At 45.1% G+C, this 70,899-nt stretch overlaps 2 protein-coding genes across 3 annotated transcripts; one reads left to right on the plus strand and one right to left on the minus strand.

Moving 5' to 3' along the window:
- Nucleotides 1–14,352: 14,352 nt before the first annotated feature.
- On the minus strand, nt 14,353–24,399 carry SIGMAR1 (sigma non-opioid intracellular receptor 1). The gene is made up of 5 exons (XM_039355389.1): nt 24,081–24,399; nt 23,437–23,637; nt 21,701–21,793; nt 21,397–21,619; nt 14,353–14,477 (listed from the first exon to the last, which is right to left on the minus strand). The coding sequence occupies exons 1-5, from the start codon at nt 24,247–24,249 to the stop codon at nt 14,408–14,410; spliced, it is 756 nt and encodes a 251-aa protein (XP_039211323.1). The 5' UTR covers nt 24,250–24,399; the 3' UTR covers nt 14,353–14,407.
- Nucleotides 24,400–24,578: 179 nt separating this feature from the next.
- GALT (galactose-1-phosphate uridylyltransferase) lies at nt 24,579–46,727 on the plus strand. 2 transcript variants are annotated; one of them, XM_039355391.1, is made up of 10 exons: nt 24,579–24,597; nt 26,977–27,052; nt 28,534–28,582; nt 30,570–30,699; nt 32,446–32,502; nt 38,465–38,587; nt 38,676–38,808; nt 40,560–40,643; nt 45,054–45,208; nt 45,796–46,727. In XM_039355391.1, exons 4-10 carry the CDS (start codon nt 30,577–30,579, stop codon nt 45,859–45,861), a joined length of 741 nt encoding a protein of 246 aa, XP_039211325.1. In that variant the 5' UTR covers nt 24,579–24,597; nt 26,977–27,052; nt 28,534–28,582; nt 30,570–30,576; the 3' UTR covers nt 45,862–46,727. The 2 variants fall into 2 exon arrangements, with proteins under 2 accessions (XP_039211325.1, XP_039211324.1); XM_039355390.1 differs by lacking the exon at nt 24,579–24,597 and adding an exon at nt 24,957–25,565.
- The last annotated feature ends 24,172 nt before the right edge of the window (nt 46,728–70,899 follow it).

Genomic DNA, 70,899 nt, shown 5'->3' on the forward strand with positions numbered 1-70,899 from the left:
CTTAGCTATAGTTTCTAGGATATAAGTCTACTTTACAGTCTTCCTTCCTTCCTTCCTTCCTTCCTTCCTTCCTTCCTTCCTTCCTTCCTTCCTTCCTTCCTTCCTTCCTTCCTTCCTTCCTTCCTTCCTTCCTTCCTTCCTTCCTTCTTCTCCCTCCCTCCCTCCCTCCCTCCCACTCCTTCCTTTCTTCCTTCTTTCCTTCCTTCTTTCCTTCCTTCCCTCCTTCCTTCCCTCTCTCCTTGCACTTTCCTTTTCTTCTTATCCTTCTTCTTTGCTTCCTTCCCCATGGGAAAACTCCCTTCCCTGAAATGGGAGCCAACACTAAAAAGGCCCTGCTACTTTGCTCATGTTTCGCAAGGCAAGCCCCAAGTGAGGGCTGTCCCCTCTGGTTTTCAGAAGTCATGTGATCAATTTGGGCACAAGAAGACCACATGCATCTCTTTGAGCTGGACCCTGACATTAACTCTGCATGTACAAATCCTGGCTTAGTTGCCACAAAACTGAACACTGGCTGATCAGACACAGATTAAGAGCCATTGATTCCCTGAGCTCATTAAATCTGCAGACTTGGGTGGGGGTGGGGGGGGTTGCCCGCTGGCTGCTAATCCCCCACGGTCTGGCTCTTTTCCTCTGCCCTGGCCATCCTGGGCTGAGAATATCGGCTCCCCTTTTGCCATTTCCCACAGCCTCATTTCCAAAAGGCAAATTCAGGTGGGCGTGAGTGGCCAGAGACAAATTTGCTTCTAATCTAAAGAGCTTTTGAGAAAGAATTCAGGCAGGACCATACAGGGAGTCCTCGACTTATGACCCAAAATTTCCATTGCTAAGCTATGTTGTTAGTTGCGAAGTTGTGTCCGACCCATTGTGACCCCATGGACAACGTTCCTCCAGGCCTTCCTGTCCTCTGCCATCTTCTGGAGTCCATTGAAGCTCACGCCTCCTGCTTCAGTGACTCCCTCCAGCCACCTCATTCTCTGTCGTCCCCTTCTTCTCTTGCTCTCCATCTTTCCCAGCATTAGGCGCTTCTCCAGTGAGTCCTTCCTTCTCATTAGGTGGCCAAAGGACTTGAGTTTCAGTTTCAAGATCTGGCCTTCTAAAGAGCAGTTGGGGTTGATCTCCTCTAGGACTGACCGGTTTGATCGCTTTGCAGTCCAGGGGACTGGTAGAGCTTCTTGACTGCAAAGCAGCCCCGTCTGGCATCGACCTCTTGTGTGGGCTGCCAATTGGGATTTTGCAGAGCAGGGCCGGGGCGGGGCGGAGCGGGGGGGGGCTGCGATGGCTGTTTTCCCCAAGGTGATTCCCTCCTTATATCAGAGGGTACTTTTTTTTTTTTTTTGCTAGCCTTGCCATTTTTAATTGTTGCTCTTTGTTGAACAAAGCCTTTATTTATCCTTTCTTTTCTTTTTTTGCGATGGCGTCTCTTTCAATAAAAGTATTGACTGGGCAGAACAAAAGAGACGGGGCCTTTATCCGTCTTCCTTTCTGATTCTTCCTCGGCTCCCTTGTCGAAGGAAACTTTGCTAATTACAGACAAGTTTTGGCTCAGAGCATCAAATTTTAGGTACCGGTAGCTTCAGAGGCCCTTTAGGTTTCTGCTTAGCCCAGTGGTAGGCAACCTCGTCTTTTTTATGACTCGTGGACTTCAACTCCCAGAATTCCTGAGCCAGCATGGCTCAGCTTGGAAACCTCTCCCTTTCCCCTCAGCATGGCAGGCTCAGGAATTCTGGGAGTTGAAGTCCACGAGTCATAAAAGAGCCAAGGTTGCCTACCTCTGGCCTGGGTCTAAGCTGCTTTATGACTCGTGGACTTCAACTCCCAGAATTCCTGAGCCAGCATGGTTCAGCTTGGAAACTCTCCCTTTCCCCTCAGCATGGCTGGCTCAGGAATTCTGGGAGTTGAAGTCCAGGAGCCATAAAAGAGCCAAGTTTGCCTACCCCTGGCTTAGCCGCTTTTGGCGAGGCCTGTTTTGTTACCCAGCAACCAAAATGGAACAACTTTGAAAGATGTTGGAAAAGGGTTAAATCGTGGCAACTGGACCAAAGTTTACTAAAACTGAGACGTTTCGTTACTCATCTAAGTTAACTTCTTCAGTCAAAAATGAAAACTTTGGGTAAGTAGAGTCAGAGAGTTGTTGGAATGAACCAACTCCTTCCTTACAGATTGCAGTCTCTCCCTCTCTCTCTCTCTCTCTCTCTCTCTCTGTGTGTGTGTGTGTGTGTGTGTGTGTGCATGTGTGTGTTTCTCCCCCAAATGAAAAACAATATGTAAATGAAGGTTCAATCATTCAGGCCAAAAGTATCTGAAAAGGTTAAGTCATGGCAATTGGACAAAAATTTATTACATTTTTTTATATTACATATTCAAGAATAAGTCGCTAACAAACAGTGCTGGACAGAAGGATCCATTAATAGTTATCACAGAATGCAGCTGTCATGGTTCCGACAGATGAAATTCTTCAAAAGAACTTTGAGGCATTGTTTACCTTAAAGAACCTTTTATTTGAGTGGCATAACATTGGCACTGCATATTCGAAGCCAAAAACTGAATTCCCCTCCCCTGGGCACATAGTATCAAAGCACAATTCCCTCCTCCAATTAACAGTCATAAATCATGTCAAATCATTCCCCAATTAGCTTGAAGCCCGGGGCTTCCTTTCCAGTTCTCCAGCCCACCAATTCTTTATCAGCTCTGGGCTCAATAACCTTGATTCTCACTCTAAGTTTAGTGTTGTTATGTCTAGCTAGACTCTCATTTACATCCTCCCCCTCCCAGCATCACCTAACTCTAAAAGCAAAAGGGAAAAAGATGGCTATATTTCCCTCTGTTGTCAAAACATCCGATGTTAGCAGCGTTGACAGCTGCCCCTTTTTATTGTCAAATCCCCTCACCTCACTTACCACCGAACTAAGTTCCTTTTGCATCCAACTATTCAGTCTCTTGTCAACTTGGAGCAGATAACCATCATCCTTTCATAAACCTCCCTCCCCTTCCCTCCCCCAAATAACTCCAAACGCAATCCCACCAAACAGGCTGTTAAATAACTCACAACAGAACTCAGCACTGATGTTGTTGTCTAGCTGGGTAATAAAACATCTGCAAGGGAACAGATGTCTCATTTCAACCTTAGCTACAAATATTCTCCTCTATCTTCTCTTCTATCAAGCCCAAGCTGAAATGCTTTGACATAATGTGGGGTTTTGACTCATATTGTGGGGTCCTTGGTGCTCTCTGAGCTTGCTTAGTTTCTTGCAGACGTTTCATCATCCAACTAGCTAACACCATCAGTGCTAGAAGGGAGTGGGAATTATGGAGAGGAAGAGGAGGAGGAGGAGAAGGAAGAGGAAGAAGGAAAAGAAGGAGGAGAAGGAGAAGAAGAAAGAAAAGAAGAAGAAGAAGAAGAAGAAGAAGAAAAAGAAGAAGAAGAAGAAGAAGAAGAAGAAGAAAAAGAAGAAGAAGAAGAAGAAGAAGAAGAAGAAGAAGAAGAAGAAGACAATGACAGGAGGAGCAGGAGGAGGATTGTGGTGTGCATGGTGCTCTCTGAGCTTGGTTGTTTTCTTGCAGACAATTCTTTACCCAACTAGGTAACATCAACAGTGCTAGAAGGGAGTGGGGTTTATGGAGAGGAGGAGGAGGAGGAGGAGGAGAAGGAAGAGGAAGAAGGAAAAGAAGGAGGAGAAGGAGAAGGAGGAGGAGGAGGAGGAGGAGGAGGAGGAGGAGGAGGAGGAGGAGGAGGAGGAGGAAATGGAGGTGTCTGTGGTGCTCTCTGCGCTTGGTTGTTTTCTTGCAGACATTTCTTTACCCAACTAGGTACCATCATCAGTGCTAGAAAGGAATGGGGTTTGAGTAGAGGCAGAAGCAGAGGAGGAATGTGGACTCCTCAGTGCTCCTTGAGCTTGGTTGTTTTCTTGCAGACATTTCATCATCCAGCTAGGTAACAACATCAGTGCTAGAAAGAAGGGGTTTGCAGAGAGGAGGAGGAGGAGGACTGTGGGTGCTCCCTGAGCTTGGTTGTTTTCTTGCAGACATTTCACGACCCACTTAGGTAACATCATCAGTGCTAGTAAGGAGTGGAGTTTGCTCTCAGCTTATATTCTAATGCCTTGCCCTTTAGTGGTGGTGGGGATGATCTTAGACTAGAGCTTCTTCAGCTGGGCTATTTACTGTTGCTTTGTTTGGCTGTTCCTTGGAATGGCTGTTTGTTTGGCTGTTCCTTCGTTTACTTGATTGTTGGTCTGATGTTATTCTTGGCAATCTCTGCTCATCCGGGTGCTGATTGCTGGTAGGGAGGAGTTTTGGCCTTTGGGTTCCCTTTTTGGCTTGTTGATGGTCTCTTTATGTCTATGTGTTAATTGATGGCTAATTTGTTAGAGTGCCAGGCTTCTAGAAACTCCTTAGAGTTTTTGCACTTTGTTTGGTTTAGGATGCTCACAGTATCCCGATTGAAACTATGCTCAAGTCTGTCCATATGTTGTGAAATTAAGGAGTTTTCATCCTGTGTTCTATCTGTTAGTTGATGTTTGTGGATGTGCTCTGCTAGTCTTCACCTTCTTTGTCCCACATTGTGGCTGTTGCAGTCCTTACATTGTATTGTTGAACGAAAAGTGTTCATCATAGTTCAGTCCAAGCCGGGAATAAACAACATGGCGACTGCTTTAGAAAGAAGGTTGCAGTTTATTGAAGAGGAGAGCCAGACAGAAAAGAAAGAGTGAGCACATGTAGGGAGTGGGTTTTTATACCCTCTGGAGTCTTTTGTTTGGAGTTGTTCCTGTGGCATGAACTTTAAGCTGAGTCTGAGTGTGTCTTTCTGGTATCTATGAGCTATTATGTCCTGTCTAAGAGTTTGGGTGAGGTATGTAGATTTTAGGTGTCTTTGTCTTCCTAAGCTTCTAGCTTCCTGGATTATTTACATCTGCATTAGTACAGAGCTGGTTTCTGCTTGGTAGAGGCAGACTTGGGGCTATTAAGAAAAACTGGGCATGCTTTTTTGCCTCTTGAAGATCCTTTGAGGAAATATATTTTTCTGCCCTTTTTAATATTTCCTTCTCTGGGGGGCTGACTTCCCACAGTATATCGTAGGGTCCCTGTCTTTTTTTCTGAGGCTGCTGGGTCTTTTGGTTTGCTTAGGCAGGGGTGTCAAACTGCCAGCCTGTGGGCCAGATGCATCATAGCAAAATTGCATCCACCCCATTGCTAGCAATGGAAAAAAAGTCACGATACGTCACGACATGTCATGTGACGTTGCAAGTTTGACACCCCTGGCTTTGGGTGATCAAGAACATCTCAGAAACCATCAACATCTTACAACCACATGGAATCAGCGTAACACACCAGTCAACTAAAGCCCTTCAAAACATCCTAAGCCAGTGGTGGCGAACCTATGGCACGTGTTCCAGAGGCGGCACTCAGAGCCCTCTCTGTGGGCACAAGCGCCATGCCCTGGAGATGGCAACCGTCCTCTTCAACCAGCCGCCTGCTAACTCGCTGAGGTCCCACGTGGCCGGATGCATCCCAGCACCCATGCGCTGGCTGGCCTGTGTGCAGGGGCCGATGGTGTCAGGCAGCAGCTGCCCCGGCCCCTGCCTTGCCTTGCCCTTCGACAACGGTACCCCCACCCTGCCTTGCCTCACCCTACAGGATGAGCCTCCTGCCCAGTGCCCCACCCGCCAAAGTCACCCTGGATCTCCCCCAATCCTGCCCAGCCCCCACAGGCGTTCCTCCCTAGGAGCAACATTGAGCTGGCCACGCCCACCCTGGCCACGCCCACCCATCTTCCATGACCACCGCAGCCACACCCAGCGGGCCACGGCCACCCAGCGGGCCACGCCCACCCGGCACCCGGCGATACATAAGTGGGTTTTGGGTTGCAGTTTGGGCACTCGGTCTCTAAAAGGTTCGCCATCATTGTCCTAAGCCAACCAAAAATAAACTAGGCGTTACCTAGCTTGGGCATTGAAGTATCTGCAGGAAAACAACCAAGTTCAGAGAGCACTAAGGACTTTTCACTTCAACCCTGTGCTCAAAATATTCTCTTCTATCCAGACCACTGCTATAGAAACAGAAAGCAAACTCCACCTCCTGCCAGCACTGATGATGCTACCGAGGTAGGGTAATGAAACGTCTGCAAGAAAACAACCACACTCCTAGAGCACCAGAGACGACAACCCTCCCCTTTTCATCTGTGTGCTACAAATATTCTCCTTTATTGGCACTATACAAGCATTGTGCGAAGGCACACTTGTGCCCTGTTGAAAGATAGGCCAAACCAGTCTTTTGTGGAGTCTGTTTTTTTGCGATGCCTCAGGTTTAGGATCCCCACGTCAATCGGGAGTGTTTTTAATTAATCCAATCCGATCCTTTCCCTTAAGTCAACTTTGTAATTAGGAGCAACCGGTTGGAAGCCCCAGTGAATGCTGTTGCATTCATTAGCTTCCCTGTTTATTAATTAGTGTCACCTATGACAATCGATGGGATAGATTGGGACCGGTGGGGGGGGCGTGGGGGGAAAAGCTCAGCAGCAGGATCAGTGATAAGAGTTCAAAAGCCGCTGCTGCGTCCAGTTACTTGCAATCGCTATATCTATCTTTGTTTTAAACTATGTTTGAGCAACTCCCGGCTGGAGAAATGAAAGGCCCATTGATCTATTGGGCCCAGCGAAGGCCTCTGCTCAGGAATGCAAATCAACATCGATCGGCTGTAACTTTTTAGCATTGGGCTTTGAGAGGGGAGGGGGGGGTCCCCATCTCAGCTTCCAAGAGCCAAGGTGCCAGGGGGCAGGGAGGGGGGGGGGCAGACCGTCCCCTGTTGCCTGTTTCCCTTCCGCAACAGAGGCATCTTCATTAAGCTGTTTTAAAAAGGTTTGTTGGGAAACCCAATCAGGGGATGCTTTCCATCCTTCCGACTGTTGGGGTCAAAATGCCCCAGCAGCAGAAGCCACAAGAGGAAGGTGATTTGTTACCTCCTGGAAGAGCTTGCAGGCCAGAGGTTGAACATAAAACTGAGCAACTCACCTGAAGTGTTAATATCACTTTACAAGGCCTTGGCAAGGCCACACTTGGAATACTGCAACCAGTTTTGGTCACCACGATGTAAAAAAGATGTTGAGACTCTAGAAAGAGTACAGAGAAGAACAACAAAGATGGTCAGGGGACTGGAGGCTAAAACATATAAGGAATGGTTGCTGGAATTGGGTATGACTAGTTTAATGAAAAGAAGGACAAGGGGGGACATGATAGCCGTGTTCCAATATCTCAGGGGCTGCCCCAAAGAAGAGGGAGTCAAGCTGTTCTCCAAAGTGCCTGAAGGCAGGACGAGAAGCAACGGATGGAAACTGATCAAGGAGAGAAGCAACCTAGAACTAAGGAGAAACTTCCTGACAGTTAGAACAATTAACCAGTGGAACAACCTGCCTCCAGAAGCTGTGAGTGCTCCAACACTGGAAGTTTTTAAGAAGAGACTGGACGGCCATTTGTCTGAAATGGTGTAGGATTTCCTGCCTGAGCAGGGGGTTGGACTAGATGACCTCCAAGGTCCCTTCCAACATTATTATTATTATTATTATTATTATTATTATATTATTATTATTATTATTATTATTATCATCATCATCATCATTATCATTATTACTCGTGGACTTCAACTCCCAGAATTCCTGAGCCAGCCATGCTGAGGGGAAAGGGAAACAGAAAATATAGTAAAGAAATACGGTACTTAATTTTACATATAACAACGGCAGCAAGAAGAGCATATGCACAGTGCTGGAAAAATGAGAATATACCATCAGAGGAAGAAGTGATAAGAAAAATCCTGGACTGTGCTGAGATGGACAAATTAACAAAAGAGATAAAAGAAAAGAAGACACAGAGTACTATCTAATAAGGAACAAGTGGTATGACTGGTTGGAGACTAGAAATAATAGAGGAGAATAAATGTGGAAAGATCAAAAGTGGAAAATGTGTGTATAATAATGTATAGTAATAATAATATGTATTATTCTTTGTATGAAGTATAGTATGAAGGAAGAAAAATGCAAATAAGAAACAACGGGGCAACAAGGACAAATATTCTAAAGAAGAATAAGGGGGGGGGAAATGTAAACAATAGAAGATTACCGTTACGGAATCGCTGTTAAAAAAAAGGGGAGGAGTATATACTGTGTGTGTATGTGTGTTATGTTTTGTTTTGTTCTGTTGGTTTAAAAAATAAAAAAAAATTAAAAAAGAAAGGAAAAAAAATGCAAGAGTTGGCAACTGGAAAGCCCACCAATCTTAATGATGGGCTAAATTGAAGGAATTAAATTCAATGAATAAAATAAACAGCCCCACCCCCACTCTAAGCCACTACTCAGATCCATAGGTCTTCAAACTCCTTTTTAAAAGTTAGAGAACTTTTAGACATGAAGGGAAGGAAGGTGTGGGTTCCGCTGTCATAAAAAGGTCTCCGAGAGGAAGATCCTCGGAGTTTTGCACATGGAGTTGAGACAGCAGCTATGAACATGTAGCCAAAGCCCCTGCCCCTTTTATCTAGACCCCCTGCATGGCATCCATCAAAGAGAGGGTGGCCATCTTGAGTTTGTTGACCCTCCTTGAATAAGCCCCTGGAAGGTCCTGTATAGCATAAATCAGGGGTCCTCAAACTTGGCCACTTTAAGACTTGTGGACTTCAACTCCCAGAATTCCCCAGCCAGCATGGCTGGCTGGGGAATTCTGGGAGTTGAAGTCCACAAGTCTTAAAGTGGCCAAGTTTGAGGACCCCTGGCATAAACGGTGCTGCACTGGGTGAGGATCAACAGGTGGAAGAGGAATCAAGAAGATGATGATGATACATTATCCATTCAGTCATGTCCCACTCTTGGTGATTCTCTGGGCCGGGTCTCTCCCCATCCTTCCGATCTTGCTCTGCTTCTCTGAGTTGTTCTTTGCTCTGGCTGGGGTCAGCTTTGAGGGTGTCCAGCCGCCGTGTTATTTGGCGGCCTGTTTTTCTTTTACCCCTATCTCTTCCAAGCAGTGAATTTCCCTACATGATATGGCCAAAATAAGTTTCGTGATTTTGCCTTCCAGGGACATGTCTGGTGTTTTGCCCTCCAGTATTTATTTGTTGGTCTCCTTTGCTGTCTAAGGAAGACGCAGGAGCCTTCTCCAGCACCACAGTTCAAAGGAGTCAATTTTCTTCCTGTTCTGCTTTTGAAAATGTTCAACTTTCGCAACCAGAGGTAGCTACGGAGAACACAGTAGAGCCGAGGGTTTATTGCAATAAAAATGTGAAACCACCCCAGTCTTTGCAAGCTTCTCTACCAACTCCCACCAGGTATGATCCCATGAAAGCTTAAGAGCCTTCTTGCAAGGACAATCAAGTCATCCTGAGTTGGTCAGCCTTGACAAGGAGATTGCTTTAAAACAGCTGCCAAATGGACCTTTTCTGAAATTCTCGGTTTTGTCTTTTCCATCTTTGGCAAAGAGTTGGTGCTTCTGTTGAAAAGATGTCAGCATGAGAGCTCCTGTGATAATAAATGAGCTTGTTTAGCTGGTATCCTAACTCCACTCAAATAGCATAACTGGGACCTTGGAGGTCCTTTAGTCCAGCCCCCTGCTCAGCAGGAGACGCTATTCCATTATGGGCAAATAGTTGTCCAATCTCTTCTTGGAAGCCTCCAATGATAAAGCATCCACAACTTCTAGAGGTAATCTCTTCCCTGCTTAATTGTTCTGTTAGGAAATTTCTCCTTAGTTCTAGGTTGCTTCTCTCCTTGATTAGTTTTCATCCATTGCTTCTTGTCTTGCACTGTGATGTTTTTGAGAATAGGCTAACCTGCTCTTTGTGGCAGCCCTTCAAATATTGAGACACTACTATCATGTCACCCCTGGTCTTGAAGATGTGGTCTTTACCTCCCAGGTCCGTGGTGGTGAACCTGTGGCACGCATGCCACAGGTGGCACTCAGAGCCCTCTCTGTGGGCACGTGCGCCATCGCCCCAGTCCTAGGCTGGGTTTTATAAAACTTTTCCGCTTTAGGCCTCCACCTCCATGTGCAAAAAAAAAAAAAAAAAAGGGTTCAATCAATCAATCAATTTCAACTTCTCGCAGGGAAAAAAAAGATCTCGCAAAGTTGGAATTGATTGATTGAACTTTTTAGTCCCACCCAGTCTGCCGTTACTACTGCAGCCACGCCCACCCAATGGGCCACGCCCACCCGGCACCCGACGATACATAACTGGATTTTGGGTTGCAGTTTGGGCACTCGGTCTCTAAAAGGTTCACCATCACTGCATTAGGTTTTACGATGGCTACCCAGGAAGTAGAGTGGGCATGCTTGCTACTCGCAACTTAAGCTCTATTAATATTTACATATTAGTATTTAATATTAACAGTGATTAATACTTATATATAAGGGTGTAGGTATATACATAAGTTGTATATAGCATGTTTATATGTGTATTATGTATGTGTACTTTTGAAAGCAAGCAATTTCATTTTTAATGTGTGCCAGTGTACCCACAGTAAAAAATGACAATAAAGATCTATCTATCTATCTATCTATCTATCTATCTATCTATCTATCTATCTATCTATCTATCTATCTATCTATCTATGAATGCTCCATTTGTGCAAAAGTGGGTGGCTGCTGCCCCCTGGTGGGCTTTGGAAAGAACAGGCAGTAGATCAGCATGAGAAAATTTACAGTGATTACAGTACTGCAGAAAGGCAGAATAAGCTACAGGTAGTCCTCAACTTATGACTGGTTGCTTAGTGACCATTCAGAGGTACAACAGACCCCCCAAATGGGACTTATGATGCAGTTTTGAAGTTCCAATGTCCACACACACACACACACAAACACACAAACACACCAGGGGACATGACCGCATCTTGAGACTCGGCAAGTAGCCTGTATTTATGGCCATTTGTGGCACCTCACGGTCATGTGAATGGGCCTTATGATGTTTTTACTGCAAACTTCTGTTTCTGGTAAAAAAAACATGTTCATTCATGGTGAACAATGGATTTGTTTGACTGTGGCACGAAAGGTCATAAAATAGGTGGGATATGAATAAATAAATTAAATAAATAAAAAGTGGGTCTGGTCACATGATGTTGGAAGAAAAATCCGGTCTGGTTCTGTTGAAGGAAAAGTCTTCACCATGGTTCAGTCCAAGCTGGGAATAAACAACATGGCGACTACTTTAGAAAGAAGGTTGCAGTCTTTTGGAGAGCCAGACAGAAAGATGGCTCTGGAAGAAAAAGAGAGAGCACATGTAGGGAGTGGTTTTTTATACCCTCTGAAGCCTTCTGTTTGGAGTTGTTTCCTGTTCCTGTTTGAGACTTTATGTTTCCCGTATCATGTATTCTAACCTGAGTCTGGGTGTGCCCATTGGCATTTGTGAGTTAATCCTATTATGACTTTAGACTTTGGGTGGGGCATGTAGATTTTAGATCTTTTTGTCTTCTTAATCTCCTAGCTGGGGGCCTGCAACCTTCTTGGATTATTTACATCTGCATTTGTACAGAGCTGGTTTCTGCTTGGGGAGGGAGACGTAGGGCTATTCCTTAGTTCTAGGTTGCTTCTCTCCTTGATTAGTTACCACCTGTTCCTTCTAGTCCTGCCTTCTGGTGCTCTGGAGAACAGGTGGACCCCCTCTTCTTTGCGGCAGACCCTCAGATATTGGAACACTGCTATCATGTTACCGCTAGTCCTTCTTTTCATTAAACTAGATATACCCAATTCCGTATTTTAATGGCTGTTGCCAGATTCCTATGGGGTCATGGTGGTTCTTCAGGTGAGTGGGGAAATGCAAATCCTAGATGTTAATCCTGTTAGCTTGTCTATTGTGTCGCTTATCTGGAGTTTCTGGCTGCTCTTTTTTTGGTATGAATAGAGTGGCCCAGTTTTCTGAATGGACACAACATCTCCATTCCAAAAGACTAGCTAAGTCCTTCTGTTCTAAGCCTCCTAGGCCAGGGGTAAGCAACCTTGGCTCTTTTATGACTCGTGGACTTCAACTCCCAGAATTCCCGAGCCAGCATGGCTCAGCTTGGAAACCTCTCCCTTTCCCCTCAGCGTGGCTGGCTCAGGAATTCTGGGAGTTGAAGTCCAGGAGTCCTAAAAGAGCCAAGGTTCGCCACCACTGGACTAGCCTCTTTAGGTTTCTGCTTGAAGATGTTTTCCTATAGCAGGAAGACTGGGGCTGTGTTCTGCCTTTAAAATGTCTCTCCTCTTCTCCTCTAGGGAAAATATTCTATTCTGCCTCTTTTTAATATTAAAAATAAAGAGTATTTTATTCTGGGAAGGGGGGGGGCTTTCTACAATGCTGACTGACTTTAGGACCATTGTTTTATTTATTTATAGAACTTCTAGGCTGCCCATCTTACCTCAAGGCAATTTATGACCGAAATGATGTGCTTAATTACAGACTTATGTCAAGCACTACTTAGTACATTCTGCTTTGTGCAGGAGAACATGAGGTTATTTTCACAGGTAAAGGCAATGAAACTTTGGACTTTGGTGCCAGGGCAATTTTCACTTGTCAGAAGCGGTTGCCTTTAAATTTTGGAAGATCAACACCTTCTCCCCCACCACTGGTCTGGGCAGATAAGTGATGCAATGATCCTATAACATTTTCCATTGTGGGAAGTCAGCCACCCAGAGAAGGAAATATTAAAAGGGCAGAAAAATTTATTTCCTCAAAGGATCTTAAAGAGGCAGAAAAGCATGCCCAGTTTTCTTAATAGCCCCAGGTCTCCCTCCCCCAAGCAGAAACCTGCTCTGTACAAATGCAGATGTAAATAATCCAGGAAGGTTGGAGGCCCCCAGTTAGGAGATTAAGAAGACAAAGATACCTAAAATCTACATACCCCACCCAAAGTCAAAGACAGGACATAATAGGATTAACTCATAGATGTCAAAGGGCACACCCAGACTCAGGTCAGAATACATGACACAGGAAATACAAAGCCTCAAACAGGAACAGGAAACAACTCCAAACAAAAGACTCCAGAGGGTATAAAAACCCACTCCCTACATGTGCTTTCTTTTTTACTTCCAGAGCCATCTTTCTGTCTGGCTCTCCTCTTCAATAAACTGCAACCTTCTTTCTAAAGCAGTCGCCATGTTGTTTATTTCCAGCATGGACTGAACCATGATGAAGACTTTTCCTTCAACACCATTCAAAGAGGAAGATTTTTATATCCCCAGAAGAGAATGAAAATTGAGAAATTTCCTATCAGTTGGAACAATTAATCACTGGAATAGCTTGCCTCCAAGGTCCCTTCTAACTATGTTATTCTTTAATTCTGTTCTGTAAGTCTCTCCCCATTCTTTTTTTTAAAATATATTTTATTTTTATTTTTTACAATAACAATCTTTAGTGCTTATAACAATGTGTTGTATGAGTTTATATATTTAAAACAATCAATAATAATTAATTTCTATAACTGATCAATACGTTAGTTGATAATATATTCCCTTGATCCTCTCTTCTTCCAGTAATTATTCTCCTTTTGTCTACATTAAACAAACAATCCTTAATACTTTCAATACATACAGAGTTGGGTATAAACATTTTTCTAGTATTTGTACATATAACAATAACATCAAAATATAACATCTTTTCTAATCAGCTTATGTTTCAATTGTATTTATAGAAGTCATCTTATTAAGTCACTAGCTGTACCCAGCCACACGTTGCTGTGGCTCAGTGTGGTTAAATGGAAAAGAAAGGAGAAAGCGCACGTTTGTAATATGTTTAATTTCACAATGCTTGTGGGTATACAATATTTTTTGTTGTTCCATTGTGTGTGCAGATATAGAGATTATGTCCAACAGATGGTGCTATTTTTCAAAAATGCCTGTTTTTACCTGTCACACGTGTGACATCTATATAACATAGGTATATAAAAACACGCGCGTATTCAAATGCAATGTTGTGTCAAAATTTCAAAGCAATCGGTGAAGAACTTTCGGAGATTTAAGATTTTGAACAAACGAACATTTACATTTTTATTTATATATAAGAAAGATTATATGTTCTGTTTTCAAGATTCTCATTTAAGCTTAATTTCTCCTCAGTATTGAAACCACTCTTTATCAGTCATAATTTTCTCAAAATTCACTACCTTTGAATATCCAAACATTTCATTCAAATACACCGTCTCAGTATTTTTACATTTCATATATTATAAAAGTATTATACTACTTATGTATCTTATCCCTTTTACTATAGGGCCCCTTATGTCCAAGTTTTGTCTGTTCTTTTAACCATGTTCAAACAAGCATTTAATTATAGAGTACACCATCTAGCAATCTTACTATATGGCTTCTTTATATCCAAACTTTATATTTTTTAACCATATTCAAACAGGTGTTTAGTCATATAGTATTCCATCTGGTAAGTTGAATCACATCTCTTACATCTAATTCTAATCTTCGCTTGCCAGGTCGCTTTCCAAATCAGTAGGTGAAGCTTGCCAGGTTGTATTTTTGTAGATACTGTTGGGGATAAAAAAGATAAATTAAGTAGAATATTCGTTTTTTGTCTCCCATGCTTTAATGATTCTCCTGACAGCTCTTTCATCCATTTTATTAAATCTTTTTTTTGTGTGTCCTCAAGTTTGTTTTGAAGTCCTGGAAAGTAAAACATGTTTTTTATTTACTTTGTTGTAGAAAAATTTTGCGGATTTTGTTTTGTTTGTATTAAGTTGTTCTTCTCTTCATTTGTAGCTTCCATATGTCATGGTTCCAATAGATAAGACCAGTAACAACTCCAAGGCAAGAGATTTCCTTAAAGAACATATTTATTGGCTACAAAGTATCTGCACAGTCAAAAGTGAAACCAAGATTGGAATTCCCTCCAAACATTACAATGTTACAAAATTGAACTTCCCACCCTAGCACGATGTCAGTAATCACATTCCCCAATAAACTACTTTGGCGGGTTTTTTAATGGAAGGCTCAGCCCACCAAAACCCAAGCAGCAATGATCTTGGTTCCCACGGGACAATTTATTGTTTAGTCTAACCTTAAAACCACTCATCCACCCTCCCAGTACTGTGGCAACCGAAAACGAACCAGAAATGGCTTCAGCCAGAATTGTTGCAGCATTGACACCATATTTAAGTCATTTTCCTCTGATTTGTATTCTATTGTCCGATTTATTTGTTCATTCTTTATCGTCATTTTTTGTTTAATTGTGAATTTAGGTTAGAGATATGTTCATTTATGTTATCAAAGTTGCTTTTAATCTCATCATGATTTAAGACAATTGCCATTTGAATCTGTCACAGCATTGCATATATTTTGTCCTGGAATATATTTGCTTTGTCTTGAGTCAGTGTTCCTGCAGATCTTTTATGTTCCATGCTGGGGTCTTCAGCAGGTGCTAGGTGTGGTTTCTGTCATTTTTAGATAAATATACAACATCCATTTTGTCTCCCTTCTCTAAGTAGTTTTTCACCGGTACCATAGTCTCTTCAATTAGCTTTATCAAACCAGCCCATCTTAAAATCCAAACAACCAAATCTTGTGTAGTTCTCATCTCTATATATGGTTTTTATAATCCAATACATTTCCAATTATCAGTACCACTGAAAACAGCATTTTGTAACAGTTCTTCTTTTCAGGGGTCTTATAATTATCAGCCAGCCAAGATTTCAGTCAAAAGTGTTTAACCACCTGAAAGCTTTCCAGTAATTTCCCCTTTAGAAGATTAACCAAAGATCAATGTTTTTCTTTCTCTGCAAACTGTTCTTAAACTTAAGATCAGAAGATCAGCAGTTTCTAAACATATATAATTTCACTCTCTGGTAGATAGCCCAATACTGTGTTCCCAGCTGTTTTTTGCTGTTTCTGGGCATCTTGCCAAATTCTGAGTCAATGCAGCTATAGTTATCTCTAATCCTCCACTAGGTGTCAATAGCTGTTCATTTTCCAGCTTTTAAAGCAAAGCGTTATTACTATTTATAATTTCATCAATACTTTTCCGGGTATGGAATTTTAAGTTTTCTTAGTTTTCAAATTTATCCAGACTGTAGTATTTTTAAACCTCATTTTAATATATTTTTGTTCCCTGTAAGAATTTAATTCACCACTTCCGTCTATGGGAGGGTGGGAGTATAGTCCCCTCCCTTCTAACTTTGGGAGGGTTTTTTGCTTCTTGGGAATCTTTTCCAGGAAATCAGATACAAAATAGGAGAAGATTGAAATCCTCGCCCAGTTTCAAGTACGCTGTTCACTGTTGTTCTCGTTAGTGCCTTTGGACTTCAGTTACAAGTAGCTTGGGCTGGTCACTGAGGTGTGGCCAGCCTTTCTTGTCGGGTTTTCCCTCAGATTGAACTGGACCGCTGTCGTTCTGCGATCATTGGGGCGCCTCTTTCTTTGTTGCCTCTCCAGGGCGACTTTAGACCCATTTAAGGACCCTTGGCAGGGCAAAACTAGCCTTGGGGTGCGAAGCTCTGCAATCCCTCGGCCATGCGCTATGGCGCAAAACTGAAAGTCCAAGTGTCTCCCCGTTCTTGTTCTGTTTTCAGTTTATTTATATCCTGCCTTTATTATGTAAGTAAATAACTCAAGGAAGTGAACACATTTAACAGTTCTTCCTCCTCCTATTTTTCCCATAAACACCACCCTGTGAGGTGGAGTGGGCTGAGAAGGACGAATTGGCCCAAAGTCACCCAGTTTGCGATATAATGTATAGTAGAGTAACTATTATTCTGTTAAGCAGTGGAAATGGCTTACTTTCAGAAGTTGTGGGTGCTCCATCACTTGAGATTTCTAAGAAGAAATTTGTCCGGAATGATACAGGGTCTCCTGCTTGAGCAGGGAGCTGGACTAGAAGACCTGCAGGATCCCTTCCAACTTTATTATTCCATTACTCTGATAGGCAAACATCTCAAAATGAGCTGCCTGTTTTCTGAAAAGCTGGAAAAGGGCCTACACAGGTTACTTTGAGATATGTCGTGGGGATAGAATAGTTGATTCTTTTATGAACGCTGAGAGTTTAATGGACTTCCCTCAGTTCTCTAGTCAGTACAAGAGAACTATCACCCAAAGGGGAACAGAGTCTGTACGGCATAAAGTGGAAATGGCATTCCAAGGAATCAACAAGGGCTTTAATAGTGCGAGTCTTCATAGACAGAATTTTACCCAATGCAAACTCTGAGCAAGTGATGGGCGATAACTAAATTTCTGATATCACGGCTCTAACTCTTCTTTAATAATTGGATAAAGGGAAAGGTTTCCTCTGTCCAGTAGCGTCTGGCTCTAGGGGAAGTGGTTCTCAGCTCTGTTTCTTGGCTGAGGGAGCCAGAATTGTCCGAAGATGCTACATATGGCCAGCATGGCTATACAACAAAGGAGCATGGAACACACTTACCTTCCCACCGAAGTGGAACTTATTTATCTACTTGCATTTAAATGCTTTCCAACTGTTAGGTGGGCAGGAGATGGAGCAAGGAACAGGAGCTTGCCCTGTTGCACAGTGCATGGGTTTCGAACCCGGCGTCTTTAAATGCTGAACCATCATCTAGTAGTAGTAGTAGTAATAATAATAACAAAGTTGGAAGGGACCTTGGAGGTCATCTAGTCCAACTTCCTGCTCAGGCAGGAAACTCTATACCATTTCGGACAAATGGCTGTCCAGTCTCTCCTTAAAAACTTCCAGTGTTGGAGCATTCACCGCTTCTGGAGGCAGGTTGTTCCACTGGTTAATTGTTCTAACTGTCAGGAGGTTTCTCCTTAGTTCTAGGTTGCTTCTCTCCTAGATTAGTTTCCAGCTGTTGCTTCTTGTCCTGCCTCCAGGTGCTTTGGAGAATAGCTTGACTCTCTCTTCTTTGTGGCAGCCCCTGAGATATTGGAACACTGCTATCAGGTCCCCCCTCGTCCTTCTCTTCGTTAAACTAGACATACCCAATTCCAGCAACCGTTCCTTTTAATCTGGGTCAAATGCGCCTGAATCTCTGCCTGCCCAACCCTGCAGAGAATTCACACAGAACAATGTGTGCCTGGGCGTTGTTTGTAAATGTCTATTTTGCAACAGTGTTCAAAGCAGAGACACAAAGCCAAGTTTAATCACAGTCCATTGTATTCTTTTTTTTTTTAGTCAAAGTATAACAATCACACACCCACACTAATTCTCAAAACACTTGTTCATGAACATCAGACATGATACATTTGCAGTAACTGAGATACAGAAACCAGAGACATGCTATATATTTGACCGATGGTTCCAACAGACTGCAAATCCTGGCCTATTCATGCCAACTAGCTGCCAGCCTCCCTGAAGGATTGCTTCAGAGACAACGGTCAACGGAAGGAGAGGCACGGAGGCTTTGGTGCTGGGCAAATTTTCTGCAATGCGTCACTGTACCTCATCTGATCTGAACAAAGGACAGCTTGAACTCAGTGTGGGAGGAAAGGGAAAAAAATGTGCCCTTAAAACTGTAAGATTTATCAACTCCCAGAACCCCTCCCCCCCAGAAATTGGTAAAGTCCCATGCAGGGAGGAATTCGGGATCTCTCATGGCTAGAGGCAACTTGCCAGCCAACACAATCCATCAAATCTGGCTACTGGACTATGCCAGTCTTCCTTGCAGCAGCCCTGGGGAGGGGGGTGGTGGTGGTGTCAGGTGAAGCGTAGTTCAAGAGACTTTCCATGACTGCTGCAAGGAGTAATCAAAGACCCTCTCCCCAACTACATTGGGGTTGGCCAAGACCAGGGGCAGGCAACCTCTTTTAGGACTCATGGACTTCAACTCCCAGAATTCCTAAGTCAGAAGTCCATGAGTCCTAAAAGAGCCGAGGTTGCCTACCCCTGGCCAAGACAAATGATTATTGCCATCTACCAGCACTTTCTACATATAAAATTCTGTCCATCTTTTAGAAAGAAAAAAAAAAAAGACAAAACCAAAAGATGAAAGGGAGGAAGGATTTCAACAACACACAAGAAAGGATAAGCCTCCCTTTTCCAGGGGAAGTGTTGGCTCTTTCATCTAGGCCAGTGGTTCTCAACCTGTGGGTCGGGACCCCATTTGGGGTCGAACGACCATTTCACGGGGGTCGCCAAACAACGCAGCCTACCATTTCCCCCCCCTTTTCCTTAGCTGTGCTACTCCCTTTTATTCTATTGGCTTTTGAAAGCCAATAGAATAGATTCTCTTGAATAGAGTCTAATTCTATTGGCTTTCAAAAGCCAATAGAAATTGTCCAGGCTGTCTCTGCCCTGCTGAGCCCGCCAAAAGTCCCATTCTGCAAACAGTGCTGCACCAGTTGAGTAGTCCTCGACTTACGACCGGTTGAGTAGTCCTCGACTTACGACCGCTCGGGGGGGGGGGGGGTCGCGGCATTAAAAAGGTTGAGAACCACTGATCTAGGCAAAATTAAGCTGAGGAAAAAAAGGATCCAGATTGGGAGCCCTGATGCTGATAAATAATGAGGGCCAAAAATGAGCCAAGTTTTGACAATCCAGCAACCTCAGAGCATTCTGAGGAGGATGGTGGATTCTTTCAGAAGACTGAATGCTCCAAAGAAGGAAGCATTCAGGACGAAGATCTCTCATGCGCATTCTGGAACCGGGGATAGCCCAGAACGGACCACTAATACTATAAGCTTAATTACCATGCCACAGAAACAGGATCTTCTGGTTAATAATACTGGACATGAAGAAAGGAAGCTTCATGGTTGGGTAATGACAACACCCCTCTTGGGGTGATTGCAATTTTGGGGATATTCTGAGAGAAGGGAAAAGAGGTGCCTTGGTTTGTTCTACTGAAACAACCGTGCTTGAATGTCAATCTAAAGAACGGAACATTCAGAGTTCGGCCATTTCTGCCACTCTAGAAGGTCCATTTTTGAGTCAAGCAGGTTCAGCCACACTGGATCACCAGCCCTTTCTTCCAGGGAACAATATATAAACACACACATACACACACACACACACACACGTGCATAGCTCAAGAGAATAAGGCGCATAGTCTGGGTGATGGATGGCGGTTCTGCATTATTACAGGACCAAAATGGATGAGATCTTGAGAATGTCTACAATCTATTTTGGAAAAATGGATGGCTGCAAAAGACATTTTGGTTATTGGCGCTCGAGGCATTAAGACATACAGGAAGAACCAGTCACAAAAGGCAGCTATAAAATGCTAACTGTCCTACGCGGCAGCTACTACTTAATTATAATAGCATCTCTTCAAAACCACAAGCGCTGTTTCTATGATGTAGTTAACTGGGCCATGGACGGTGAAGAGGCTATAAACGTGCAAATTCCACAAGTAAGCTAACTGACCTAGCCTATTAACTTGAAGAGGCTAGTCTTAAATAGATGAGGTACATGTGGACAATAATCACCAACCCACTATGGGCTCTGAATTTTTTTCTCTCTAGGACGGAAGGAGGACAATATGACAGGAACAGAAAAATCTCTTCCCCCACCCCCAAGTAATGATGTGAAGATCTAAAACAGATGAGGAAATTAGCTGAAATTGGATGTTGCAAGCATGTAAAGATGAATGAATTATCCACAAAGGAGCAGAGTTGGTTGATTTGTGGTGAGAGAAAAGGTCCATGATAAGACCCTAGGAAACACAACTGGAATTCCAAATTACTTTTCCAGATGAGAAGCAAGACAGAGCTGTGGAAGACCCACACACCGAGATCCTAGGGAACAACAATGCGAGTCTGCTGGAAAGAACTTTCCAGAAGCCCAGCCAAAACACCAGCCTGCATGGCTGTTTTCCAGCCTGTGGACGCAGATATTGCTCAGCCAAATTACCCGTTTTTCATCTGAGAAATTAAAGCGGGGAAGAAAGGGATGAAAAGGAAGTATTTATATGCCTTAAAACAGTAGGGTAAATGTATGCTTTTAAGGGCTCAATCCAAAACGTTCTGCTGCTTTTTAATTTTGTGGGGATCAAGAGGCCCCCACAAGGCAGAGAATAGACCAACAGAGCTTGGTGACGGCATCGTAAGAGGTATCTCCAAAGCATGCAAAGAGGATGCAACTTCTCTTTCCAAATGTGCCTGGCAAAACGCCACAATGACGAGATACATGCCACCATGCAAATGTCATTATTTAGGTCAACTATGCATCGATGCCATGGCACGTGGGCACCACTCCTTCCATTTTAACACCTAGAACTTTCTCTGTGTGGCTCCAAAATACTTTGAATATCTACTTTCCACGAGACACCGAATCATCACCTCGTGAGCAGCGTGCTTTACAGCAGAACATTCAGGTATGCATGGATGGGCAACTGGGAAGGCTGTGGATCCATCTTTGCTTTCTAACCCACGTGCTGTGCACCCAACCATGTCTGGTCAAGAAATGCAAGCACCAGGTTCACTAGCATACAAGATGAGAGGCAGGGGAGGAGGTGACCCATTCATCTGCTGGGAGAGGAGCAAGACTCACTGACTCGTGCTGCTGAAGTACGTGTTAGCCTCCAAGACCAGGGCCTTGAGATAAACCTGGATGGTGTAGAAGAGGGTGAGGAAGTCCTGAGTGCTGAAGATCGTGTCAGCAAGGGCAAAGGTGAGGGTGGAGGGGATGAAGCCTCGGCCATACTCGACCATCCACGTGCCGGCGCTCCACTGCACGGAGGCGACCTCTCCGGAACGGTGGACAACGGAGTCCCCTGCAGGAGGCAAACAGGCAGAATCTCAATATGGGGTTCCTCTTCTTATGTAAGCCTCTGGGTAACAAATCTGCAACTCACCTGGGTAATAAATCTCACTTTTGGTCGTTCCCTCTTTCCACTGCCGGAAGGTCCCTGAGATGATCGTGTCATGAATATCAGCCCAATAGCGACCTGCCGTGGAGAGAAAGAGCATCCAGACACTAGTCCCAGTTACAGGCAAGGTGGCCAGATCAGCTAAGAATAGTCTGCTTTTTTTCTTGCAGTCACTGCCCCGCCTGAAGATTCTCTAACACTGTATCAGCCAGTATTTCTCAACCTTGTGAACTCTGTGTGGACTTCAGAGGAAGGTCAACACATCTTAAAAGTTATCAGCAGGAAACTAATGAAAACTGCCAGACTGGTCTAGATGCAAGGATCATAATAAGTATTGGAAGTGTAAGGGGAGCTTACTTTCTAGAACAGTGGTTCTCAACCTTTTTATACGGCGACCCCATACATAAGCAGGTGGCGCGCATGAGACGCCGCCCCCTGCACGGCACGCATGCGCGACGCCGCCCCCTGCACGGCACGCATGCGCGACGCCGCCCCCTGCGCCCCCCCGCGCGGCATGCATGTGCGGTGCCGCCCCCTGCGCCAGCTGACAAAAAAATTGGCGGATCGCGTTGTTTGGCGACCCCCGTGAAATGGTCGATCGACCCCAAATGGGGTCGCGACCCACAGGTTGAGAACCGCTGTTCTAGAAGGTGGAACTGCATTTTGCAGTTGGCTGATGCTCTTGCTCTACTGATCAGGCTAGCTTCCAAGTTCTAGCTGTTCATATTTAATTCTACACAGAGGATCAGCAGCTCAAAAATGTCACAGTGTCAATTACACAGCTTAAATGTTTTGAGGACACTGGTGGGTAAACATTCTTTGACCTAGGAAGTTCATTAAGCTAGGATGACTTTCTGGTTTAGCATCAGAGAGCTTGACATTGAACATAGGAATATTAGACCAGTATTATATATTGTATATATTGAGGCCTTTGAACTATGGTGCTAGAGAAGACTCCTGCGAGTCCCCTGGACTGCAAGGCGTTCAAACTGGTCAGTCCTAGAGGAGATCAACCCCGACTGCTCTTTAGAAGGCCAGATCCTGAAGTTGAAACTCAAGTCCTTTGGCTACCTAATGAGAAGGACTCACTGGAGAAGAGCCTAATGCTGGGAAAGTTTGAGGGCAATAGAAGGGGACGACAGAGAATGAGGTGGCTGAATGGAGTCACTGAAGCAGTAGGTGTGAGCTTAAATGGACTCCAGAAGATGGTAGAGAAGACCTGGAGGAACGTTGTCCATGGGGTCGTGATGGGTCAGACACGACTTCGCAACTAACATTATTAGACCAGTTTGGTCTAGGGGCTAAGGCACCAGGCTAGAAACTGGAATAACATGAGTTTTTCTCCCACCTTAGACCTGAAAACTGGCTCGGTGATCTTTGGCCCGTCCCTCTCCCGCAGCCCAACCCAACCCACCTCACCAGGTGGTTGTTCTGGGGAATATAGGAGGAAGAAGGCATGTTGGATATGTTTGCCGCCTTTACTTATTTGTTAAAAGAATAAAGATGGGATACAAACAATAATATATATCTATGTATACTAATTAATATGCAGCTGATGCAAAATAAAGAATCACGGGTAATGCTTCTCACAATGTGTTTTAGCAATGTATAATGCATTAATAGCATAGCATGATTATATGAGGAAGCTAAGCCTAAATCACTAAATCTTCGGGGGCCCCCAGAGAATCCGGTGAGGGAGCTTCCCTGCCTGCCCAGCTCACCCGAGTGTCCGCCGGTGTCGACGGCGGTGCCGAAGAGCAGCACGTACTCCGAGAGGGAGGCGTGGAGGAGGCACATGGAGCCCATCCAGCCGCCGGCGTTGACGAACACCCAGCGCAGGTCCTCGTCCGGCAGCACATGTCCCGGGTGTCGGCGGCGCAGCTCCACGATGATCTTGGCGAAGGCTAGTTCGTGGTCCAGGCCTGCAAGGAGGGGAGGGAAGAGTGTTGGCTTGAGCTGGGACGAGGACCATGGGGTCTGGAGTCCATCCGCGCACCCTCCCCAGGGCTCCCCAGAGCACCATGGAGATTGGAATCCCTTCCTTGGAACCTTATTGAGCATCCCGGGGACTGGAGCTCACCCTCAAGCGCTCCCCATGGCTTCCTGAACCCCATGGGGACTGGAGTCCGTCCACACCCCGTCCCCAGCGCCTCGCTGAGCATCATGGACACCTGCTCCACTTCCCCTGCACTCCGCCGAGCACCGTGGAGACTGGAATCCACCCTGCTCCACTTCCCCTGCACTCCGCCGAGCACCATGGAGACTGGAATTCCCAGCGCCTCATGGACCCTGGAATCCGCCCGCACCACCTCTCCACCTCTCGCGGGGCACCATGGGGGATGGAGCCCCCTCTCCCTGCCCTCACCGGCGTGGTGCTTGCCCAGGCGCGCGATCTCCTCCGGGTCGAACTCGAAGCGCCGCGAGGAGGCCCAGCCGCGCAGCCCCTGGATCAGCAGCGCAGCCGCCGCCACCACCAGCCCCAGCCGCAGGCCCCGGCCGGCCCAGCTCGAGCCCAGCCCGGGCAGCCACTGCATCCTCGCGCCTCTCCCGCCTGTCCAGCCGCCGCCGCCGCCGCCGCCGCCTTTTAGGGGACGCGAGAGAAGACCACCCGCCTCAGGGGCCCTGCCAAGGGCACGCGGCGCGCGCTGGGCGCCTGGCCAATCGCGGCCCTCGCCGCCCTAACCGCCAATCGACGGAGCCAATGAGCGACCGCGTCAGCGATGGTCGGCTCCGCCTCTCCGCGCTCGTTGCGTCATGCCAGGCCGCCAATCGCGCGCGAGGCGGTGACCTCGCCCTTCCTCAGTCTCACCCCACCCTCTGAAGGTCACGTGATCGCGGAAAGGCGGAAGGCATGGAGGCAGCTGCCAAGTTCCAGCCCAGTGGTACCAACGCCGCCTCCCCCCGCCCCGCGGGGCAACTGGGGGGGGGGGCGCGCTATCTAAACCGACCGGGCGAGGGAGTTGCTTCATGTGGGGAGGCGGCTTCCTCTTGATAGGGGGAAGAGGAGGAGAAGACTGGGGAGGCGCACCCCGCTTCTTGCAAAGGGGCGGAGGCTGCCGGGGAGGGGAGGGGCTTTCTCGTGGGGAGGTGGAGCGAGTGGATCTGTTTTTTCAATGGACGGGCCCTGTTGCTCAGAAGGTGGGGCTATCCTGGGGGCGGGGCCTGTTGCTGGGGAGGAGGGGCTAGCCCAGAGGGGTGAGGCCTTGGTGTAGGGTTATTCTGGAGGGGCGGGGCTTACTGCTGTGGAGGAGGGGTTAGCCCAGAGGGGTAGGGTCTTACTGAGGGCAGGGCTATTCTGGGTAGGTGGGATCTGTTGCTGGGGTGGAGTGGTTATTCTAAGGCAGGAGTAGGCAACCTTGACTCTTTTATGACTCGTGGACTTCAACTCCCAGAATTCCTGAGCCAGCATGGCTCTGCTTGGAAACCTCTTCCTTTCCCCTCAGCATGGCTGGCTGAGGAATTCTGGGAGTTGAAGTCCACGAGTCATAAAAGAGCCAAGGTTGCCTACCCCTGTTCTAAGGTGATGGGGCTTATTGCTGGGAGGGGGTCTAGTTGCTGGAGGTTGGGCTATTTTGTACAGGTGGGCCCTGTTGCTGGGATGGGGCTGTGGCCCCCCTGGCGTGGCCCTTGGTCACCTAGTGGGACCCCTTCCAGCCTAACCACCCGCATCTCTTCTCCAGAGCACCAGCACCTGCGCTACAACCCGCTGCGGGAGGACTGGGTGCTGGTCTCTGCCCACCGTATGCGGCGCCCCTGGCAAGGGCAGGTGGAGAAGCCCCCTGAGGAGGAGCCCCCACGCCACGACCCATCCAACCCTTTGTGTCCAGGGGCCACGCGAGCGATCGGCCAGGTGGGCGGCCTGGAGGGCAGGGCAGGGCAGGGCAGGGCAGGGCAGGGCAGGGCAAGTCAGTGGGAATCCTGGGGTCCAGATCTCTGCTTCCTCCTCCACCCAACAATCCATTTTGTGTCCGGCGTTTGCTTGGCCCTTTTTCCTTCTGGAGCTTCTTTCCTTGGAGGACATAATCCTGGCATCTGGGTAGCCCCCTGAAGGATTTCAGAGCTTGTACTTTACGTTACTATTTTATTTATTAGGTAGATTTTGTCCCATATTTATTATTTTATAAATAACTGAAGGTGGTGAACAGATCAAGTAGAATCATGGAATTATAAGACTAGAAGGGACCTTGGAGGTCTTCTACTCTAGCCCAATGGTTCACTAATCTTTCCTCCTATTTGCCCCACAACTTTCGCCCTGAGAGGTGGGCTGGGCTGCAAGAGAGTGGTTAGCCCATGGTCACCCAGCCGCTTCCCTGCGTTAGCTGGGACTAGAACTCACCATCTCCTGGTGACTGGTCCAAAATCACAAAGCCAACTTTCATGCTTAAGGTGGGACTATGACTCAGAGGCTCCTGATTTTTAAGCCACCCACAATCTGTATGACATTGACGATGCCGGCATACATGGTGGTGTTTTTCAAAGATGGGGTTGGAATGAGAGAGAAGTTGATAATAACAAAAAAGTTGGAAGGGACCTTGGAGGTCATCTAGTCCAACCCCCTGCTCAGGCAGAAAACCCTATACCAGTGGTTCTCAACCTTTTTAATGCTGCGACCCCCAACCGGTCGTAAGTCGAGGACTACTCAACTGGTGCAGCACCATTTGCAGAATGGGACTTTTTGGCGGGCTCAGCAGGGCAGAGACAGTCTGGACAATTCCTATTGGCTTTTGAAAACCAATAGAATTAGACTCTATTCTATTCTATTGGCAGACTGTGTTGTTTGGTGACCCCCGTGAAATGGTCATTTGACCCCAAATGGGGTCCCGACCCACAGGTTGAGAACCACTGCTCTATACCATTTCAGACAAATGGCTGTTCAGTCTCTTCTTAAAAACTTGCAGTGTTGGAGCATTCACCACTTCTGGAGGCAGGTTGTTCCACTGGTTAATTGTTCTAACTGTCAGGAAGTTTCTCCTTAGTTCTAGGTTGCTTCTCTCCTTGATTGGTTTCCATCTGTTGCTTCTTGTCCCGCCTTCTGGTACTTTGGAGAATAGCTTGACTCCCTCTTCTTTGGGGCAGCCCCTGAGATATTGGAAGACTGCTATCATGTCCCCCCCTATTTCTTCTTTTCATTAAACTAAACATACCCAATTCCAGCAACCGTTCCTTATATCTTTTGGCCTCCAGTTCCCTGATTGTCCTTGTTGCTCTTAGTTTGTTATACAGTTATACAATATCTTGGTGTCTCTGTTTATCTCATGCAGGTAAACCCCCACTATGAGAGCACATTTGTCTTTGACAATGATTTTCCTGCATTGCAGCCAGATGCCCCAGAGCCTGGTAAGAGTTCCTTTCTTCTTGACTAAGCCAAGAATGGAGGCTTGATGGTCCCAGGGCCATGGGTTGCCTCCCTCCTTGTCCTTCAGAAGCTACAGGGAAATTGTACTTTGGAATGAGACTGAACAAAAAAACGATGTTATTAATCCTATTTACATAGCTACTTTAAATATGTTTGCTTGTGTGTGTGTGTGTGTGTCAGAGAGAGAGAGAGAGAGAGAGAGAGAGAGAGAGAGAGAGAGAGAGAGAGAGAGAGAGAGAGAGAGAGAGAGAGAGAGAGAGAGAGAGAAAAGAAGAAGAAGAAGAAGAAGAAGAAGAAGAAGAAGAAGAAGAAGAAGAAGAAGATAGTCCTTGATTTACAGTCATTTGTTTAGTGAACATTTGAAGACAAGTACATCTCAAACTGAAGCGCAAATGTTTCCAGAAAACATTGCAGACTACAGGAACCATTTACACTTCGGTTAAAGATACAGACAGCACAGACTCATCCCCAACAGCCTGCGCCTGTCTTCAACAGGGAAACGACCCAGGGCAGAAAACATCCTGCAGTCAAGAAGGCTCCACGCCCATTTGCACCACTCAGGTGACCCTCAGGATACAGGTAAACCTCCAAATGGCTTCAATGAGTGTCTAAAAGAATGCAAATGACCAGCTGTCTGAAAGGAGTATAAATCCTTCCATTCCCCACCATCCATTCAGAGTTGAAGAATCTTCTTGGATGAGAAGCGAAATGTCTTCAAAGAAAAAAAAGGAAGTCCAGTTGCCTCCTGAAAAGGCACCTTTGGGACACCCATGACCTGGATGATGGAGAATCTCCATACACACTCATCCAAGAAGCTTCTTCAGTTCTGACTGAATGGTGGAGGATGTTGTTAGTTGCGAAGTCAAGTCCGACCCATCGCGACGTTCCTCCAGGCCTTCCTGTCCTCTACCATCTTCTGGAGTCCATTTAAGTTCACACCTACTGCTTCAGTGACTCCATCCAGCCACCTCATTCTCTGTCGTCCCCTTCTTCTCTTGCCCTCAATCTTTCCCAGCATTAGGCTCTTCTCCAATGAGTCCTTCCTTCTCATTAGGTGGCCAGAGTACTTGAGTTTCAGCTTCAGGATCTGGCCTTCTAAAGAGCAATTAGGGTTGATCTCCTCTAGGACTGACCGGTTTGATCGCCTTGCAGTCCAGAGGACACACAGGAGTCTTCTCCAGCACCATAGTTCAAAGGCCTCAATTCTTTGGCGCTGAGCCTTTCTTATGGTCCAACTTTCACAGCCATACATTGCAACTGGGAAAACCATGGCCTGGACTATACGCACTTTTGTTGTCAGGGTGATGTCTCTACTTTTTAGTATAGGATAGAACGATTTATATTCCTTGCAGTCATCTGGTCGTTAGTGCTCTCTCTGAGAGTTGTTGAGGCCACTTGGAGGTTTCTGTGCCTGTGGGGACACCTGGATCTTTTCTAGCTGATGAATTTTCTTCTCCTGCAGAGGCTGACGACCATCCCTTGTTCCGTTCAGCGTCAGCTCGAGGCGTGTGGTAAGTCTAGTGTGCCCCTTGTCTGAGCTAAGTCTCATTAACCACATGGTGGGGTGGGAATAGCTTTCAGCTGTTGCTTCCTGATTGCAACTGCGGAATCAAACGCAGGAGCCTAATCCCAAATAGGGGAAGTCCTTGACTTAACGATTATTCATTTAGTGACCAAAGTTACAACTGCATTGCACACTTGACCACCATTGCAGCAGCCCCAGGGTCACATGGTCCTAATTCGGCCACTTGGCAATTGACTCAGATTTATGACGGTCACAGCGTCCCAGGGTCACATGATCCCCTTTTGCGACCTTGAACGAGATTCACTGAAGAACTGTGTTATTCACTTAACAACTGTGGTGATTCACTTAACAACGGTGGCAAGAAAGGTCGTAAAATGGGGGCAAAACTCACTTAACCGTTTCACTTAGCAACTGAAATGTGGGCCCTAATTGAGGTAGTAAGTCAGGACTACCTGGGTATGTTTTTGGAAAGGAGGGGAAAATGACAATCCTATGTATGCATGAATAATAGAGGGCACCACCATGAATTTACCTGATTAGCAAGCCTCAAGTTTCTTCCCTGCCCATCTCCTGTCTCTTTCTTCAACAAAGAGTTATTATCTTAATAAAAAGAAATATATAAAGTTACATTGCCATAGCAGTTTCTATAAAACGTACTGAGGATTTCAAGGTCAACACATTGGCACGGGTTCCTTCTGTGTTTCCATCTTGCTAACATGTTCCCACCCCTCGGAGAAATTGTTTTCCTCTGTGGAGTTCTTCGTAATCTTGTACTTTCTGGCTTGGCTTTCATTTTTCAAAGGAGAGAAAATCATTTCTCTAGTCTAGAGCAAGGGTGGGCAACTAGGGCCCCTTTTACGATTTGTGGACTTCAGCTCTTAGAATTCCTGAGCCAGCACTAAGGAACTTATAGTCGTTGTTCCACCTCCTCCTCCTCCTCCTCCTCCTCCTCCTCCTCCTCCTCCTCCTCCTCCTCCTCCTCTCCATAAACCTCACTCCCTTCTGGCACTGACGAGGTTACCTAGTTGGGTCATGAAATGTCTGCAAGGAAACAAGGAAGCTCAGACACCACCAAGGATGCCTCCTCCTCCTCCTCCTCCTCCTCCTCCTCCTCCTCCTCCTCCTCCTCCTCCTCCTCCTCCTCCTCCTCCTTCTAACACAGCCCACTCCTGTCTAGAACTTATGATATTAATTAGTTGGGTCATGAAATGTCTGCAAGGAAACAATGAAGCTCAGACACCACCCAGGATGCTGCCTCCTCCTCCTCCTCTCCATAAATCTCACTCCCTTCTGGCACTGACGAGGTTACCTAGTTGGGTCATGAAATGTCTGCAAGGAAACAACGAAGCTCAGACACCACCAAGGATGCTGCCTCCTCCTCCTCCTCCTCCTTCTAACACAGCCCACTCCTGTCTAGAACTTATGATATTAACTAGTTGGGTCATGAAATGTCTGCAAGGAAACAAGGAAGCTCAGACACCACCAAGGATGCCTCCTCCTCCTCCTCCTCCTCCTCCTCCTCCTCCTCCTCCTCCTCCTCCTCCTCCTCCTCCTCCTCCTCCTCCTCCTCCTCTTCCTCTTAACACAGCCCACTCCTGTCTAGAACTTATGATATTACCTAGTTGGGTCATGAAATGTCTGTAACAAAACAACCAAGCTCAAAGAGCACCAAGGACTCCTCCCCCTTCTCCCCCTCCCCCTTCCCTCTCCCCCCCTCCTCCTCTCCTTTCTAGCACTAAATGATTTTACCTACCATAGTTGGACAATGAAACATCTGCAAGAAGACAACCAAGCTGAAAAGAGCACCAAGGACCCCACAGGAACCAAATATCCTGGGGATGGATTGGCGCTCCTTTCCTGCTTAAACCTTTCTCTTCTTTAGGATGTGGGTCATCTCTCTCCTTCGATGGTATTCAGGGAGGGCTTTCTGTTCTTGCTTGTACTCGTTTGGTTCCTTCCTCTCTTCTCCCCAGCAAAGTCATGTGCTTCCATCCCTGGACTGACCTGACTCTGCCGCTGATGTCGCTTGCTGAGATCCGCAGGGTGATTGACAAGTGGGCAGAGATAGCAGTCGAGTTGGGTGCCTCTTACACCTGGGTGCAGGTGAGCATCTCTGCATGGAATCATGGTCCAGCGTTTCCTCTGCCTTGCCCAGTTTAAACCCTACATCAATGTGGTCCAGTGTTTTTCAACCTTAGCACGCTGGCTGGCTGGGTGGCTGGGGCATTCTGGGAGTTGAAGTGTCTGAGGTCGAGAAACACTGGTCCAGTTTCCCACAATGGAAGAATGGTTTGAAAAACTGGTGGAACTTTCAGAAATGGTCCAATTTAACTGCTTTAATCCAAGAAAAGAACACATGGAGTTTCATGTCTACTTGGAAACTGCTTCTAATCTTTGTGTTCTCTGTCAGAGTCCAACATTCTAGACAGAAAAGACAATGAAATTTTGACTCTGGGATTTGCTGCTTAGATAAATTTGTTATTATAGAAATGGCAAGAATATTTCTGCAAAAGTCTAAGTTGTAATTTTATTAACTTTATTTTACTATGCTGAAGAGAGTTGGAAATCCTTCCTTTCATTCTCCCACCCTTCTTCCTCCTCCTCCCCTTCCTTCCTTCCTTCCTTCCTTCCTTCCTTCCTTCCTTCCTTCCTTTCCTTTTCTTTTCTTGTCTTTTTCTTTTCTTTTCTCTTCTCTTTCTTACTTTCTTTTTTCTTTCTCTCTCCCTTCTTCCTTTTCTTTTTTCCTTCCTTTCTTTTCTTTTCTTTTCTTTCTCCTCCTCCTCCTCTCTCTCTCTTTCCATTACCCTGCGCTTCTCTCTTCCTTTTCTTTTCTTTTTTCTTTTCCTTCTTTCTCTCTCTCCCTTTCTTTTTTCTTTTTTCTTCTATTTCTTTCTTTTTCTTCCTTTTCTTTTTTCTTTTTCTTTTCTTTTTCCTTCCCCTTCCTCCCTCCTTCCTTCCTTCCTTCCTTCCTTCCTTCTTTCTTTCTTTCTTTCCTTCCTTTCTTTCCTTTCTTTCTTTCTTTCTTTCTTTCTTTCTTTCTTTCTTTCTTTCTCTCTTTCTCCCTTTCTCTCTTAAATTTTGATACTGTTAATGCAAGGTGACATGATGGCTCAGCTGTTAAGGATGCTGAGTTTTTATCAGCTGCAAAGCTGATAGGCTGAGCTCCATGCAAAGGGGTGAGCTCCCGTTCTTCGCTCTAGCTTCTGCCCACCAGTTCGAAAGCATGCCAATGTGAGTAGATCAGTAGGTACCATATCGGTGGGAAGGTAACAGTGTTCTGCATTGCAGCGTGGTCTCATGCTGGCCACATCACCATGGAAAATTCTTTGGAAAGCACTGGGTCCTCGACTAAGAAACAGAGATGGGCACTGCCCCCGAGAGTCAGATATGAATGGATAAGGAAAAACCAACCAATCTTAGTGCAGTTAGATATAGAGAGAAACTTTGGTCTAGCCACTCACGTGATGAAGAGAGTTGACTTCACAAAAGCTGAGACCTTTGACTCAAACACATGAGTTGAAAAAAGGGGTTGCAAACACTTCTTCACTTCTGCTGTGTTCACCAGGGGTCTCCAATCCTGGCAACTTTAAGACTTGTGGACTTCAACTCCCAGAATTCTGCAGCCAGCCTGGGAGTTCTGGGAGTTGAAGTCCACAAGTCTTAAAGTTTCAGGCTGAGGGATTCTGGGAGCTGAAGTCCACAAGTCTTAAAGTTGGCCGAGGAATTCTGGGAGCTGAAGTCCACAAGTCTTAACGTTGGCAAGTTTGAGGACCCTTGGTGTAAGCCAAACAATCCTGTTGGTTTTTGTTTGTTTGTTCGTCTCCTTGTCTCCATGTTTTTGGTTTACAGATCTTTGAGAACAAGGGAGCCATGATGGGCTGTTCGAATTCCCACCCTCATTGTCAGGTAAGGAGATTCTCTCCCTGAATTTAGCAACAGAGCTATTACCCGAAGTCTGATTATCAGGAGATGTTTTCTGGGCTCTTGAGCAGGGGGTCTCCAACCCCGGAGACATAGCCCACTACCCAGCTGTGGCCTATTCAACATTAGGCGTCACAAATGCCTGGCTGGAGTGTGTGTGTGCGTGTGTGCAGGTTGACGTGTGAGCGGCAGCTGGCAGGCACTCATCCACATGTGCATTGGCCTGCTGCTTGTGTGGCCAATTCTCCTCCCCTCCCCCAGTCACGCCACTAAGCCACAAAGGTTGTGGACTGCTACTCTTGAGGATTTGCTGCATTCTGCATGGCGTTTCCCTATGAATTACAGGTAGTCCTCGGCTTACATTTAGGGAAGAAAAACCGAATGCACAGGTATAGTATAGGGGGTACCTTGCTCAATAGTCGCAACTGTGAGAGGGATCTCAGAGTCCTAGTGGACAATCACTTAGATATGAGCCAGCTGTGTGCTGCAACTGCCAAAAAAGCCAGCACAGTGCTAGGCTGCATTAGCAGAGGGATAGACTGAAACCACATGAAGTGTTATTACCAGTTTATAATGCCTTGGTAAGGCCACACTTGGAATACTGCATCCAGTCTTGGTCACCACAATATAAAAAAGATGCTGAGACTCTAGAAAGAATGCAGAGAAGAGCAACAAAGATGATCAGGGGATTGGAGGCTAAAACATGTAAAGAACAGTTGCTAGAATTGGGTATGTCTAGTTTAACGAAGAGAAGGAGGAGGGGGGACATGATAGCAGTGTTCCAATATCTCAGGGACTGCCCCAAAGAAGAGGGAGTCAAGCTATTCTCCAAAGCGCCTGAAGGCAGGACAAGAAGCAATGGATGGAAACTAACTAAGGAGAGAAGCAACCTAGAACTAAGGAGAAACTTCCTGACAGTTAGAACAATTAACCAGTGGAACAACCTGCCTCCAGAAGCGGTGAATGCTCCAACACTGGAAGTTTTTAAGAAGAGACTGGACAGCCATTTGTCCGAAATAGTATAGGGTTTCCTGCCTGAGCAGGGGGTTGGACTAGAACAGGGCTTTTCAACCTTTTCACCCATTGTACCACTTTTAAGATATGGCAGTATCCTAGTACCACCAGTCACCTAACAAGGTGTCAAAAACATGATGACCCCCCCCCAAAAGGAAAAAAGTGATAAAGTGCAGGTAGTCCTCGACTTATAACAGTTCGCTTAGTGACTATTCAAAGTTACAATGGTACTGAAAAAAGTGCCCCCCAAGCCACAGCCGAGCAAGACACCTGCCTGCCCATCCAGCCGCGCTCTTCCTCCTGTCCGAGGTTTTCATTGTTGTGAGCATTTCTGTTGAGGATTGGCAGTGGAGGTGGAGTGGGGGGGGTGTTTAATTTTTATTCCCCCCGTCTGCTGGGTGGTTGCAGCAGGTTTTGGTCACTTCACATGACTCTGGGACACTGTGACCGTTATAAATATGGATCAGCTGCCAAGCATCTGAATGTAAATCACAAGACCCTGGAGATGCTGCAACATTCCAGCTGATTGGTGCTTCTTCAGGGCTCAGCAGAAGCACCAGGATCAGCGCCGAACTCCAGCTGGAGCCTGGCGCTGATCCTGGCGCTGATCCTGGCGCTTCTGCTGAGCCCTGACAGCCCTGCAGCTCCAGCCATCTCTCGCTCAGACTTGTGCGGTGCTGCCACTGCCACCGGTACAGCTCATTCCCCTCCCCCGCTACCACTTTTCTAGGATGGTCGCGTACCACCTGCCAGGTGCCAATGTACCACAGGTGGTACCCGTACCACTGGTTGAAAAGCCCTGGACTAGAAGACCTTCAAGGTCCCTTCCAACTATTATTATTATTATGGATCATTGCACAGTTAGCCAGATGTTCAGACTGGATTTGGCATTTTGTCTGCCTATCGAGTCCTTACCCAGGACCTGGGATAGGCAGATGTGGATGTTTAATGTTATTACAGATATCGTTGCAGGATGGAAGCAGTTCTTAGTAAGGCTGCCTTTTGCAATTGACTAATGGCGAATTTGTCAATGCCAATGGTGTTCAAGTGGTGCTCCAGTTGTTTTGGGATTGCACCCAAGGCACCTATTACTATTGGTACTACCCTTGCTTGCTTTTGCCACAGTCTTTCTATTTCTATGTCTTTATATTTTGTTATCTTCTCCAGCTCTTTCTCTTCTATTCTGCTGTCTCCAGGCACTGCCAGATCCACTATCCAGACTTTTTTGTCTTTCTTATCGACAATTGTTAAGTCTGGGGTGTTATGTTGCAGGTGCTTGTCTGTTTGAATTCTGAAGTCCCAAAGCAGTTTAATTTTATCATTTTCTATGACTTTCTCTATTTTATGATCCCACCAGTTTTCACTTACAGGCAAATGATATTTTTTGCAGATCTTCCAATGCACCATTGTTGCTACTTGTCATGCCGCTGCTTGTAGTCAGTCTGTGCAATCTTCTTGCAACAGCTTACCAGGTGGTCCACTGTTTCTTCAGCTTCTTTGCATAGGCGGCACTTACTGTCTGTTGCTGTCTTCTCAATTTTGACTTTGTATGCATTTGTCCTTAAGGCTTGGTCTTGTGCAGCCAGAATTAGTCCCTCGGTCTCTTTCTTCAATTTTCCTGCTCTTAGCCATTGCCAGGAGAGGTTTCCAAGCTGAGCTATGCTGGCTCAGGAATTCTGGGAGTTGAAGTCCACGAGTCATGAAGGGACCAAAGTTTCCCTCATGCTGGCTCAGGAATTCTGGGAATTGAAATCCACAAGTCATGAAGGGGCCAAAATTTACCTCATGCTGGCCCAGAATTCCTGGGCCAGCATGGCTCAGCTTGGAAACCTCTCCCTTTCCCCTCAGCGTGGCTGGCTCAGGAATTCTGGGAGTTGAAGTCCACGAGTCATAAAAGAGCCAAGGTGGCCTACCCTTGGGCTAGCCCAAAGTTTCTCAACCTTGGCGACTCGAAGATGTATTGGCTTCAACTCTCAGAATTTCCCAGTCAGCATGGCTGGCTGGGGAATTCTGGGAATTGAAGTCCGCCCATCTTCAAGTCGCCAAGGTTAAGAAACATCGAGCTAGAGTTTCGGTTAAACTTTCTCCAAATGTAACTTCCTCAACTCTTTTTTAAAAAACTTTAAAAAAAAACTTATCTAGACATTTGACGGTTTAAAAAAAAAAATCATTAAAGCCTCTCCAGTGTGCTGAGGTTTGAAGCCTAAACTATCCAGAGTCGAAGGGCAGGGCAGGGCATAAATTATTCCTAAGGTTATTCCTAGCGTTTTTGTTAAATTCCGTGCTTTTTGCGGTTTGGACTGAGATGCTTGTCTTGGGCCCTTTGATCAAGAGACTTCAAAGGAGCTTCTGTTTCATTTTTTTTTTTCTTTTTTGAAGCCTGACAGGTAAGGTCAATTTCTTTCTGAAATGGGAGGGTGGGTAGGTAAGGATTAGTTTTCCAAGGTGTCTGCTCTTTGCAAGATACAGAGTAAGGGTAAAGAAGTTTTCCCCTTAGACAAATTGTCTTTTATTTATTTTATTTGTCTAGCATCGATGATGTCACTTAGTTTGGGTAATGAAATGTCTGCAAGGAAACAAGCCAGCTCAGAGAGAGCATCCTTAGTCCTTCTTTTCATTTGACTGGACAATACCCAATTCCTGCAACCGTTCTTCATATGTTTTAGCCTCCAGTCCCCCTAATCGTCTTTGTTGCTCTTCTCTGCAGCCTTTCTAGAGTCTAAATGTCTATAGAGAGTCTCAATCCTCCAGGTAATGGTTGTCCCAAAGGTGCTTTTTTTCCCCAAAAGGCAACTGGACACCTTTCGCTTCTCAACCAAGAAGCTTCCTCAGTTCTAACTATTAATTATGTAGTTAAAACTGAAGAAACTTCTTGGATGAGAAGAGAGACATTTTCAAACAACCCCCCCCCCCAAAGAAATCCAGTTGCCTTTTGGGACTTCTAGACTTTAGAGCATTGACTATAGCAACCAGCAATTAGCCTGAGAGAATGCAGTCTTAGGAAGATGAACAAGTCATCTTGCACATTGACACGGCTAACTCATTGTGATACAACTGCGAGAGTTGAGAGAGAGAGAGAGAGCACCAAGAACCCTACAGTCCTCCTCCTCCTCCTCCTCCTCCTCCTCCTCCTCCTCCTCCTCCTCCTCCTCCTCCTCCTCCTCCTCCTCCTCCCTGCACACCTCTCTCCCTTCTAGCACTGATGATATTACTCAGTTGGGTCATGAAACATTTGAAAGAAAACACCCAAGCTCAGAGGGCACCAATGACCCCACAGTCATCCTCCTCCTCCTCCTCCTCCTCCTCCTCTCCACAAACCCTACTCTCTTCTAGCACTGATGTTACTCAGTTGGGTCTTGAAACATTCAGAAGAAAACACCCAAACCCAGAGAGCACCAAACCTTTGGGACTATGACAATTTGCCATAGCCAACTTGCTGCGGGACAAGAGCTACACTAATATCAAAGAAATGGTGGAACAGAATCATTAAAGAAAGGAGGGAAAAGGAAGGACAGAACAAAATGTGAATGACAAAAATTAAAATGTTTTTTTTTATTTCTTTTAAATAATTGAATTGTTAAATTGTCCTGCAGGGAGTTGTCCCGCGGGGAATTGGCCGTGACGAACTTCCCCTGTCAGTGGGTATCTCTGAGCCTAAATCCCCTTCCTTCCTCCTTCCTTCCTTCCTTCCTTCCTTCCTTCCTTCCTTCCTTCCTTCCTTCCTCCCTCCTCCCTCCCTCTTTCTCATCTTCCTTCCTTCCTTCCTTCCTTCCTTCCTTCCTTCCTTCCTTCCTTCCTTCCTTCCTTCCTCCCTCCCTCCCTCCCTCCCTCCCTCTTTCTCATCTTCCTTCCTTCCTTCCTTCCTTCCTTCCTTCCTTCCTTCCTTCCTTCCTTCCTTCCTTCCTTCATCCCTCCCTCCCTCCCTCCCTCCCTCTGTGGTATTTTAAGGGCTCATATTATAATCAGACAGCCTGCAGACATTCTTATACAGAGCATGTTCTTTGTGTTTGTGTGTGTTCCAGGGCCACAGGGTGGCAGTGTGCACTTGCGAATCACTCTCTCTCTCTTATCTGGCTGACACAATCATGAAGTTTCCTAGTCCAGATTGAGCTGTTTGTGTGGTTGAAAATTGTAGAACATAGAATTTTAGGGCTGGAAGGGACCTTGAGGTCTTCTAGTCCAGCCTGCTCAAGACAGGGAACCTTACACCAACCCAGTCAAATGGTTGTCTGGTCTATTTTTGAAAAACCTCCCAAATATTGGAAGGATGTCATCATGTTATCCCCTAATCTTTCTTTTCATTAAAGATACCTAGTTCTTGCCAAGGCATTCTAACTCATTTTAATGTATGGTGATTAGTGTGCATTTAAAGTGACAATAAAGTTATTTCTGTTTTGTTCTGTATTCTATTACTCTGTTCTGTATTCTATTTTAATCTGTATTCTATTATTCTATTCTGTATTCTACTATTCTATTCTATTCTATTCTATTCTATTCTATTCTATTCTATTCTATTCTATTCTATTCTATTCTAATTTTATTCTATTCTATTCTAATTCTATTCTATTCTATTCTATTCTGTATTCTATTATTCTATTCTATTCCTGTTCTGTTCTGTATTCTATTATTCTTACTCTATTCTCTATTTTCTTTATTTTTTCTATTCTATTCTATTCTGTATTCTATTATTCTATTATTCTATTCTCTATTTTCTTTATTTTTTCTATTATATTCTATTCTATTCTATTCTATTCTATTCTATTCTATTCTGTATTCTATTATTCTATTATTCTATTCTCTATTTTCTTTATTTTTTCTATTCTATTCTATTCTATTCTCTTCTCTTCTATTCTATTCTATTCTATTCTATTCTATTCTATTCTATTCTATTCTATTCTAATTCCATTCGAAACTCTCTTTCCCTTCTTTATAGATCTGGGCTAGTAACTTCCTGCCCAACGAAGCCTCACTGGAGGACCAGTCCCAACGGAAGTACTACCGAGACAATAATGTGCCCATGCTCCTTGAGTATGCCCGGCTGGAGGCCGAGCGGAAGGTGGGGGACCTCTGGCCCATGGGGGAAGTAGGGGCCAGTCTCCTTTTGGGAATGCCGGCTCTTAGGCTGATCTGGGGGTGCCTTGCAGGAGCGGATCGTGGTGGAAAATGCAGACTGGCTGGTAGTGGTGCCCTACTGGGCAGTGTGGCCCTTCCAGACTCTCTTGCTTCCTCGGCGACATGTCTGCCAACTTGAGGACCTCCAGGAGAGCGAGAGAGACAGTAAGTGACCAGCTTGTGGCCGGTGGAGGGAGGAGGGTTTTGGAGTGGGTGTGTGGGTCAAGGATCAAGCGCCAAGTTGGCGCAGCAGTTAGAGTGCAGTACTGCAGGCCACTTTAGCTGACTGTGTTCTGCAGGTCAGCGGTTCAAATCTCACCGGCTCAAGGTTGACTCAGCCTTCCATCCTTCTGGGGTAGGTAAAATGAGGACCCAGATTGTTGGGGGCAATGTAAATATATATATATATATATATATATATATATATATATATATATATATATATATATATATACACACACATTGCTTACTGGTGTACACCGCTTAGAGACTGCTTGCACTTAAAGTGGTATATAAGTCTCAAATAAATAAATCTATGAGATCCTCAGTGCTCTCTTGAGCTGGGTTCTTTTCTGGCAGACATTTCATTACCCAACTAGGCAACCCCATCAGTGCTAGAAGGAAGGGGGTTTGGCAGAGAGGAGGGGAAGGAGGACTGTGAGTGTTCTCTGAGCTTGGTGGTTTCCTTGCAGACATTTCATGACCCATCTAGGGAATGTCATCCATGCTAGAAGGAAGGGCTTTGCTCTTTTTACATACTGGTGACTCCCACCAACGCAGACCCCACAGTTCAACCCTAAGCAACAAATATTCTCTTTTATTGGGTCAAGTATCTGCTTGGACTGTGCCAAGGGTGGTAGGAACCAAAACCAAGGAGGAAGAAAGGGGGCATCCCAGGGGGCCATGCTACTATCTTTATCTCTGGAAAACCTGGCCAGTTGGAGAGAAGAGAGAAGAACGGTTGCGGGAATTGGGTGTGTCTAGTTTAATGAAAAGAAGGACGAGGGGGGACATGATAGCAGCCTTCCAATAACTCAGGGGCTGCCAGAAAGAAGAGGGGGGGGGGTTCCACCTATTCTCCAAAGCACCTGAAGGCAGGACAAGAAGCAACGGATGGAAAATAAGGAGAGAAGCAACCTGGAACTAAGGAGAAATTTCCCGACGAAACAATTAAACAGTGGAACGACTTGCCTTCAGAAGTTGTGGGTGCTCCATGGCTGGATGTTTTTAAGAAGGAATTGGACACCCATTGGTCTGAAATGGTACAGGGTCTCCTGTTTGAGCAGGGGGTTGGCCTAGAACAGGGGTAGGCAACCTCGACTCTTTTATGACTTGTGGACTTCAACTCCCAGAATTCCTGAGCCAGCCTGGCTCAGCTTGGAAACCTCTCCCTTTCCCTTTAGCATGGCTGGCTCAGGAATTCTGGGAGTTGAAGTCCACGAGTCATGAAGGGACCAAAGTTTCCCTCATGATGGCTCAGGAATTCTGGGAATTGAAGTCCACAATTGATGAAGGGGCCAAAATTTGCCTCATGCTGGCCCAGAATTCCCGAGCCAGCCTGGCTCAGCTTGGAAACCTCTCCATTTCCCCTCAGCATGGCTGGCTCAGGAATTCTGGGAGTTGAAGTCTACGAGTCATAAAAGAACCAAGGTGGCCTACCCCTGGCCTAGAAGATCTCCAAGGTCCATTGCAGCTCTATTCAGGTTGAAGAGAGGCCGTAGCACAAAGGGTTCTGCTCCTTTCCAGCTCAGCCTTGGCAGATGGTTGGAATGGCAAGAGACACCAGTGGAGTTTGCAGAGTTGTGCAGATTGGGAAGCTTTGAGCTGGGGGATCCAGCCCAGCTGCTGGAGGGGTTGTGGGGTGGCTTGGCAGGTGCAGGAGACCAGCTGACTGCTTTGAGTGTCCTTCATTGCAGGCCTGGCATCCATCATGAAGAGGCTTCTCAGCCGATACGACAATCTGTTCCAGGTTTCCTTCCCTTACTCAATGGGCTGGCATGGTGAGTATTGGGGAAAGGAATCGGAGCCTGCCTTCCTTCCTTCCTTCCTTCCTTCCTTCCTTCCTTCCTTCCTTCCTTCCTTCCTTCCTTCCTTCCTTCCTTCCTTCCTTCCTTCCTTCCTTCCTTCCTTCCTTCCTTTTTCTCTTCCTCCTTCCCTCCCTCCTTTCTCTCTTCTCCTTCCTTCCTTCCTTCCTTTTTCTTTCTTCCTCCTTCCCTCCCTCCTTCCTTCCTTCCTTCCTTCCTTCCTTCCTTCCTTCCTTCCTTCCTTCCTTCCTCCTTCACCACTTCCTTCCTCTCTCTTTCTTTCTCTCCCCCTTCCTTCCTTCCTTCCTTCCTTCCTTCCTTCCTTCCTTCCTTCCTTCCTTCCTTCCTTCCTTTTTTCCTTCCTCCTTCCTTCCTCCTTTCTCTCTTCTTCCTTCTTTCCTTCCTTCCTTCCTTCCTCCCTTCCTTCCTTCCTTCCTTTTTCTTTCTTTCTTCCTCCTTCCCTCCCTCCCTCCTTTCTCCTTCCTTCCTTCCTTTCTTTCTTCCTCCTTCACCATTTCCTTCCTCTCTCTTTCTTTCTCCCCCCTTCCTTCCTTCATTTTTCTTTCTTTCTTCCTCCTTCCCTCCCTCCTTTCTCTCTCCTCCCTCCCTCCCTCCCTCCCTTCCTTCCTTTTTCTTTCTTTCTTCCTCCTTCCCTCCCTCCCTCCTTTCTCTCTTCTTTCTTCCTTCCTTCCTTTCTTCCTCCTTCACCACTTCCTTCCTCTTTCTTTCTCTCCCCCTTCCTTCCTTCCTTCCTTCCTTCCTTCCTTCCTTCCTTCCTTCCTTCCTTCCTTCCTTCCTTCCTTCCTTCCTTTTTCTTTCTTTCTTCCTCCTTCCCTCCCTCCTTTCTCTCTTCTCCTTTCTTCCTTCCTTCCTTCTTTCCTCCCTCCCTCCCTCCCTTCCTTCCTTTCTTCCTTTCTTCCTCCTTCACCACTTCCTCTCTCTTTCTTTCCCTTCCCTTCCTTCCTTCCTTCCTTCCTTCCTTCCTTCCTTCCTTCCTTCCTTCCTTCCTTCCTCTTTCTTTCTTTCTTTCTTTCTTTCTTTCTTTCTTTCTTTCTTTCTTTCTTTCTTTCTTTCTTTCTCAAAGTTAGAGGCGACTCTGGGTGGCTTACAGTGTAATAAAACATACTGATTAAAAATTATAAATATAAAACCAGATTAAAGTGACAAAAGATGACGAACAGACTAAAAGATCACCCAGTGTAGTTTGCTATGAGATGGATGGCAAATTCATTCATTCATTCATTCATTCATTCATTCAGTCAGTCAGTCAGTCAGTCAGTTAATTAATCAATCAAAGACCATGGATTTTAAGTGGGGCAGCAATGCTACCATCACTATTATTGCACCAGCCACTTCTAGCTTCTCCTTCAGGTCCCCATGCTCTAAGGCTTTTCTGGAAAGTCTGAAGAGGGGACAGATTTCATCTCTGGTGGCAAGGTGTTCCAAAGGGTGGGATCCATCAGCTGAAATTTCTTGGCTGGCCCTTCTGGCAGGCCTCTCCTGCCAGCCTGGGTGGTGCAGGCCAGTCCCATTGGGATGAGATGGTTCCTCAGATACCTTGGACCTGTACCGCAGAGGGCTTTAAAGGCAATAACCAACCCCTTGAATCGAACCCAGAAGCAGATTGGCAGCTGGGGCAGCTCGCGTAACCGTGGTGGTGCTTGTGCCACCCTTGGTATGCTCCTCAAAGTGGCCCTTCCCCAAAATCCAGAGGAGACCAGCTATCCATCTCACCTACCAGCCTTCCACTTGGGGAAGTGGGAAGTCCCTCTGATTTTGAGAGGGAGAACGGAGGGCTTGGTCATCTCATCTTAGAGCAGGGTTGGGCAACTATGATCCCTTTACAACCTGTGGACTTCAACTCCCAGAACTCCTGAGCCCTTTACCCCCTGTGGACTTCAACTCCCAGAGGCCCTGAGCCAGCTATGCTGGTCTATTATAGCTCAGGGCTTGTCAACCAGTGGTACGGTACCACCTGTGGTACACTGGCACCTGGCAGGTGGTACGCGACCATCCTAGAAAAGTGGTAGCGGGGGAGGGAAATGAGCTGAACCGATGGCAGCACCGCACAAGCCTGAGCGAGAGATGGCTGGAGCTGCAGGGCTGTCAGGGCTCAGCGGAAGCGCCAGGATCAGCGCCACTTTCCAGCTGATCGGTGCCTCTTCAGGACTGTCAGGGCTCAGCAGAAGCGCCAGGATCAGCGCCAGGCACCAGCTGGAGCTCGGCACTGATCCTGGTGCTTCTGTTGAGCCCAGAAGAAGCGCCGATCAGCTGGAATGTTGCAGCATCTCCAGGGTCTTGTGATTTAAATTCAGTTGCTTGGCAGCTGATCCATATTTATGATGGTCACAGTGTCCCAGGGTCATGTGAAGTGACCAAAACCTGCTGCAACCACCAAGCAGATGGGGGAATAAAAACCAAACACCCCCCCATCCCACCCCCACTGCCAATCCTCAACAGAAATGCTCACAACAATGAAAACCTCAGACAGGAGGAAGAGCATGGCCGGGCGGACAGGCAGGTGTCTTGCTCGGCTGTGACTTGGGGGGCACTTTTTAAAGTGTTATTGTAACTTCGAATAGTCACTAAGCGAACTGTTATAAGTCGAGGACTACCTGTACTTTATCACTTTTTTCCTTTTTTTTTTGGTCATCAACTTTTTGACACCTTGCTAGGCGACTGGTGGTACTCAGATATTGCCATATCCTAAAAGTGGTACAATGGGTGAAAAGGTTGAAAGGCCCTCTTATAGCTCATTCGCTTAGAGCTGGAGTCTCCAACCTGGGCAACTTTTAAGACTTGTAGACTTCAACTCCCAAAATTCCTCAGCCAGCTATGCTTACTGGAGAATTCTGGGAATTGAAGTCCACACATCTTCGAGTGGCTGTGGTTGAGAAACACTGTCCCAGAGTGCTCAGCAGGAGCTAGGGAATTCTGGGAGCTGAAGTCCACACGTCTTAAAAGTGCACAAGGTGGAGAAACTCTGCTCTACAGAGATACATCTGGCTCTCTAGGTGTGGGAATTCTTGCATCTCCACAGGCTCTATTCTGTTCTATCCTATCCTATGTTTATTCTATTATGTTCTGTTCTATTCTATTCTGTTCTTTTCTCTCCTATTCTCTCCTATTCTGTTTTATTCTGTTTTATTCTGTTCTATTCTGTCCTGTCCTATCCTATCCTATCCTATCCTATCCTATCCTATCCTATCCTATCCTATCCTATCCTATCCTATCCTATCCCATTCCTGTCCCATTCTATTCTATTCTATTCTATTCTATTCTATTCTATTCTATTCTATTCTATTCTATTCTATTCTATTCTATTCTATTCTATTCTATTCTATTCTATTCTATTCTATTCTTCCCCTCCCCTCCCCTCCCTTCCCCTCCCCTCCCCTCCCCTCTCCTACTCCACTCCACTCCACTCCACTCCACTCCACTCCTATTCTATTCTATTCTATTCTATTCTATTCTATTCTATTCTATTCTATTCTATTCTATTCTATTCTATTCTATTCTTCCCCCCCTCCCCTCCCCTCCCTTCCCCTCCCCTCCCCTCTCCTACTCCACTCCACTCCTATTCTATTCTATTCTATTCTATTCTATTCTATTCTATTCTATTCTATTCTATTCTATTCTATTCTATTCTATTCTATTCCATTCCATTTCAGTCCTATCCTATCCTATCCTATCCTATCCTATCCTATCCTATCCTATCCTATCCTATCCTATCCACAGGTCGTAAAGGGGCCATAGCTGGCTTAATGTCATGGTTCTGACAGATGAAACTCTTCAAGGAACTTCGAGGCATTGGTTTACCTTAAAGAAACTTTATTCAAGTAGCATAGCATCGGCAGGTTCATAGCAAAGCCAAAATCTGAATCCCCCTCCCCTGAGCACATAGTATCAAAACACAATTCCCTCCTCTAATTAACGGTCATAAATCACATTCTCCAATTAGTTTGAAATGCAGGCTTTCCCTCCTGTTCTCCAACCCCCATTTCTTATCATCTCTTATTTCAAAAAACCTTGGTTCTCACCCTAGTTACAGTATTGTTATATCTAACTAAACTCCTATGCACATTCCTCCTCCCCCCCCAGTATCATCTAATTCCAACTCTAATTCTAAGAGTAAAACATAAGAAGGAAAATGGCTGCATCTCCATATGTTGTCAAAGCAAGAAGATCCGATGTTAGCAGCGTTGACCCCCACCTCTGCTTTGAAGGCAGCTCGTGGATGCCGGGTGAATGGATTCTCTTTTGACCCTGGCTGTTCCCTTCCTTTCTGTGCCACAGGGAGCAAATCCTATTATAGCTGGCATCCAACTCGCCTCCCATTTTGCCAAGATCTGATCTTCTGCTCTCTTTGCTGCCTCTTCCCCATAGGAGCTCCCACAGGGCCGTACCTGAAGGCCGACTGCAGGCACTGGCAGCTCCACGCCCATTACTACCCTCCTCTGCTGCGTTCCGCCACCATTCGTAAATTCATGGTGGGCTACGAGATGCTGGCTCAGGCCCAGAGGGACCTGACGCCGGAGCAGGTGAGGGGGAGCTGGGAGATGGGCTGTAACTCCTGCCGGGGGCTGTAGCCCACCCGACTTTGAAAGAAGTTTAAAATAATGCAGAATATTTGTAACTGTGAGGTCCTTGGCGGTCTCTGAGCTTGGTTGGTTTGTTGCAGACATTTCATGACCCAACTAGGTAAGATCATCAGTGCCAGTTGGGGGATTAAACATCTGCAAGAAAACAACCAAGCTAAGAGACCACCAAGGACCTTTCAGGTTTAACGTTTCGGCATTTATGGCTGAACCCATCCGTGGCAATGGGCAGGGGAAGGCTGAGGGTTGGGAGGGGGACTCTCCAGTTCTCGGGGGCTTTGTGTAGCCTTTGGGCTGTGGCTACCAGTCTTCAGAGTTGGAGGCCAAACACTGCTTTGGGGATATTAAAGTTGCTAAGCAAATGCAGAGCTTTAAGGGAAAGGGATGTAATAGACCAAGGGGGGGGGGTCACCAAATGTTTAAGACTTGTGGACTTCAACTCCCAGAATTCCTCAGCCAGCCAGCCTAGAAAGGCCCCTGCTTTCACTTTTTTCTTCTTCTCCTCCCTGCATGCTACTCTCTCCTCACAGGCCGCTGAACGCTTGAGGAACCTCCCTGAGCATCACTACAAGCTGGACACCAAGTTGGCACCCTAGAGTAGATGGTGGCTCTGTTCCCCCCTTTGGTGTGGGTCAGTCGGACGATCCCTAGCCGCTGACAAAGAAAGCCTGGAGAATGATCCCAGCTGGAGAGTAAGGGGTCTGCCCTTGGAGGCTGCTTAGACGTTTTCTCAGGAATTGCCTGACCCCGGACAGAGTGCCAGTCTGGCTGCCCAGTTCCACTAAGACTGTGAGACTGGTGACCATTGAAGCCAGGACTCTTTCCTTCTCATAAGTCCTCTGCAAAAATGGAGGCTCCCTGTTCTGTATGCCCAATGGAGATGAGACCCGTCTTTGGAGGAGGGGGAAGTCTGTTGTGGACTTCAACTTCCAGAATTCCTCAGCCTTAAGATGTGTAGATGTCAGCTCCTGGAATTCCTCAGCCTTAAGATTATGGACTTCAACTCCCAGAATTCCTTAGCCTTAAAACTTGTGGACTTCAACTCCCAGAAATCCTCAGCCTTAAGACTTGTGGACTTCAGCTCCCAGAATTCCTTCTGGTGATGGACGGCTGTGGTCATATCCTGGTCTGCCCAGCTTCTGAGAGCTGGCAATATTAATGTCATTGGAATGAGAGTAAATTAGAATATTTGGGGCAAGGATGGGGTTGCCTCTTTTCCTGAACTCTCCCCAAATGAAGCTGAGGCAGCTTAGAAAGAGGGCAGAGATGAACAGAGCAACAGAAATGAACGGGTCTGGAGGCTGTCCTACAATGAATTGCTAAGGTAACCAGGTATGACTGCCCTAATGAAAAGAAGGCTTAGGGGAGGCATGATAGCAGTCTTCCAATATTTGAGGGGCTGCCACAAGGAAGAGGGGGTCCATTTGCTCTCCAAAGCACTTGAGGATAGGACAAGAAGCAATGGGTGGAAGCTCCTCAGAAGGAGATAGACAGACAGACAGACAGATTAGAACCATAAGCAGAATATAAATAAATATATACATAAAAATAAATAAAATCTCTTCTTGAAAACTTGCAGCACCCACAACTTTTGAAGGCAAGACGTTCCACTGATTGATTGTTCTCCAGCATGATTGGATGGAGAAATAGATAGATAGATAGATAGATAGATAGATAGATAGATAGATAGATTAGAACTATAAGCAGAATATAAATAAATATATACATAAAAATAAATAAAATCTCTTCTTGAAAACTTGCAGCACCCACAACTTCTGAAGGCAAGACGTTCCACTGATTGATTGTTCTCAATCAATCAGGAAATTGCTCCTTAGTTCTAGATTGCTTCTCTCCTTGGTTAGTTTCCATCCATTGCTTGTTGTCCTGCCTTCAGGTGCTTTTGGAAAATAGGTTGACCCCCCTCTTCTTTGTGGCAGCCCCTCAAATATTGAAACACTGCTAGTCCTTCTCTTCATTAAGCTAGACATACCCAATTCCAGCAACCGCTTCTCATATGTTTTAGCCCCCAGCTCCCCAATCATCTTTATTGCTGTTCTCTGCAGTCTTTCTAGAGTCTCGACTTCATTTTTAAATTGTGGCGACCAAAATTGGATGCAGTATTCCAAGTGTGGTTTCACCAGGGCATTATAAAGTGCTATTAACACTTCACCTGATCTTCATGCTAGCTAAACTTTTATTAATCCAGCTCCATTGGTACAGTAGTGGAGGACCTGAGGCTATTTCCCCATTTGCAAATGGGATTTGCTACGCTTTGTATGAGATTCAACCTCCCCGCTGATGGCAAAGCGAGGGGGGGGGGCAGCGCTGCGCACCATCGTCTCATTTTCACCAACACACTTTTGCAAAGGTGGTGTTTCCACCCAGCATCATGCTGGGTGCGAAAAGGGAGGGCTGGTCTGCATCTTCCACACTGCTCAGTCCAGCCAGCAGCTCCGGAATACTTGAAGGCAATAATACATTTCCTATTTGAAAAGGAAATCTAAATATGTATGTGTGTGTATATATATATATTTTCCCTGAGCAATAAATGCTTTGATTTGTTTTTTAAGGCGTTATGTTTTATTCATTGTGAGACTCCAGATAAAATGATCGGAAAAGGCTAGCTGGAGGGAAGAATAAAATGTTTCGTTATTTTTGTGAATAAGGGGGGGGGTTTGTTTTGTTTTTTTCAAAAAATAAGAAGGGTTCATAGATTCTATGGGATCATTTTATTTAGCCAGATTTCTCTTAGCTGATTACAGGCAGTCCTTGATTTACGACCACAATAATAATAATAATAATAATAATAATAATAATAATAATAATAATAATAATAATATGAAGAAGAAAAAATGGCTTTGGAAGAATATCTGAAGAACAATGATGAAGAGGCACTACCTTGATGTGGTTGTGGGGCTTGTGTACTCTGAGGAAGATGAGAGCTATGCCAGAGGTTCAACCATACTGGACAGGTCTCATCAGAGGAGTCAGACAAAGAGTGTCTCTCCCATAAAAAATATGGTGAGACGTAAATTTCAGAATGCCATACCGGCTCGGACGTCGCCCGGGTTAACAAGGTCCGCACTAGATATTGGAGTTCCTGGATATCTGGTGAAAAATGGGTTACAGGACTCAGGACTGTTGGCTGAGCAACCAGGGCCAGCAGCTGCAGAACTACTGGAAGAAAAGGTGTTTACCCGTCGCAGATACACCGTGATGGAAAACAAAGAAATAATGATCTGTTACTACAGATCAAGTCCAACAAGACGAGGATATCTAAAACGAATGCACCAATTCTGGAAAGAACAACATCCAGAATCATAAATAACAGAACAGAGACTAGCAGATCAACGCCGATTTATAACACGAAATAAAGTATTTACAGAAACAGAATTGGACGAACTGCAAAGGTTTACCCAGGGCAAAGAAATCAAAGCCTTACCAGAAGTAATTCAGAATGTAGAGGCAAACCAGGGGGAGTTGGCAGTGAAGGAATCTAGCAGAGATATACAACTGTTCTCCTTTGGAAACCAGGCACCTCTACCTCAGGAAGAACAAAACCCTCTAACTAAAGAAATAAAAGAATTGAAACAAAGAATAACTGAGCATCTAGAACAGCACAAAAACAACAGAATAAGGCTACCTGCATTGAAGCTTGTTCCAAAGAAACAGCTAGCACAAGCATTAAAAGATGCAAATACTGCAATATCAAGTATAAGCACCAATTCACTCCAAGAAACAAACCAACTATGTACAGCACAGCTGCAGTTATAACAGAATACCTGGGATGCAAAATCAACAAAGAAGAAAAACAAACAAACAGTGCACCAGAAAAATGGAAGGTTATACTAGAAAATAAGATCAGCAAGTTAAGATCACATGCAAGCAAGCTAGAACAGATGAAAGAAAAGAAGCTGAAGAACAAGAAGACCAAAGAATACCTAATCAAGAAATACCACTTAGAAACAAGGAAGATCAAGGAAGCACTGGAAATAATAAAGCAACATATAACAGCTATAGCCAGGAAAATCAGTAGATATGAAGCTCGAATTGCAAACTATAGGCAGAACCTCCAATTTCAATCCAATCAGAAATGTTTCTACCAATCCATCAATGGAGAAACTGCAAGGAATCAGTCAGTACCTGACAAGGAAGAAACAGTGCAATTCTGGAAGCAGATATGGGATAACCCAAAGGAATACAACAAGGATGCGGCTTGGTTAAAAGAGGTGGATGCAAATAAAACAGAAGTTGAAATGAAAGAACTAGTAATAACAACAAAAATGGTAGAAAAAAGAGCAAGGAAAATCAAAAATTGGTCAGCACCAGGTAAAGATGAACTGCATGGGTTTTGGTTGAAACATCTAACTGTTATACACCCACTCATTGCCAAGCAGTTCAACAATATACTACAAGGTTGAGAAATTGAAAAGTGGCTAACAACTGGGAAAACCTACCTAATAATGAAAAATCCAGCAAAAGGGGCAACACCATGTAACTACAGGCCAATTACCTGCTTACCAACAACTTTCAAATTACTAACTGGTGTAGTAGCTGATGCAGTGCAACATCATCTAGTTGAAAACAATCTCTTTCCACCTGAGCAGAAAGGAAACCGCCCCAACAGCAGAGGAACAAAAGATCAACTCCTAATAGACAAAATGATCTTGGAAAACTGCAAGAGAAGGAAGACCAACCTGAATGTGGCATGGATTGACTACAAAAAGGCATTTGACTCTCTGCCACATGACTGGATAATCAAGTGCCTAGAAATAACAGGAGTCAGTAGAAACATCAGAAAATGTGTGCAAAGATCGATGGCACAATGGAAGACACAGTTGCAAATCAATGGTGAGAAGCTGGGAGAGGTTAATATCAAGAGAGGAATATTTGAAGGAGATTCATTATCACCATTACTATTTGTTATTGCACTGTTTCCTCTGTCAACAATAATGAATAACTCAGGACATGGTTATCAAACATCAAAAACATCTGCTAGACTATCCCACCTCCTTTACATGGATGATCTGAAGCTGTATGGAAAAACAACATCTGAAATAGAATCGCTGCTCAACACTGTCCGTATATATAGCCAAGATATTGTAATGGAGTTTGGCTTGGACAAATGTGCCACACTTACTATCAAACCCGGAAAAATAGTGAAAACTGAAGGAATCAAGATGCCCCACGAAAATAACATTAAGAGTCTGGATGAGGAAGAATACTACAAATACTTGGGTATCCTTCAAGCTGACAACATCAAGCACACTGAAGTCCAGAAAAAGATTAGAGGTGAATACATCAAGAGAGTGAAGAAGATCTTAAAATCCAAACTCAATGGAGGAAATACCATAAAGGCAATCAACACTTGGGCAATCCCAGTTATTAGGTACACAGCTGGAATAGTGGACTGGACTCAAGCAGAACTAAAAGCAATAGATAGGCAGACCAGAAAAATAATGACAATGAATCATGCCCTTCATCCACGCAGTGACATTGATAGACTTTATCTACCAAGGCAAATAGTGGGCGTGGAATGCTACAAGTACATCAGATGGTTGAAGAAGAAAAAATGGCTTTGGAAGAATATCTGAAGAACAATGATGAAGATGCACTGAAATTAGTATATCAGGAAGGCTTACTGACTACTGGAGAGACCAAACTGGCCTACAAGAAAGACCAATGAAGAACAGAATAGAGGCATGGGAAGACAAAGCACTACATGGCCAATACATGAAAAAAATAGCTGGGAAAGTAGATAATAATAAAACCTGGCAATGGCTAAGAGCAGGAAAATTGAAGAAAGAGACCGAGGGACTAATTCTGGCTGCACAAGACCAAGCCTTAAGGACAATGCATACAAAGTCAAAATTGAGAAGACAGCAACAGACAGTAAGTGCCGCTTATGCAAAGAAGCTGAAGAAACAGTGGACCACTTGGTAAGCTGTTGCAAGAAGATTGCACAGACTGATTACAAGCAGCGGCATGACAAAGTAGCAACAATGGTGCATTGGAAGATCTGCAAAAAATATCATTTGCCTGTAAGCAAAAACTGGTGGATCATAAAATAGAGAAAGTCATAGAAAATGATAAAATTAAACTGCTCTGGGACTTCAGAATTCAAACAGACAAGCACCTGCAACATAACACCCAGACTTAACAATTGTCGATAAGAAAGACAAAAAAGTCTGGATAGTGGACGTGGCAGTGCCTGGAGACAGCAGAATAGACGAGAAAGAACTGGAGAAGATAACAAATTACAAAGACCTACAAATAGAAATAGAAAGACTGTGGCAAAAGCAAGCAAGGGTAGTACCAATAGTAATAGGCTCCTTGGGTGCAATCCCAAAACAACTGGAGCACCACTTGAACACCATTGGCATTGACAAATTCGCTATTAGTCAATTGCGAAAGGCGGCCTTATTAGGAACTGCTTCCATCCTGCGACGATACCTGTAATACCATCAAACATCTACATCTGCCTATCCCAGGTCCTGGGTAAGGACTCGATAGGTAGACAAAATGCCAAATCCAGTCTGAACATCTGGCTGACTGTGCGATGATTGATAATAATAATAATATGAAGAAGAAAAAATGGCTTTGGAAGAATATCTGAAGAACAATGATGAAGATGCACTGAAATTAGTATATCAGGAAGGCTTACTGACTACTGGAGAGACCAAACTGGCCTACAAGAAAGACCAAATGAAGAACAGAATAGAGGCATGGGAAGACAAAGCACTACATGGCCAATACATGAAAAAAATAGCTGGGAACGCAGATAATAATAAAACCTGGCAATGGCTAAGAGCAGGAAAATTGAAGAAAGAGACCGAGGGACTAATTCTGGCTGCACAAGACCAAGCCTTAAGGACAAATGCATACAAAGTCAAAATTGAGAAGACAGCAACAGACAGTAAGTGCCGCCTATGCAAAGAAGCTGAAGAAACAGTGGACCACTTGGTAAGCTGTTGCAAGAAGAGTGCACAGACTGATTACAAGCAGCGGCATGACAAAGTAGCAACAATGGTGCATTGGAAGATCTGCAAAAAATATCATTTGCATGTAAGCAAAAACTGGTGGGATCATAAAATAGAGAAAGTCATAGAAAATGATAAAATTAAACTGCTCTGGGACTTCAGAATTCAAACAGACAAGCACCTGCAACATAACACCCCGGACTTAACAATTGTCGATAAGAAAGACAAAAAAGTCTGGATAGTGGACGTAGCAGTGCCTGGAGACAGCAGAATAGACGAGGAAGAACTGGAGAATACAAAATACAAAGATCTACAAATAGAAATAGAAAGACTGTGGCAAAAGCAAGCAAGGGTAGTACCAATAGTAATAGGCTCCTTGGGTGCAATCCCAAAACAACTGGAGCACCACTTGAACACCATTGGCATTGACAAATTCGCTATTAGTCAATTGCAAAAGGCGGCCTTACTAGGAACTGCTTCCATCCTGCAACGATATCTATAATACCATCAAACATCTACATCTGCCTATCCCAGATCCTGGGTAAGGACTCGATAGGTAGACAAAATGCCAAATCCAGTCTGAATATCTGGATGACTGTGCTATGATCCATAATATCATCATCATCATCATCATCCCCCAGTGAGGCACTACCTTGACGTGGTTGTGGGGCTTGTGTACTCTGAGGAAGATGAGAGCTATGCCAGAGGTTCAACCATACTGCACAGGTCTCATCAGAGGAGTCAGACAAAGAGTGTCTCTCCCATAAAAAATATGGTGAGACGTAAATTTCTGAATGCCATACTGGCTTGGATGTCACCCGGGTTAACAAGGTCCGCGCTACATGTTGGAGTTCCTGGATATCTGGTGAAAAATGGGTTACAGGACTGTTGGCTGAGGACTGTTGGCTGAGCAACCAGGGCCAGTAGCTGCAGAACTACTGGAAGAAAAGGTGGATAGTGGACTTGGCAGTGCCTGGAGACAGCAGAATAGGCGAGAAAGAACCGGAGAAGATAACAAAATACAAAGATCTACAAATAGAAATAGAAAGACTGGCAAAGGCAAGCAAGGGTAGTACCAATAGTAATAGGTGCCTTGGGTGCAATCCCAAAACAACTGGAGCACCACTTGAACACCATTGGCATTGACAAATTTGCCATTAGTCAATGGCAAAAGGCGGCTTTACTAGGAACTGCTTCCATCCTGCGACGATATCTGTAATAACATTAAACATCCACATCTGCCTATCCCAGGTCCTGGGTAAGGACTCAATAGGTAGGCAAAATGCCAAATCCAGTCTGAACATCTGGCTGACTGTGCGATGATCCATAATAATAATAATGATGATGATGATGTTGGAAGGGATCTTGGAGGTCATCTAGTCCAACCCCCTGCTCAGGCAGGAAACCCTGTACGATTCCAGACAAATGGCTGTCCAGTCTCTTCTTAAAAACTTCCAGTGTTGGAGGATTCACCGCTTCTGGAGGCAGGTTGTTCCACTGATTAATTGTTCAATGGAGCCCAAAATTTATGCCGTTAGGTGAGACATTTGTTAAGTGAGTTTTGCCCCATTTTACGACCTTTCTTGCCACAGTTGTTAAGTGAATAATTGGAGATGTTAAGTTAGTGACATTGTTGCTAAGCGAATCTGGCTTCCCCATTAACTTTGCTTGTCAGAAGGTCGCAAAAGAGAGACACTGCAACGGTCATAAATACGAGTCAGTCGCCAAGCATCTGAATTTTGGTCACGTGACCCTGGGATGCTGCAACGGTCATAAATACGAGTCAGTCGCCAAGCGTCTTTTGAGTTTTGGCCACGTGACCCTGGGATGCTGCAATGGTCATAAATCTGAAAAAAGTTCATAAGTCCTTTTTTTCAGTGCCGTTGTAACTGAACGGTCAGTAAATGAGCCGTTGTAAGTTGAGGACTACTTGTACAAGGCCAGTTTTGGCCTAAGACGGTGCTCGGAGTCGGTTATGGACTTTGTCTCAAAGCCAACGAGTCTGCAAGGCGGCGTGCAGAATTGACAGAATGGATGCAATGCCCGAATCAAAATAATTAGGATTGTGAGAATCAAGATAAATTAGGAATGGGGGAAGGAAAATAATTAGGACTGTGGCTAAAAGAAAAGGCTGAAAATAAATTAGAGCTTGGGAAAAAGTGGTGCTGCCATGGATCCCCAGAGGGAAAAGCCACGTTTCCCCCCCGTTTCCAGAAGACTACCTGCCCCTTGGATAAGAAGAAGGGGTGCAGCAGAGAATGCCTTTCCTTCTGCCCCCCCCCCCAAATCTTCTCTAAAGGTGCAAATGGACAGGAAATAACTCAGAAACAAATAGTTTACAACAGTTCATTTAATGACCATTTGACGTTACAACGGCATTGAAAAAGGGACTTACGACCGTGATAAAAATTTGGACGCTGGGCAACTGACTCATATTTATGATGGTTGCATTGTCCCAGGATCGTGGGATGGCTGTTTTTGACCTTCCCTTCCGTCAGTGGGGGAAGCTGGATTCACTTAATAACCGCCCGATTCACTTAACAACTGTAGTGATTCACTTAACCATGTCGAAAGTCGTAAAATCAGGATGTGACTCGTTTAATAAACACCTTGCTTAGCAATTGAAGTTCTGGTCCCAACTGTAGTCGTAAGTCAAAATTACTACCTGTACAGTAATTATCTTTCTCTTTCCCCCCCTTTCTTTAACTATATTGCTTTCTTTATAAACCTTCAATAAAAGATAGATATAGAAAGATTATAGATGATAGATACACATAGATGACAGACAGACATAGATGGTATGGATGGGTGGATGAGTGGATTTTGTGTGTGTGTGTGTGTGTGTATGGGTGCGGGTGGGTGGATGGATGGATGAGTGGGTGGGTGAGTGGATGGATAGATGAGGGTGTGGATGGATGAATGGGTAAGTGGATGGATGAGTGGGGATGGGTGGGTGGGTGGATGGGATGGGGTGGTTGGATGGATGAGGGTGTGGATGGATGAATGGGTGGGTGGATGGATGAGTGGGGGTGGGTGGTTGGATGGATGAGTGGGTGGGTGGGTGGATGGATGGATGGATGGATGAGTGGGTGAGTGGATGGATGAATGGGTGGGTGGATGGATGGGTGAGTGGATGAATGGGTGTGGGTGAGTGGATGGATGGGTATGTGTGTGTGTGTGTGGATGGATGGATGAGTGGGTGGGTGAGTGGATGGGTGAGTGGGTGGGTGGATGGAAGGATGAGTGGGTGGTTGGGTGGATGGGTGTGAGTGTGTGGATGGATGGATGGATGGAAGGATGAGTGGGTGGGTGGATGGATGGGTGGGTGGATGGATAGATAGATGGATAGCTGCATGATGAATTGATAGCTCAATAGATCAGTGGATTGATCAATAGATGCATAGAGATCAGATAGATAGATAGATAGATAGATAGATAGATAGATAGATAGATAGATAGATAAAATAAAGTGAGATGATAAATAGGTGATGGCTGGATAGAGAGGATGGATGGAGAGAGGATGGAGAGAGAAGATAGAAAATGATGATAGATGATATAGACCAGCAGTGTGAAACTGCCGGCCTGCGGACAGGTTGCATAATGCAGAGGCTGCGCCCACCCCAGCTCCAGCAATGCGAAAAAAGTTGCAATATGTCATGACACATCACGTGATGTGGCAAGTTTGACACCCGTGATATAGACAAATAAATAGATAATAGAAGAAAGACAGAGATGAAATAGAGATAGAAATAGAGACGAGAGAGAGAGAGTCAACTTTGCCTATTCCAAGTCCTGGTGTGTTTGCAATAATTTGGCTTCTGGGCCAGGAATGGGTTGCTCCAAATCTGTCATATTTTCTCTGAGCAGGAACCCAAATCCAGCTGAATTTCATCCTAGCTGACCAAGCAAAAGACTCGCTGCCCCTTCCTTCAAAGCAGCTCAGCCGGAAAGGCGGAAAGTGATGGGGACGTAGACAGAGGACAGGTGCACCAAGCCAGAAGAGCAAAAAGAAAGGAGATGACGATAACCAGAACGTTAAAAAAAAAAAAAGAGCCGGGCACCAGCTGTCCTTCTGTGTGCAGAGTTCAGTCCTTGGGGGGTGGTTGCAACTGTTGAAAGAGACTTTCACTCCCTCTGTTCATAGAAAAGTTCCTGAGAATTGGATTCAATTCAATCAATCAATTTCAATTTCTCGCGGAAAAAAAAAGATCTCGCAAAGTTGGAATTGATTGATTGGCCATCACCCACCCAATGGACCACACCCACCTGGCACCCAATGATACATAAGTGGGTTTTGGGTTGCAGTTTGGGCACTTGGTCTCTAAAAGGTTTGCCATCACTGGGATAGGAGAACAAACCCATCAGGACGAGATTCAGCAGTCCATCCGCATTTAAAAGACAAAGGCCGCTCTTTTGAAGACAGCAAAGTCCACATTTTGGACAGAGAGGACCGCTGGTTTGAAAGAGGGGTCAAAGAGGCCATCTATCTCAAAATTGAAGAGCCCTCTCTCAATAGAGGGGAAGGGATATGACATCATTTATCTCCAGTCTACAACACTGTCCTTTCAGCAGTTCCAAGAAGGCTCCACACCCATTTCCAACACTCAGGTGACCCTGAGGACACAGATAAACCTCCAAGTGGGCTCAGTGACTCTCAGAAAGAGTACTAATGACTAGATGACTACAAGGAATATAAATCCTTCCATTCCCCACCATTCAATCAGAACTAAAGAAGTTTCTTGGATGAGAAACGAAACATCTTCAAGAGAAGCGCTCTCTCTCTCTCTCTCTCTCTCTCTCATTCTCTCTCTCTCTCTCTCTCTCTCTCTCTCACACACACACACAATAACAGAGTTGGAAGGGATCTTGGAGGTCTTCTAATCCAACCTGCTCAAGCAGGAAACCCTGTATCATTTCAGACAAGTGGCTGTCAAGACTCTCCTTAAGAACCTCCAGTGATGGAGCACCCACAACTTCTGAAAGCAAGCCGTTCCACTGGTTCTCACTGTCAGGAAATTCCTCCTTAGTTCCAGGTTGCTTTTCTCCTTGATTAGTTTCCATCCGTTGCTTCTTGTCCTGCTTTCAGGTGCCTTGGAAAATAGATTTGAACCTTTCTTCTTTGGGGCAGATATTAGAATACCGCTGTCATGTCACCCCTAGTCCTCCTTTACACTAGACTAGACATACCCACTTCCTTTTAACTCTAATGATGTTATCTAGTTAGGTAATGAAACATCTGCAAGAAAACAATCCAGATCAGACAGCTCCAAGGATCCCACATTGTTCTGTCAGAAAGTTCCTCCTTATTTCCAGGTTGGACCTGGAAGCTTCCATCCGTTACTTCTTGTCTTGCCTTCAGGTGCTTTAAAGAATAGGTTGACCCCCCCTCCTCTTTTCTGTGGCAGCCCCTCAAATATTAGAAGACTGCTATCATGTCACCCCAGTCCTTTTTATTAAACTAGACATACCCAGTTCCTGCAACCATTCTTGATATGTTTTAACCTCCAGCCCCCTAATCATCTTTCTGCACTCTTCTCAAAACATCTGCAGTTGCCAAAAAAGCCAATACAGTGCTAGGCTGCATTAACAGAGGGATAAAATCAAGATCATATGAAGTATTAATACCACTTTACAAGGCCTTGGTAAGGCCACACTTGGAATACTGCATCCAGTTTTGGTCACCACGATGTAAAAAAAGACGTTGAGACTCTGGAAAGAATACAGAGAAGAGCAACAAAGATGATTAGGGGACTGGAGGCTAAAACAGCTCAAAGATCACCTCAGATGGGGACTGCAGCCAAGAAATTAAAAGATGCTTGCTCCTGGTGAGGAAAGCTATGGCAAATCTAGACAGCATACTAAAAAGCAGAGACATCACCCTGCCAACAAAAGTGCGTATAGTCCAGGCCATGGTTTTCCCAGTTGCAATGTATGGCTGTGAAAGTTGGACCATAAGAAAGGCTGAGCGCCAAAGAATTGAGGCCTTTGAACTATGATGCTGGAGAAGACTCCTGCGAGTCCCCTGGACTGCAAAGCGATCAAACCGGTCAGTCCTAGAAGAGATCAACCCCGACTGCTAAGATGGTTGAAACTCAAATACTTTGGCCACCTAAGGAGAAGGAAGGACTCACTGGAGAAGGGCCTAATGCTGGGAAAGATTGAGAGCAATAGAAGAAGGGGACGACAGAGAATGAGATGGCTGGATGGAGTCACTGAAGCAGTAGGTGTGAACTTAAATGGACTCCAGAAGATGGTAGAGGACAGGAAGATCTGGAGGAACGTTGTCCATGGGGTCGCAATGGGTCGGACACGACTTCGCAATTAACAACAACAATGTTTAATAAAGAGAAGGACGAGGGGGGACATGATAGCAGTCTTCCAATATCTCAGGGGCTGCCACAAAGAAGAGGGCTATTGTCCAAAGCACTTGGAGGCAGGATAAGAAGCAACAGATGGAAACTAATCAAGGAGAGAAGCAACCTAAAACTAAGGAGAAACTTTCTGACAGTTAGAATAATTAACCAGTGGAACAACCTGCCTCCAGAAGCGGTGAATGCTCCAACACTGGAAGTTTTTAAGAAAAGACTGGACAGCCATTTGTCTGAAATGGTATAGGGCTTCCTGCCTGAGCAGGGACTAGATGACCTCCAAGATCCCTTCCAACTGTATTATTATTATTATTGTTATTATTATTATTATTATTATTATTATTATTATTATTATTATTATTATAACATCTTTTTAGTATATAGAGACCAAAACTGGACTCAATATTCCAAGTGTGGCTTTATAAAACGGTATTAACACTTCAAGCAATATTGATTCTATCCCTCTGTTAATGAAGCCTAGGATTGCCTTGGCTTTTTTGACTGCTGCTGCAAAAAAACCCAAGAAAGTCCAGTTGCCTTTTGGAAAAAGCACTTTGGGGACAACCATGACCTGGATGGCTGACAATCTCCATAGGCATTTAGCTTTAAGATGAAATAAATCCATTTCAGTCAGAGGTGGTTTATGGGGAACTAGCAGAAATATTTTTCTGTTGTGCTTGCCCTGGGATTTAATGAATGAAAATTGCCAGCTGATTCCCTGCGGGGGGGGGGGGTCTGCCGCCTCCCGCCTCCCCAAGCTGGCCTGAGCCTGGGATGCAAACAGCTTCAACAGCTGTGAGCTGCGTATTTAGAAGTCATCTTGCTGTTAATGGGAGTCATGGCTTTTATTTCTCTCTCTCCCCCCCTTCTCTGCATCTAAATGGTCAAATTTATTTTTAAAGGCTCATTTGTAATTAATCTTTACGCCGCCAGAAGAAATTGAGTTTCCGCGCCTGAAGCCCACCTGGCCAGATGCCTGGTGTGGAAATGGCAGCACAGGCTCGCCACAAGCAAGTGGGGGATCGGCTGGGCTTGGCCACAGGTTCCTCCCGTGACCTTGGGGGTGCTTGCTCTTGCCCCCGCCCCCATCCCCAGTGAGCAGTTGGCCAGAGTTAAGGAGCCAATCAAGGCACTGAGGAACGACAAAAGTCTTTTGTTTGTACAGAAGCAAGACAGCCTCTGGATTTCACACCCAAGGAGCAGGTCAAAAATCAGACACAGCGATTTTTTTGTATATAATTGAACATATTTATACAATTGAACCGAAACCATTAGATGAACAATTGCAGGAATGGGGTATGACTAGCCCAGGGGTTCCCAACCGGGGGGTGCTCACACCCCCTGGGAGTGCGAGACAGTATTCCAGGGGGTGCAAAAACTTGAGTTTAGAACTTTCAAAATTATAGTGTATATGCATAATTCGTTTTGAACTTTTGTAATATATCGGAGAATATATCGGAAGTGTTCTAGGGGTGCGGGGTGTAGAAAAGGTTGGGAATCCCTGGGGTGGCGAACCTATGGCATGCGTGCCACAGGTGGCACGCAGAGCCCTCTCTGTGGGCACACGTGCCATCACCCCAGTCCTAGGCCTTCAGCTGGGTTTTATAAAAACTTTTCGCTTTAGGCCTCAGCTGCTGTGTGCGAAAAAAAAGGTTCAATCAATTAATCAATTTCAACTTCTCATGGGAAAAAAAAAGAACTTGCAAAGTTGGAATTGATTGATTGAACTTTTTAGTTCCACCCAGTCTGTCCTTACAACTGCAGCCACGCCCACCCAATGGGCCATGCCCACCCAATGGGTCACACCCACCCAATGGGCCATGCCCACCCAATGGGTCATGACCACCAGGCACCTGATGATACATGTGGGTTTTGGGTTGCAGTTTGGGCACTCGGTCTCTAAAAGGTTCGCCATCATGGTCTAGCCTAAGAAAGAGAAGAACTGGGGTGATATAATAGCAGTCTTCCAATATCTGAGGGGCTGCCACAAAGAAGAGGGGGGGGGGCTCAACCTAGTCTCCAAAACACCTGAAGGCAGGACAAGAAGCAACGGATGGAAACTAATCAAAGAGAGAAGCAAACTAGAATTAAGAAGCAATTTCCTGACCATGGGAATAATTAACTTGAAATTAACCAACTTGCCTCCGGAAGTTGTGGGTGCTCCAACACTGGAGGTTTTGAAGAAGCGATTGGACAACCATTTGTCAATAGTATATGTTTTTTATACATTTAATTTTTAACCCTGCCTTTATTACTCTATAAGTAGCTGAAGGCAGCAAACTTTCCTAACACGCATTCATCCTCCTACTGGTATTTTCCCCACAACAACAACCTTGTGAGGTAGGTTGGAATGAGACAAATGGATTGGCTCAAAGTCACCAGCCTGCTGCCTAAGGCAGGACTGGAATTCACCTTCTTCTGGTGATTGGCCCAAAGTCACTGAAACAAGTTTACAAGCTTAAGGTGGGGCTAGAACTTTCAGTCTCCTGGTGATTGGCCCAAAGTCACCCAGCTGGCTTTTGTGCCTAAGGCAGGACTAGATCTCACCGCCTCCTGGTGATTGGCCCAAAGTCCCTCAGCTGGCTTTCATGCTTAAGGCAGGACTAGAACTCACAGTCTCCTGGTGATTGGCCCAAAGTCACCCAGCTGGCTTTTGTGCCTAAGGCAGGACTAGAACTCACCGTCTCCTGGTGATTGGTCCAAAGTCCCTCAGCTGGCTTTCATGCTTAAGGCAGGACTAGAACTCACTGTCTCCTGGTGATTGGCCCAAAGTCACCCAGCTGGCTTTTGTGCCTAAGGCAGGACTAGAACTCACCGTCTCCTGGTGATTGGTCCAAAGTCCCTCAGCTGGCTTTTGTGCCTAAGGCAGGACTAGATCTCACCGCCTCCTGGTGATTGGCCCAAAGTCCCTCAGCCGGCTTTTGTGCCTAAGGCAGGACTAGAACTCACAGTCACCTGGTGCATTTGTGTCTACATGTGCAGAATGTTTTTATACTGCATTTTGTCCATATTGCAGAGGAGTTGTGACTTTTGTATGAAGCTCTTTACTTGCCTCGATTCCCTTTTGGAAAGCGGAGTTGTGATGTTTTCCCCATCTGATCGGTGCCCTGCTGATTCTGAATTCCTGAACCCTGCAGCCATTGTTGTGTCTCCATTAAAACAAGAACATCAACCCAGAGTGTTTATTTCGATATGTATAAAACTCGCCGACCTTGCTCTGTTTCCTGAAACCGAAGACACGCCATCCCTTCTGAAGCTGAGAGTCGGGAAGTTATTTTTCCCTGACACTTTTTAAAAATACGAACACAGTTGCTTTCGCACCACCGGTGTTTCATTTTTAAATTAGTTGACTTAAAAAAAGAGGGGGAAAAAAAAGGCAAAAGCAGAAAATAAATAAATCACAGAGCTCTATTGCAGGGTGCAGAACGAGAGGGAAAATAGAGAGGTTGTCGAAAAGGGTGGTTCTCATCAATCTCCTGTAATTCAAGCAATGGGGTGAGAGGGCTGACAACAGACTCAGTCCAGAGCTCTCTCCTCTTCAATCATGCAGGGTTTAGGTTTTTTTTTTTTTTTTGCTTGGAGGATGTATTTCAATCAGAATAAAGCTGGAAGGGACCTTGGAGGTCTTCTAGTCCAACCCCCTGCTCAAGCAGGTGACCCTATATGCATTTGAAATCTGCAAATGACACAAAATTGGGCGAGAGATCGATTCCAGAAGACTGGAATAAAATTTGAAACATCTTGATAGGTTAGAGCGGGGTGTGTGTGTTTGTGTCTTCAACTGGTGTGTGTGTGTGTGTGAACGGCGCACCCAGGATGATTGGGGCATATTTTGCAGGTAACAGAACAATCTGTAATTGGTTATTATAAGTTTAGGAGCCGGTTTGGGACATTTGGGGAAAATAATGGAGTCTTGTTTTTTCTAAGGGGGGGAGGGGTTAATTTGAGAAAGGAAATATAGAAGGGAATTCAAAAAAAGCAAGGTCAAAGGTCTTCGACAGAGAACAAATGCAAATTGCTAGAACAGTGGTTCTCAACCTTTTTAATGCTGCGACCCCCAACTGGTTGTAAGTCGAGGACTACTCAACTGGTGCAGCACTGTTGGCAGAATGGGACTTTTGGCGGGCTCAGCAGGGCAGAGACAGCCTGGACAATTCCTATTGGCTTTTGAAAGCCAATAGAATTAGACTCTATTCAAGAGAGTCTATTCTATTGGCTTTCAAAAGCCAATAGAATAAAAGGGAGTAGCACAGCTAAGAAAAAGGGGAAAAAATGGCAGACTGCATTGTTTGGCGACCCCCATGAAATGGTCGTTCGACCCCAAATGGGGTCCTGACCCACAGGTTGAGAACCACTGTGCTAGAAGAAAGTAAAATGAGAGCAAACACTTACTAGCATTGAGGATGTAATCTAGTTAGGTCATGAAATGTCTGCAAAAAAACAACCAAGCTCAGAGCATTAAGGACCCACAGATCTCCTCCTCCTCCTCCTCCTCCTCCTCCTCCTCCTCCTCCTCCTCCTCCTCCCTTCTCCTGCACCTCATCCTTCTCCTTGACTTCGTCAACCCCTTGTCCTTCTGGCACTGATGATGTTACCTAGTTGGGTCATGAAACGTCTGCAAGAAAACAACCAAGCTCAGAGAGCACCCAGTATTCTGTTCTTCGCGTTGATAAGGCATTGAAACGAGGCAGGAGTAACAACAGATGCTTCTTTATTTCAGCTTTAACAGAACAACACAAAATGGCGCCGCTCCCTTTTATACCTTCTGCAGGGAACAGCGTCAGCCAATAAATGCAACGTATTTTCCTGCTCTGCGCATGCTCAATAGTCTGGAGACAGCCTGTCTGGCCCAGGTAGGCCACATGGTCTGCCCAGGTCTCAATGCAGCTGCAGCTCCCACTGAGGTCTGGCCTGGGGGAATTGCTAAAGTGAAGAAACGTGGATAATGAGAACTGAATTACCTCAATCCTTGAGATCCCGGTTTGCAGAAGGCAGATCTAGATAATAAATTTATCTTGGATTTTTGAAGTGTTTGTTTATTTTGCGGGTTGAGTGAATTGTGACGGCTTTCCAAGGAAAAATGGTACAGGAAGTCTTTGGCCGACGATCACCCCTGAGCCCAAAATTTACGTTGGTAAGTGAGAAATTTGTTAAGTGAGTTTTGTCCCATTTTACGACCTTTCTTGCCCCCGTTCTTAAGTGAATCACTGCCGTTGTTAAGCGAGTCACCTGGTTGTTAAGTAAATCCAGCTTCCCCGTTGATTCTGCGTGTCAGAAGCGAGTCATCTGGTTGTTAAGTAAATCCAGCTTCCCCGTTGATTCTGCGTGTCAGAAGGTTGCAAAAGGGGATCACATGACCCGGGGACACTGCAACCGTCATAAATACGAGTCGGTTGGCAAGTGTCCAGATTTTGTTCACGTGATCCTGGGGATGCTGCAACGGTTGTAAGTGTGAAAAATGGCCATAAGTCACATTTTCAGTGCTTTTGTAACTTTGAATGGTCACTAAACAGACAGCTGTAAGTCGAGGACTGCCTGTGACTCTGTCAGGCCCTTGGGTGTCCTCAAATGCCTTTGCTCAATCCGATTGAACCGTGTCACCACTAACTGAACATTTATCATCTATATCAGTGGTTCTCAACCTGTGGGTTGGGACCCCATTTGGGGTCGAATGACCATTTCACGGGGGTCGCCAAACAACGCAGTCTGCCATCTTTTTTCCCCCTTTTCCTTAGCTGTGCTACTCCCTTTTATTCTATTGGCTTTTGAAAGCCAATAGAATAGACTCTCTTGAATAGAGTCTAATTCTATTGGCTTTCAAAAGCCAATAGGAATTGTCCAGGCTGTCTCTGCCCTGCTGAGCCCGCCAAAAGTCCCATTCTGCAAACGGTGCTGCACCAGTTGAGTAGTCCTCGACTTACGACTGGTTGAGTAGTCCTCGACTTATGACCGGTTGGGGAGTCGCGGCATTAAAAAGGTTGAGAACCACTGGTCTATATTATGTTGAACTGAATCTTCTCGTTTTCTTTTAATCCATTCGAGAAAAAAGAAGCAAAGGTAGTCCTCAATTTACAAAGGTTCGCTTGGTGACTGTTCAAAGTTACAACGGTAATGAAAAAAGTGACTTAGGACCAATTGTTTCACACGTACGACCGTTGCAGCCTCCCCACGGTCACGTGATCAAAATTCAGCCCCTTGGCAGCTGGTTCACATTTATGACGGTCGCAGTGTCCCTGGGTCACGTGATCCCCTTTGGTGACCTCCTGACAAGCAGAGTCAAGGGGGAAGCTTAACAGCCCTGTTACTAACATAACAACTGCAGTGATTCGCATAACAACGGTGGTCAGAAAAGTTGTAAAATGGGGCCAGGTTCACTTAAGCACTGCCTTGCTCAGTAACAAAAATGTTGGGCTCAATTCTGGTCGTAGGTCGAGGACCACCTGTTCTTCTACATTGCAGATGAACACAGTTATGCCTAAAGCAATGCTTACTCAAAGGCTAATAACTTGTTGCATTGTTACATAAAAGATAACAGAATAACAGAGTTGTAAAGGACTTTGGAGGTCTTCTAGTCCAGGGCTTTTCAACCGGTGGTACGGGTACCACCTGTGGTACATTGGCACCTGGCAGGTGGTACGCGACCATCCTAGAAAAGTAGTAGTGGGGGAGGGGGATGAGCTGAACCGGTGGCAGCACCGCACAAGCCTGAGCGAGAGATGGCTGGAGCTGCAGGGCTGTCAGGGCTCAGCGGAAGCACCAGGATCAGCGCTTCTTCGAGGCTGTCAGGGCTCAGTGGAAGCGCCAGGATCAGCGCCAGGCTCCAGCTGGAGCTTGGCGCTGATCCTGGTACTTCCGCTGAGCCCAGAAGAAGCACCGATCAGCTGGAATGTTGCACCATCTCCAGGGTTTTGTGATTTACATTCAGATGCTTGGCAATTGATTCATATTTATGATGGTCACAGTGTCCCAGGGTCATGTGAAGTGACCAAAACCTGCTGCAACTACCCAGCTGATGGGGGAAATAAAAACCAAACATTCCCCCACCCACCCCCCGCTGCCAAAACAGAAATGCTCACAACAATGAAAACCTTGGACAGGCATGGCATCTTTTTTTCAGTGCCATTGTAACTTTGAACAGTCATTAAGCAAATTGTTGTAAGTCGAGGACTACCTGTACTTTATCACTTTTTTCCTTTTTTTTATTTTTGGTCATCATGTTTTTGACACCTTGCTAGGTGACTGGTGGTACTCGGATATTGCCATATCCTAAAAGTGGTACAATGGGTGAAAAGGTTGAAAAGCCCTGGACTAGTCCAACCCCCTGCTCAGTTAGAAGACCCTCTACCATTCCAGATAAATGGCTGTCCAGTCTCATCTTAAAAACCTCCAATGGTGGAGCAACCACAACTCCAGTGATGTACCCACAACATCTGAAGGCAACTTCTGTTCCATTGGTTAATTGTCCTCACTGTCAGGAAGTTTCTCCTTAATTCCAGGTTGCTTCTCTCTTTGATTAGTTTTCATCCGTTGTTCCTTGTCTGGCCTTCTGGTGCTTTGGAAAATAAGCTGACCTCCTCCTCTTTGAAGAGAAGGCTACACTTAGAATCACAGGGCTGGACGGGACCGTGAAGGATCCTTGAAGGTCTTCTAGTCCAACCCCTGGTCAAGCAGGAGACCCTATACCAGGAGTGTCAAACTGCTGGCCCATGGGCCGGATGTGTCATGCCGAAACTGCACCCACCCCATTGCCGGCAATGGGAAAAAAGTCACAATACATCACGACATGTCACGTGACGTTATGACTTTGACACCCCTTCCCTATATCTTTTCAGACAAATGGTTGTCCAATCTCTTCTTAAAAGCCTCCAGTGTTGGAGCACCCACGACTTCCAAAGGCAGCTGCTCCATTAATTGTTATTTAACCTTCACACATACAATCGACCCTCAATTCAGCCTGCCAGTCGTGGTCACAAGTCACGATGCTTTTAAATCAAGTTATTCACTAGACGGCCTGAGTGGACGACCACTTTTTGCAGCTGTCATTAAGCGAATGAGGCAATCATTAAGTGAACCAATGCTTCGCCATGGTCTGGAAGTAAATGCTGGTTTTCAGACAGATGATAAGCACCCAACATGCAAGTCATGTGTCCATGAAGAGGGACTGTTGTTGGAACTTTGGAAGCAGGTTGTAAGTACCCTAAGGAGATCTGTTATAACTCTGAATAGTCACTAAGTGACAGGTTGTAAATCAAAGGCTACGTGTAAATACAAGTGTTATGGACAGATATATAGATTTAATGCATACACATTGCTGTAAATCTATTCAAAGTTGTTTCGGACTTTGAGGTGGGTTGAAAATAAATTTGATAATAAGAAAAGAAATCCAGCAAGGGTCGATAGAAGAAGAAGAAAAAGTTAGCTTAGCTCAATAATATCATGGACACGTCCATATAGTTTTCTCTGAAAGTGCAGGGAAGTGATTTGCATCTGTTTGTGTGTGTGTATGTGTGTGTGTGTGTGTGTTTTAATGAAATATTCAGCTTCAGCACTCCACTGTTCAAATTAAATCACCCTTGGCTTAGGTTAAAAGCCCAAATGAAGTCAGCCAGTCCGTGCCACCTGCTGAGGTACCTTCAACATGAAGCTTCCCAACTAAAAAGGGAATTAGTGTTTGTTCCTTCAGCACCTTGGAGAGCTCACCCAACCTAGAGAGGTTGTTCTGATGAGTTTCTCTCATGCTTAAAGGCTCCAGGCTCTACTTTAACAGTTGAACAGCAGAGAGTCACAAAATAATAACCTAGAGCACGGGTGTCAAACTTGATTATGTCATGTGACATATTGTGATGTATCGCATTTTTTTGTCTTTGCAGGGTCAGGGTGGGTATGGCCTGCATGTGACACATCCTGCCTGCAGGCCGCCAGTTTGACACCCCAGGCCTAGAGCAAAGTTGTTCAAACCTGGCAACTTTTAAGACCTGTGGACTTCAACTCCCAGAATTCCCTATTCAGCCTGGCTGGCTGGGGAATTTTGGGAGTTGAAGTCCACAAGTATTTAGAATAGAGTAGAGCATAGCAGAGGAGAACAGAACAGAAAATGGAATAGAATATAATAGAATAAGCAATAGGATATAGAATAGAGTAGAGTGGAGTAGAGTAGAGTAGAGTAGAATAGAATAGAATAGAATAGAATAGAATAGAATAGAATAGAATAGAATAGAATTCTTTATTGGCCAAGTGTGTTTGGATGCACAAGGAATTTGTTTCCGGTGCAGAAGCTCTCAATGAACATAAAAGAAATAAGTGATAAATCATGATCACAGTCATCATAAAAATACATTCATCATAAATCATAAGATACAATGTTAGTCATAGGATGCTAAATAAGCAATTAACATAAATCCTACTAGGATACTAACTAAAATAATATACCATATTTTCCGGCGTATAAGACGACTCGGCATATAAGTCGACCCCTGACTTCAGAGAAAATTTACATGGTTTAGAAAGTCATCTTATACCCCAGAAAATATGGTAAATAGTAAGATACAAGCAGCAAAGTTATAGTCATAAGTAGATAAGGAGATAGGTAATAGGAAAGATGAGAAGAATAATAGTAATAGTAATACAGCCTTACTAGATAGTTTGACGGTGTTGTGGGAATTAGTTGTTTAGCAGAGTGATAGCATGGGGGGAAAAACTGTCCTTATGTCTAGTTGTTTTGGTGTGCAATGTCCTATAGCTGCATCCTGAGGGGAGAAGGTGAAACAGTTTATATCCAGGATGTGAGGGGTCTGTAGATATTTTCACAGCCCTTTTTGACTCATGCAGCATACAGGTCCTCAATGGAAGGCAGGTTAGTAGCAATTGCACCAGGTTTGGCTGGCTGTGGAATTCTGGGAGTTGAAGTCCACAAGTCTTAAAGTTACTAAGTTAGGCTGGCTGTGGAATTCTGGGAGTTGAAGTCTACAAGTCTTCAAGTTGTCACGGTTGGACACTCTTGGCCTAGAGCCCAGCTTTATAATGTTTATCCATAAGTTTGTCCTTGAAATGCTTTGTATATTATTGGTCCATTGATTTGGGTCTGAGTTGCTGGCCTCTCACAGTCTGTTGTGTTTTATGGTCCTGGTCTTGGATGAGTTGAGTTTAAAGAAGGAGCTTAGTCCAGGAGTCCATCAACAATTCTTCTGGCCCTCATCTTCTACATCTATGGTCCTGACAGAGGTGGGATTCAAATTGCTGCTTCTTAACTCAGACTGTGGCTGGTTAGTAGCTCATAGAGGAAAGAAAATACAAAGGGTGAGAGTATTAGAAGGAGGAATTGAATAGTATCCTAGGAACAATTAAATGTCTGACACAGAGATATCTGGATGCACGTAAATTCTTCTACACTGGATTTACTCCAGTTCTTGTCTTTGATGGGGTTGGTGAAGAAATGAAAATACCCATCCCAGTCGCCTCTCAGGTCATGCCATCAATGTGAGAAGACCAGCCCATCATACAAATAAAAACAAACAAATAAATAAAACCGGTCTGAGGAGAGAGAAAAGAGTAAAGGAGGGGAGAAGGAAGTAGGAAGATTGGAGGAGAAGAGGAGAAGTGGGGAAAAAGGGGAAGAGAGTGGTGAAGGAAAGAGAAGAGGAGAGGAAGAAGAGGGATGTAGGGAAGAGAAGAAAGGGAGAAAGAAGGTAGAGAAGAACGAGTGTGGATACAGTGAAAGGGGAAATGGGCGAGCAACACCAAAAGTCATGTGTATGTATTTATTTCATTTTATTAAAAGTATCTTATATATGAATGTAAAAAGAATGTATGTTAACATCTGATAAATATCACGGTATATGTATGGGGGAGAGTTTGGAAAAATAAAAAAATATTTAAAAAAAAAGTTAGTAAAATAAAACCTGGTCTTTGTTGGCGATTCAGGCAGAGCTAATATTGTATGCATCAGTTCCCTCCCAAACCAAGGATGAGTCCAGGTGTGGCTGTCACAAAAACAGCAGGTGTCATTCTTCCCTATCCAGCAATGGACCAGGTGCATTAACTGCATTTTTAATTCCTGCTCCTCTCCACAGGATGGTGGTTTAAGAAGGTGTCAATAAATCAAAGACTTTGTATGCATCCCTCAGCCTCTCAAAAGCCAATGGCAGTCCTTGGTGCTGTCTGAACTTGGTTGTTTTCTTGCAGATTTTCATTACATACTGGCTGGGGAATTCTGGGAGTTGAAATCCACAGATGCTGGCTGAGGAATTCTGAGAGTTGGTCCACACATCTTCAAGTTGCCATGGCTGGGAAACAAAGCTTTAGAGACTTAAAAAGAAAGGGGGATAGTGGTGACAGAGGAACAAAGTGATAATAAAATGACAGCCCTTACTGCCAGGGAAATATAGCTTTAAATCATAGAATCCAAGAATCCTAGGACTGGAAGGGAACTTGGAGATCATCTAGTCCAACCCCCTGCCCTTGCAGGAGACCGTATCCATTTCAGAAAAATGATTGTCCAATCTCTTCTTAAAAACCTCCAGTGATGGAGCAACCACAACTTCTGAAGGCAAGCTGTTCCATTGATTAATTGTTCTGTCAGGAAATTACTCCTTAGTTCTGAATTGCTTCTCTCCTTGATGAGTTTCCATCCATTGCTTCTTGTTCTGCCTTCAGGTGCTTTGGAGAATAGCTTGACTAACCCTCTTCTTTGTGGCAGCCCCTGAGATATTGGAACACTGCTATCATGTCACCCCTTGTCCTTCTTTTCATCAAACTAGACATACCCAATTCCAGCAACCGTTCTTTTTATGTGTTAGCCTCCACCTCCCTAATCATCTTTATTGCTCTTCTCTGTACTCTTTCTAGAATCTCAGCATCTTTTTTACATCGTGGTGATGAAAACTGGATGCTGTGACTCTAGAAAGGGTTCCAAGCATGGTCTTACCAAGGCGTTATAAAGTGGTATTAACACTTCACGTGATCTGGATTCTGATCCTCTGTTAATGCAGCCTAGCACCGTGTTGGCTTTTTTGGCAGCTGCCGCACACTGTTGGCTCATATTTAAGTGATTGTCCACTAGGATTCCGAGATCCCTCTCACAGTTATTAGTATTGAGTAAGGCACCACCTTTACTATACCTGTGCATTTGGTTTTTCTTGCCTAAATGTAGAACTTTACATTTTTCACCACTGAATTTCATTTTGTTAGATAGCGCCCAATGTTCAAGTCTGTGGAGATCCTTCTGTATCTTAAGCCTGTCTTCTGGAATGTTGGCTGTTCCTGTCAGTTTGTTGTCATCTGCAAATCT

This window comes from Crotalus tigris, unplaced genomic scaffold (assembly GCF_016545835.1).
Source record: "Crotalus tigris isolate CLP2741 ecotype Arizona unplaced genomic scaffold, ASM1654583v1 scf7180000018684.1183181, whole genome shotgun sequence".
NCBI lineage: Eukaryota > Metazoa > Chordata > Lepidosauria > Squamata > Viperidae > Crotalus > Crotalus tigris.

Excerpts from the sequence above, each read along its gene's own strand:
- SIGMAR1 (XM_039355389.1), bottom strand. The coding sequence starts at position 24,249 with ATGCAGTGGCTGCCCGGGCTGGGCTCGAGCTGGGCCGGCCGGGGCCTG. Across the intron at positions 21,620-21,700 it reads AAGTGAGATTTATTACCCAG|GGGACTCCGTTGTCCACCGT; the intron begins GTGAGTTGCAGA and ends TGCCTCCTGCAG. Across the intron at positions 14,478-21,396 it reads TACTTCAGCAGCACGAGTCA|TATCTACAAAAATACAACCT; the intron begins GTGAGTCTTGCT and ends TATCCCCAACAG.
- GALT (XM_039355390.1), top strand. The coding sequence starts at position 25,083 with ATGACTCGTGGACTTCAACTCCCAGAATTCCTGAGCCAGCATGGCTCT. Across the intron at positions 27,053-28,533 it reads GCCAGATGCCCCAGAGCCTG|AGGCTGACGACCATCCCTTG; the intron begins GTAAGAGTTCCT and ends CTTCTCCTGCAG. Across the intron at positions 40,644-45,053 it reads TTACTCAATGGGCTGGCATG|GAGCTCCCACAGGGCCGTAC; the intron begins GTGAGTATTGGG and ends TCTTCCCCATAG.